The 72,089-nt window shown below is 40.8% G+C and overlaps 1 protein-coding gene across 1 annotated transcript; it reads left to right on the top strand.

Annotated features, from left to right (window-relative positions):
- Window positions 1–12,391: 12,391 nt before the first annotated feature.
- Window positions 12,392–48,597, top strand: LOC124593881 (juvenile hormone acid O-methyltransferase-like). Its single transcript, XM_047132228.1, has 4 exons — window positions 12,392–12,430; window positions 16,037–16,257; window positions 20,021–20,153; window positions 48,484–48,597. The coding sequence occupies exons 1-4, from the start codon at window positions 12,392–12,394 to the stop codon at window positions 48,595–48,597; spliced, it is 507 nt and encodes a 168-aa protein (XP_046988184.1).
- Window positions 48,598–72,089: the final 23,492 nt, after the last annotated feature.

Genomic DNA, 72,089 nt, shown 5'->3' with positions numbered 1-72,089 from the left:
TATGTTTGCGAAGGGCCGATGCCTAGACCATCACCTCAAGGCTGGGTGCAGCCAGCGACCAAGGAGAATGGCAGTTTGCCACAGATGGCACACTGTAGCAGTTGAGTATTTGAAAGCGCTTGTGTCCCCCCCACCCCGCAAAGGTAGAAGGAGGGGTCAGGGAAGTATGGGAGTGAATTATGGGAGGTGGGAGTGCCTATAATTTTGCTAGTTCTTAGCTGTACTATGAGGAAAATGCATGTTCAACTGCCACCCCTCTGCCATCTTTAGGAACTACATTTTTCCCCATTGATTATGAGTGCTGATTTTTCTTTTCACGACCAATTCACTGTGTAATTAAAACAGTGAAGCGTTTTCCATCAGCTGCAGTAGCATGTATCGGCTTCGATTACCTGGGCTGTAATGTGATTGTCGAGCAGGCATCTGTAGCGAACTCTGACGCCAAACAGCGATAGATACAGTCCTCAGCTGCAAGCTTACAAGTAATTCACTTATTAAACTCCTCTCTGTTGAGTGGTATTGTGACATCTTTTCCCAGATTAATTATGTAATTAAGACCAGTGTGTAGTTCAATTTCCCAACCAAAATAAATAAAATACACTAAACTAACCTTCCTCTCCTGCATCTGGACAGTTTCCTTATGTTGTGGGTGCACTTGGGCTTTCTGTCCAAAAGGACAAGAGTTCGAGTCCTGGAAATAGCAACATCATTTTTAATTTCAGACCACTTCCTTTGTGGAATGGGGGAGAGGTGGGATGTCAGGGTAGCGGTGGGAAAAACAAATTTCCACCAAATTTCGATATTCTCGCCATAATTCGAAATTGCCATCATATTTGCAATTCCCACCAATGGGAATGGGTGAGGGGGAGGCGTTGGGGAGCAATGTGCAGGCTGAGGAAAACACATGATGTCACCTGGGGATGTGGTGGATTTGGGGTGGGGGTATAGGTGGTAGTGGGTGGTGGGACTGTTATAGGGGTGGGTGTGGGAGTAATAATTGATCAACTGAATAAATTTACATATCAATTTGATATCAAAAGTGTCCTGGGAGCCTGAGTACCCTACTGCTCATATACTAGCATCTTAAGGGTCTTACAATTGCAGTTGCAGTAACCTGAATAAAATGCCTGAAAGCAGCTGAGACGCCCTGCTAAACCCGCAGGACAGGACAAGTAGTAGGAACTGTGGAAGGGAGCCAGAATGAGCGGCTGTAAGTTACTCCCCAAACATAACACTTTATGTAGTTATCCAAACACTACAGCGCAACTTCTAAGCTTGACTATCGACAGAAAACGCCTTTAATTCTAAAACGGCTGAAGGCCCATGAATTAAATACAACAACTATAAAAAAATTTTTTTGAGACAGAAGGCTCCAGGCTTTAACCTTAAGTAGCATTTAATCCCAAGTGATGTAAGACTTGATAAGTAAGAATCGAAAATTTTAAAGCGGCTGAAGGCCTATCATTTTAAGAACAATACAACTACGTTAAATTCTCAACAGGCAGAAAGCCCACAGCTTTATCTTCCAAAGGATGAAACTTGATAAGTAAGATCCTTAAAACTTAAAGCGGCTGAAGGCTGGTGCTTTTAAAAACAACACACTACAATAAATTCTCAACAGGCAGAAAGCCCACAGCTTTATCATCCAAAGGGTGATACTTGATAAGTAAGATCCTTAAAACTTAAAGCGGCTGAAGGCCGATGCTTTAAAACAATATAATAAATTTTCAACAGGCAAAAGGCCCAAGTTTTATCTTCAGACAATGTAAGACTTGCCCAATTTAGAAAAACTCACTTTTAAAACTCCTGAAGACATTTGATTTTAAAAACACAATTACAAGCATAAGATTTCCAACCATCGGCTATGAACCATTAAAAATACACACTTAAACGCCAACACGAAAGGCAGTATAGGCGACGGTGCTCATAAGTTTCCAGGGGGCTCGGTCTGCCCTTGAAATCTTAAAATCCGCTTAGGTGAGACAAGAAGTCGGCCCAACTATACTCGATTCGCCGGTAACACAACCAAGAGAAAGTCAGGGACCCACCGACAAGACCACTTGCTAACCACCGACCAGTATACGAGAATTCCAAAGCCAAAAAGTTACAGACATAGCCGCCCACAACCAAAAATACATTAAGCTGTCAAAAACTACACACCATGTTGGACAGTGACAACAGGTGAGGAAAGGACACTGCCTGAATTTACGTCAGCGACTTGGGCAGGTAACCGGAATGCTAACGGCCACAAGGCAGAAAATTCCGCTGGTGCACTTGAATTTCAAACCGACAAATATAGTTAATTCCACCACACGGCGGCTAAATCTTCACTAACTCGAACACTCGCTGTTGCTCCCAGGAATACCACCAACAGAGAACCACCAACCAAGGGAACAACGTGAACAGACGTGGCTTCGGTAATTAAATCACCACTCAACTTCCATGCCCTGGGTCGGTGAGCCACGAACCTCGTAGCACTCGGAACAGCCCCCACATGCTCCGACACTGCACAGAGACCGACAGCGGGCCCGGCCGAATGTGCCACGCAGACACTTGCTTGCTAATCCGCTCCAACCGACCGATTGGCTGCACACCGCCAAGCCGGAACTATGGACACCAGACCGAAGATGGTATACGGTGCAAATATCGATACACACCGCTGCTGCCACACGTAAAAAGAGGAAGAACCACGGCATAACCGCAATAACCACGGGAAACCAAACGCAGAGTAACAGCCAAGTTTTAAAGCAACGCACAAGCCGGGGTCAGCACGGCTCAGCAACGACTTACACGTAGACGGTAGTGTGAAACAAGCTGCAGCCATATGTCCACTCCATCCGTCGTTAAGTATCTTTTAAGGAACAGGCCATACAGATACATAAAATGTGTACCTAACTCAATTGTCTGAATGTATTACAGTATAACAAATACGAGTATAATACTCCCGATGCCATAGTCAGTTAGTTCGATCAACATCCCATGTAACGATCTTTTTGTGGCAGTTGCACCTGATGTAGGACAAATTAAAACTTTATTGAGCAACAAATATGTATGCTGAAATAAGGCCACTTTGTATGAAGTGTTCAGCCAATTTATAAGTATTTCACTATTAGTTCTTTAAATCACCAGAAGACGGAAGCCACTTCGTAATTACATTTACCAAAGAAAAACAAACAAAAATTTAAAACAGCATTTTCTGTTAGGGAATAAAATTGTATAATAATTTCCACAGTGAAATTTAAAAAATTAGTAAAATACATAAGTTTAGAAAGCCAGCTAACCATAAGTATAATACGAGGGTTGGAACTTAAATAGTGGCAATGATTTATGCACAACCGATACAAAAGAGTTACATGTTTGCACCTGTTACTGTCCTTCAAAGTAGTCACCAGCATTGTATAGAACCAGTTGCCAGCAATGTTGAACGCGTAGTATACCGTTAGCTGAGCCTGTTCTGTTGATGCTGCGAATGGAGCGGTCTACTGCCTGTCGAATCTCTGGAACAGTTCTGAAGCGAATACCACGAAGTGGTTCCTTCATTTTCGGAATCAAGTCAAAGTCACAAGGACTTGAGTCCGGGGAGTATTGTGGATGGTACAGTACTTCCCAGTCCCATAGACCGAACAGAGCAGCCACAGCTTGCGCTGTATGCGCCCGCACGTTGTCGTGCAAAATGATGGGTGGGTTGCGCAGGAAGTGTCGCCACTTCTTTCGCAAAATTGGTCGCAGGTGATGGTCCAAAAACGAACAGTAATACTGTGCATTGACGGTCTGCCGTGGAGGAACGTGATGCGTTATAATAACACCATCACAGGCGTACACGAGAATCACCATAACTTTAGACCGCTCCATTCGCACCATCAACAGAACAGGCGCTGCTAACGGTATACTACGCCTTCCACATCGCTGGTAACGGGTTCTACACAACGCTTGTGACTACTTCGAAGGACAGTAACAGGTGTAAACATCTAACTCTTTTGTATCGGTTGTGAATAAATAAATAGTTGTCACTATTTAAGTTCCAACCCTCGCATCTATGGGCATACTAGCCCACTTTGCACTTAAATACAATGTGGAAGTATGTGATACCACTGATGTCACACTCCAAGATAAAGGTCATTTGGCACTAAAAAAATCACGTGTTAGAGCGGGCTGCCTCCATGGAGTGGCAATCTTATCATTAAGCCTCCTTCTCTCCTCTAAGGCCAATTATAACTCAAAATAGCCGAACCACTTGTGCTAGCGTGAAAAATTAATTAAAGATGGTAGAACTAGCACAACTGTGTTTCGTACCATCTCCCCTCCTCCTCTCCAGGCAGTCACATGGTAGTATTACAATGAGACAGTAAAATGTATTAAAATGCCGGCAAGTTCGAAGCAATTCAGTAAGGAACTACATAAACTTTACTTGAATAGGTACCAAAGTCAAAATATGCATTATTTCGGAGAAGGTCTAATGTAATTCTGTACACATACGTACCTGTGTTTTTAAGTAATGTGATATCAAAACTATCTGTAAAAATAGCGTCAACTTCCATTATTTTCATGGCAGTCATTGATATTTGCATATACATACATATGTCTGTATTTGATCAACGTAATATTAAAATGATGTGATAATTGGTATCATGTTCATAATTTCCATGAAAGTCAAAGATAATTACATGAAATGGTATAAGATATTTTACATAAAATGCTATATTTGCCTCTCGGTGTAGGGCACTGCTTAAAGAAATGGCGAGGGTAGCCATTTACAAATTCAGAATTGACCACTGTCCTTTTTTTCAAAAAAGGAATGGGTAATTATTAAAAAAAACGGATCGAGTAACCATTTCAAAAAATACAATGGGTCATCAAAATGACTCTGAATCGTACGTCTAACGCGTCAAATTTTGAAACTAAATGTAAGAAGTGTGACGCAGGGCGAAAAGCTGTGTTTCTGTCATTGCTGACTGTAGGAAGTCGAGAAGACATTCACCGTTTCTCTCGTTTATGGCTGAAATCTAGCACACATTTTAAGAAGTGAAGGACATGTCGTAGTAGACATTAGACTGACAGACCTGGGGGAATGTTTCCAGATGGATTTTCACTCTGCAGCAGAGTGTACACTGATACGAAACTTCCCTGCTGATTAAAACCGCCGGCCATGGTGGCCGAGCGGTTCTAGGCGCTTCAGTCTGAAACAGCGTGACCGCTACGGTCGCAGGTTCGAATCCTGCCTCGGGCATGGATGTGTGTGATGTCCTTAGGTTAGTCAGGTTTAAGTAGTTCTAAGTTCTAGGGGACTGATGACCACAGAAGTTAAGTCCCATAGTGCTCAGAGCCATTTGAACCATTTGAATTTGATTAAAACCGTGCACCTCATTGCGACTGGAACCCAGTTTCTTTGCCTTTCGCAGGCAAATGCTCTACCTACTAATCTACCCAAGCACAACTCACGACCAGTCTTCACAGTTTTACTTTCGCCAGTACCTCATCTCACATACCTCATCTCCCACTTCTTTCCAAACTTCACAGAAGCCGCCAAATGGCAAGTGTGAAGAACAGGGGGGAAGGGGGAGGGGGTTAGCTGCTACACTTCCCTGTCCAGCAACCACTTTCGCTGTTCCCTATGAAGGGATTCATACTAGTGTGTTTAAGGGCGCTGGCTGGCTTTACGGGAGTGACAAGGAGAGACACCACACAATAAATTCAGTTTCGGTCTTGGGAACAGGAGGCAGAGACCACGGTTGTTTTACTTTCCAGATTAAAACAAATCTAATCAATCAACATTTTTTGTCATGTATTTCGTTAATTCTTGTCGATTAACCTTCGCGGTACCAAGGGGGCTGGAGGCGGTAATTTGTATCTATGTTTTGAAAATATTGCAATGTAGACAGGTAATTTATATTCTAAAATTTTGCTTTAAATATTTATCGTTCCTAATGAACCCATATACCAGTTTCCATATTTGTTTTAAATCCTTCAGTTAAACATGACCTAAAAACTGTCGTAGCAATAGATGTAATGTTTCACAATGAATGTCATCTTCAGGATTTTCAGCTTCATGACCATATGCACAAATTAATATCTCTTTAAAAAGTATGTTGTGAATAAAAGTCAACTATAATTAATGAAATGTATATTTTTAAAATTTTTTGTCGAGGTCATAAAATAACCCCCCACCCACTAGTTGTACACATTAAAAAGGGCATTGATTTTGCTAAGTATGTCCTAAGAAGTTCTACAACGTAGTTTATAAAAACTACGTTGTTAATATGAGTCAACAGCAGTTAACGAATTTCTTTTTGTTTTTTGTTTTGTTGGTTTGCATAAGTATCCCCCTCCCAAAACTGGTAAGAGCCGTTACTGAAAATGCATTGCTATTGCTAGGGCGAATGTGTTGAATATCAAAATCGGCGGTGATTGAAGTTGTGTTGAAAGTACGGGAAAGCGGATAGTATCAGCGGAGATAGCAGCTAACTTTACATAAGGGTGATGTGCTCCTTTTATTGGGAACTATGAATTGTAGGCCTTGATGTTTAGTTACTGAAATTGCGATATTATAGCAGTCAATTAATTTTTAGTTAGGAACGAGTTATTCAACGTACAGCATCCTGCAATGGTTCATTTAATCAGCTCGAAAACGTGCATCTGCATAAGCAACTTTATTTGATCAGAAGTATATGGAGACCTATATGAGATGTGGAGTTGATCATCAAATGTCACGAGAAGCGTACCCCCACCCCCCACCCCCAGTGTAAATGCAGGTGGTGAGTATTGTGTTGTCAGTAGACGATAAACAACTGCAGAATGGACCAGACACGAGAACTCAGTGACACTGGATGTCGACTGCGGACTGCTGGTGCTGCAACTAAGAACTGGAAACGCGATGCAACATTTACAGCTAAACTAAGATCATGCATGCCTCATGTACTAACGGAGAAGTATTACCTTGCGTGGTTGTAAAAAACTACATGAAATGAAGGAATCACTCCTGAATTACAAAGTGCTAGTAACAGTTCACCTAGCACAATGACTGTGCATAGGGAGTTAGAAAGGAATGAGTTAAAATAACCTCGCAGGTCCTCATGAACCACAAATTCGTGTAGTCAATGCTGAGCACCTCTTGGGATGGACGGACTGCAGTTTACGCTAAATGAGTGACTCGGAGCAATGAGTCACGCTATACCCTGTGGCAGTCCGAAAGAAAGGTTTGGGTTTGGAAACGCCCAGAGAAAATTTCCTGCCATCATGTGTAATGCGAATATTTATGTTTGGAGGAAGTGTTGTGATCGTATGGGGCTGTTTCTCGTGGTTAGGGCGTGTTCTGCTAATTGCGCTTAAGTCAATGCTAAATGCGGAACGATATGAACCAATTTTACAGCTCTTTTGACCGCACTATGTGTTCGATCAGCAAGCTAATGCAACCTGTAATGAAGTAGCATCTATCATGCAGTGGTTTGTGTACAATAATATTCCTGGCAATCGGCTGGTTCCCCGTGGGTCCTGACCTGAGCACAATGGAACATCTCTGGGGTGAGTTTGAACATCGGCTTCGCCCCACACTCCAGCGTCTAACTAACTTTTCCGGTTTCCCGATCTTGAGGAATAATCGACTGCCACTTCTCCGCAGACATTCAGACACCTCTGTGAAAGAGTCTCCAACGGAGTTCAAGCCGCCATAAGGGCGAATAGTGGACACAGCCCGTATTAGTGTCCACAATAGCTTGTTTGATCAGATTGTGTAAGGGTATAAAATTTGGAATGCAACGACTAGCCGTTACGGAAAGTACAGCTCGCGACTATATGAGGCCGACCAGAGGCTGCAGTGGAACACTACTACTTGGGGGCATTTAACTGCCTATGGATAACACTAACACATAAACATGACAAACACTGGTGAATCCCTGCAGCACAGCAAAATTAACTGGCACCGCCAGATGTTAACTAGCCGACCAAGCGGCAACGCAGGGGAGCTGATCTGCACACTAAAAGAAAATAAAACCCAACCACAGCCCTTACACCGTCATCGATTTACGAGCAGTCGACCACTTATAAGCCCTGTCACAGAGCCAGACGCTGCAGCTGGCCCAGGATACCTCGCAGGTGCCCAGCCCCAGCGCTACCCCTTCTCGAACATTCTTTACGGCGACCTAAGTTATGACAACGGTGCCGGGCATTACACGACACCCAAAACTAAAGGCCACCCTATCCTCATATGTTCTGTCACAGATAGCAAGCAGCTCGCTACTGCTTTTATTATCCTACCAGACAATCGCAGACTCTTGACGCTTGCCTTGGCACATTTTTCCCTCTGCCCTTGAAAACACTGCCCTTCGCTCGCTTTTCATCCACCATCTATCTCCTCGATGCGACCGTATTAGTGGATAATCTTGCCCAGCCCCACATTCCATGAAGTACTCGGTTAGTAACTGACAAATATGGGGGTGACAGTAGATTTTATGAGATGGTCACCACGTCATTGAGGGCGTAGACGGGCTCTACCCTTTGCGTAATAAAAAAAAAAAAATGCAGTGGAACTTTCAGTTTGCGACCACGAACTGTGTAGGATCCAGTCGGTACCCGTGGCCACTCAACAGCACATTCCCGAATGACACACTGTCTTAGATGTGTGTGCTCTCAGCGCCAGTAAATTTTTAAGTGTCCTAATTCAGTCTACGAAAATATTTAATGGGTTTAACTTTCCTCCCTCCGGTTATGAGAACTTGCGCTGTTATTAAGTAGTAATTGCTGGTTAGAACTTCGTAACTTTTCATGAGTCGCAACCCTCGGGAAATGGATTTATTAGTGGTTTAACGAAGAGGCAGCGCTTTTTACTGTCGTGAGTGAACGACACTCGAAAAATCTCGAATAATGCGTTTAATTTGTAATTTAACTTGACTGATTATGAGCTTTTTCACCCCAGTGACAGTGACGAGTACACTGAGTAGGGACTCTCGTGTTAGTCTAGAGACATTAACTGTTATGAAATACCCTGGGTGCTGAGCTGACAGTCTAGACTCACTATTTGTGCCAGTGGCATTCAGTAGCGTACGGATATTTTAATAAAAAAATTAAAAAAGAGTTCAATAGTGCAAGCGTAGGTTTCTGTGGCTGCTGTCACTCTCAATAAAATTCTCTTGCGCTGTGGACAGTATTGTCAATATATAAAACTGTGCGACGTTTCAGCCGCTACTGCAAACGATCTTCCTCGGGGCTTTGTACTGAGCTAGACTGTTGAATGTGAGAGACTTTAAATCTTATATAGCAGCGTAGGAAGCTGCCTTACGTAATTTGATGGGGCGCTTGAGGGCAGAAGGAGTGTTAGGCGTCCGTTATTGGTGGGTCCTTGTCATTGGTGGGTAGAGACGTGTGTGACTGGTGTTTAGGTTACGTCTTGCCATTGGTGGAAACAGGCGAATCAGAAACGGACGGTAGTTGTGACGTAGCACTGCGTACTCGTTATCAGGTGTGGGCAGCGGCGTGCCCGCGCTCAGTGTGCGTACGACCACCGCGGTGCCCCGCTCGCACGTGTAAGTCGCTTTGCGCGCTGTCTGCTATCTAATGTCTCTCTTATTAGGCAGTGTAGCTCAGCATAAAGCCCTGAGACAGGCCGTCTACAATAGTGGCCGAAACGTCGGACAGTTTATGTATTGACAATGCGGCCAACAATCCAGAACAGTTTGACTGACAAAGTTCAATAGTATTAACAGAAATGGTTTCGTCTTGGCTACATAGATTTGTAGTCGCTTGCATTTCTGTCACCAGCCTAATGATATAGTGTTCTCTTACAGCTATTGTACTGCATCAGAACTCCCCAAGTTGCGATAAAACACCTTCCCTTAGGTTTCGTGCTTTTATGTAGCGTTTAATCTTCATATTTTCTTGTCAGGTATCCTTCACCATCGATTAGAAGCTCGTGTGAGCGCCACATGAAAAAAAGTGAGAGGCAGATGTTAATTATCTTCTGGTGGACGCAATGCTAACGTGCCATCGTGTTTCTGTAACAAATTTGCCAAAGTAAATGGTGGGTCTCAGTACACGTTGGCGTGAATTGCGCTGTTCATTTAACCCGTCGAGTTATTTTAAATTTCCATTAAAGAAACAACCAAAAGATATCTTCCGACAGTCACAAGGAACGACCAAAAATGATACTAGTCTATGTAGGAGCAACTTACATGCCACTTAGAACTAATACTTACGGATGCAGGTTCTCTCCCCCCCCCCTCCCCTCCCCCGTCAACCCATCATCACCACCAGATAACGAATGGGACGTTAACTACATTTCTATGAAACCTGACACGATCAAAGTTTCTGGAGTACTTTATCTTGATTTTTAATATAAAATTTGTCTTGGATAGCACATTCATAAAAAGATGCTCTGTCTCGATTGCTAACTCATGACTTTCATATTTAAAATAGACAGAAAAAATATTGTTCGCAAATACTTCTGCGTACTTACAATATTTACCCTATAAAAAGAAAAGAAAATGAATGAGCATAGCATTTAAGTTTCGTTACACTGAGTAACTCGTCAGATGTAATACAAACATGTACAGTGTCATAAAATTACTTTGCGGTCTATGATGCTACTATTTAACATCGAGACAAATGCACATCTGCTAGAGAGCACAACGGCGTGCACGGTAGCATGATTAAAGTTATCGTATAAAAATCATACAAAAACACAGGAAAAAACTATTGGAAGTTAAATTATGTGCATTTAAGGATTACATTTTAACACGAGTTTCTATGGTATCCGCATTTTGTAAACAATTGGAAACATACCACGGCATTAGTTTAACTATGTTTTGAACGCTAAAACCGATTTCATCCACCAGTGACGTTTTGCAAATGATTATGAACCCAGCGCCGTTGAGATACACAGAAAAAGGGAAACAGCAACTCGTATTCTAATCTGTATGCTATTAGTAACCAACTTGTCACGAAACATGTAAACGTACTCGTACGGTACACTGTGGTGTATATTATAATTTTCAGGCTGTTCTAACCGTGCACCACCAAAGACAAAATCGGTTCACAACACTTACTTATACTGATCACACTACGGGTCTGGAGATGTACAGAAGTCTTATTTTACGAAAAGCTCGTGTTATTTGATGTTATTAATATATACAAAGTGTCCACCAAACGGTTCTAGTAAGAAATTCAGGAATGAAATAGAAGGAGTGGGTCACCAATAAACCCCTTAGGATCTTCTTAAACTGAACTTTACTACTAGATAAAGTCGTTATGGCTGCTGGAAATATATTGTTAATGTGTGCTTCTGAGTAATGGACACCTTTCTGGACCGGAGTAGGTGAACTTAAATTTTTGTAAAGATACTTAAAAATTGTTCCCATGGTGCGAACTGTTAGTTTGAAAAATGAGGTATATTATTTACGATAAATTTCATTAACGCGTAAATAGCTGGGAAGCAGTAGTCAGTTTCCTTCGGCCTTGTTTAAAAACCTCTTCCAGAAACTGACTAGTATTCCGTCTCTAACGGCAAACGGTTAACGTCCACCTTCCCATTAAACTGTATCCGATGTGGAGGGGGGTTTCTCTAAAAACGTTTTTCTTCCAGGCATCAGCATCTTGTTCCTGGCTGTGATCGGTACAGACTTCTAACCAGCTTGGCTGAGCAAGAAGTGTACACCAGCATGGATAAGCCGGACTTGTACAACCTCGGGTGTGCTCCCCTCACGCTGCTGGCCGCCAAACAGGTTGACGAGCTGTGGCCGGTCCTCACGTGGCCGAGGCAGCCGCTGCCGGTGCTCGACATTGGCTGCGGGCCCGGTGACGTCGCCAGGAAGGTGGGTTCTTCACTTCCAGTCACGTTACTACTCCATCAGAGAAATCGACGACTAAGCAACTCCGATGTATTCTGAAAAGTACCGTCGCTCTTGGCTATCTAGGACCACCGAGAAAAGGAGGTACACAGAGTGTTCATTTTAACAGAAGACACTATAGTATCTTGAAACTACACTTCGGACCAAAAAAAGTTCAAATTCCAATTTGCTTGCTCGGAGGGGGACACTCAATGATATCAAACTCAACCCGCCACCCAACCCCGTGGGTGGCTGGTATGGGCGACTTTGAAATCTTCAATGGAAACGCCCGTTTTTTATTGCAGATTACGATTCTACGGCCAAATCTACATACTTTTGTCTGAAGCATTTCCTTCCTTTCGCCACAGATGACGCTGTAATCAGAGGAACACAAATGGGTACCCCATCGTAATTTATGATATGATACTCAGTGGCCCTTGAAAGTCATTGGGACCGCACCTCCATGCTGTGAAGTTGGGCCAGGCCAGTATTTCGTAACTTTTACTTGGAACCCCATTCGCTTCGTCGTATTCCTCCGACAGATCGAACAGGGGAGTACTTGACGCAGCACTGTGGCCATGGCTCGCGACGATCTCTACTCTCCTTTTCCATTTCGAGTAAGTGTTCAAACGTAGTATCACCATCTGCAGTACACTTAATGATCCACTTTCGAAATGATCGTAAACAGGACAGAAGCATAGATGCGGGAATAGCAGCATCGCCGTTTCCGATGCTGTCGCCCATATCTTCACTGCCTGTTGGCACTTGCTGCTGCACTTCATCTTTTACATATCCCCAAAGGAAGAAATCCAGTGTCATCAAATCCGGCGACCTAGCAGAACAATTAACAGGGCCACTTCTCCAGATCCACCGACTAGTGTAAACACGATTTAATAGCTCCGGTGCTCCAATTACATAATGCCCCGGGAACTGTCATGCTGAAACCACATACGTTGTCGTACGTCGGAAACAACGTCTTACAGTTGTACCGGTAGTTCCTGTTTGTGCCCCTTCAACGTGCCGTCGATAAGATACGGACTAATGAGTTTGTTTCCTACGACGCCACAAGATATGTTAACCGACCAAGGACGCTGATGGTCAACTTGTTGTAACCAGTGGGGATTGTATTCACTCCAGTAATGCATGTTATCCCGGTAAAGGCAACCATGGTTTGTGAATGTAGACTCACTGGAAAATAGTTTCTCGGCAGATAACTTGGGGTCGATTGCATTTGTTGACGTGTCCATTTACAAACCACTACCCGGTTACGCAAATCGGCGCCATGCAATTCTTGATGCAGCGATTTGTGGTGTGGATAATCCTTAAGACGAAGCAATATTGTACATTACTACCTACGAACATATTCGAATCGCGGTGTAATTGCTTATCCGTGGGCTGTGGTGCACTGCCACTGTTACAGCTACTTCACTATCTTCTCCTTCAACAACAATTTGATATGCCAGACTACCAGTAAATGGTAGCTTTAATGCGCCGCTGCACATACTGAGTAAATGAGATAATGTCTCTGTCCATCCCGCTCACAGGTAACTCATCACCAGCAGCAACAAGGGCTTTACATTTATCACACCCATTAATGAATTTTAGTAAAGAAAGCTATACATAACGTCCTACGTACGACAATAGATTTTAGACTTGCTGTGGGATTTCTATTCTACTTGCATAATCCTTGTTCATCTCCTGATTTACAGTACGACCTGGTACACAACAGGTGCACCAAATTTCGGGCACCTATAATAATTAACAAGAAAAGGATAGTTGCTAGTCACCATATAGCGGAGATAGTGAGTTGCAGACAGCCACAACAAAAAGAGAAAATGAGCTTTCGGCTAACAAGGCCTTCGTCGACAATAGACAACGCGAACACACACACACACACACACACAGACACACACACACACACACACACACACTGGCAACCGCAACTCACACACACATGATCATAATCACCGACTATTTTCTTTGAAGGCCCTGTTGGCCGAAAGCTCATTTTCTGACAGTCTTTTTGTTGCGCCTATCTTCGATTCGGCACCTCAGCTATACAGTATCAACTATCTGCTTCACAGTACTGTTACTTTCTAGCTGGAATTTTACATTGTGTAATATCTAACAGATCGATATATCCTTTTCGAAAGCAAGAAAAAACACGATGCTCACAATTAAGCATGGATTATTTATGCAAGGTGTTAAAAATTATCCCATAATTTGAGAGGCGATGCCAACGGCCTTGTCGCAGTGGTAACACCGGTTCCCTCAGATCACCGAAGTTAAGCGCTTTCGGGCTGTGGTAACACTTGGATGGGTGACCATCCCGTCTGCCGAGCGCTGTTGGCAAGCGGGGTGCAATCAGCCCTCGTGAGGCTAAGTGAGGAGCTACTTGATTGAGGAGTAGCGGCGCCGGTCTCGTAAACCGACTTACGGCCCGGAGAGCGGTGTGCTGACCACGTGCCCCTCCATATCCTCATTCAGTGACGCCTGTGGGCTGACGATGACACGGCGGCCGGTCGGTACCTTTGGGCCTTCCAAGGCCTGTGCGGACGGAGTTTTTTTTTGAGAGGCGATAGTGTGGTCCAAAACAAGACAAAAATATCCAGTAAACATGGCTTCTAAAACGTATAAATTAAGAGCTGTGACCATTTGTTCAGTATTAAAAATTTGTTTCACACGAGCCTATATGAACAAATGCTCATAGCACTTAAGGTATACATTTAAGTGCGCATGTATATTGGACTGTTTTCTTGTTTTAGTCCATACTGCCACCTTTCAATATACGGTACAATTTTTTTAACATCCAGTATAACGAAACATTTGCCTGTGCGTTTAGGTCTCGCGCTGTGAGGGTTCCATACAAACTTCATTATTTATACAGACAGTTCATTCATATCGGAAATCGAGAATCTCGACTGCTTACCAACTTGTTATCAACAATGATGACAAAATATTAGTCCCAGGAATTGCAAGCCGTTCGAAAATGTTTTAATTTCAAGTCCGAAGTCGGATTTCAAATGACAAAAACATAATTTTTCGTGTGATACAATTACAAATTTACATAAACTGTGAAATCTTGCTTCATGCCAAAATTCATGATTCTAGCTGAACGGGAAGTAACTATAGTTTTGATGAGTGAGCTTTCGAGTGTCAAAATATGTCATAAATGGCCGTACCTCGTGACTTCACTGTCTTGGAAGCTTCACTTTCTTACTCCGTCAAGGGACAGTAGATATTAGCATGTGGCATAAATTTAAGCTTGATACGTTTACTCGTTCGAGAAAATGGGTTTTTGACAATTGGAGAGACAGATGGACTGACAATAAAGTAATCCAGCAGGGGTTCGATTTTTACCGACTGAAGTAAGGAACCTTAAAAAGAAACGAACTGTAAGTACACTGTGTTTTCATCAGTTTATGAACAATGTTCTGACACAAGGACACACAAATCTGGAAACGAATCCAGCTCAAACGCAGCCGATGTTCCTCACACCAGCGTTGAACGCTTGCTGAAGACGTGGACCCGACAAGCTCACCCTACGTATACAGGAGCCGGCCACAACCCATGGAGTTTGCACGATACCGGCGGGTTTTCAAACAGACACCTGTTAGTCCGTAAATTACCACTTCTTCAAATGCACATCACCAGCTAAAATGTGTATTTTCCGGAAGTTATAAATTTAATCTAGGTGAGTAGAAGCTACATTTGTGCTGTCTGAGGAAACGAAGGAAGAACATATTTGGCAACAGCTTCTCCGGTACACTGCTTGAATTCACGCGTTCAACTATTTATCTAGCTAACTTCAATAATAACAAAATCAGAAACGATTAATAATAATTTCCCAGTGTAACCTACCCTGCAACATCCTTACAAGCTTTTCAGGCCGTTCCCGACCGCCCTGTACAGGCTTTAGCTGGCGCAGTGAGCTATGTTCCGCGGACAGCGCGGCGGGCCGCCCCCATGTACCAGGTCACGACACACGGACTGGACGCTCTGTAATCTGCACCGTTCTCTCCATTCGACAACTGTGGCCTCTTTCATCACCCTCCTCTTTTCTCAATATTCGACATGTCTGGAAATTGCACAGCGCGGTTGTATCAATGATCTGCAATACCTGTGGATCGCTTTGCCTTTTCAAAGAAACGGAAGCACTGATTAACTTTATATGCTGTATAGCATAGAAGAGCAAATCAGAAAGTATATTTCTGCACTGGCAGGTTTTAGCTCCGCGGCTTCCACCGGGCACGAAGCTGGTGGCCTGCGACATCAGCACAAAGATGCTGGAGTTCTGCAGGCAGCACAACGCGCTACCGGGCACCATCACGTACGAGCAGCTAGACGTGGTTCAGCCCGACCTGGAGAACTCCGCCGTGTGGCAGTACGCGCCCTTCGGCAAGGTGTTCTGTTTGCTGCTGCTGCATTGGGTGCCCGACAACAGGTGTGTGCTCAGTTTGTCGCACTAACCCATACCGTACAACAGCTGGCCTGCCTTATTTCTCCGATTGTAATGCAAGGGGGTTACACTTGATCACTCCAGCTATGGATTGCTGTTGTGGTACTTCCACGAGTAAGAAATACAATAACAATCAATCATACATATTCTCCAATAATATTTTAAGTTTATCGATATGTATATCTTATGGTACGGACAAAACTAGATTTTGTAAGACTTGTTGTCAGACTGGCAGAAGAATGTGTTATGTATTAAAACGAAGTCACAGAGCACCATGCAACTACGAGGGCACGTCAAAGGGTAAAGAACACTGTTTAAAATAGAAATAAACTATTTTATATTCAGGCCAACCTCAGCTTTTCAATGACATGGCGTTAGGCAGAAGTCCGCTAACAGTTGGTTAAATTGATTTTCATTGAAGCACAATGGGTTTCTCTGCCTAAAGCCTCATCGTCAGGTGCAACATACGCGGTAAAAAGCAAAGTACAGCGTCACCATATAATGTGGATGTTAAAGTTAGTAAACGAATGTCAAAAGTATAGTCACAACTTAAAAAGATTGCAGACATACCGGTCGCTCCTAGTAAGGATTTACTATTCAGTGAATATCGTCATATGGCGTACCTTCATTTCTTAAAATTTGCCTGCATCAAAAAAGACGAAAGAAAATATTTTATAGTGAGTGGACGCTAAAAGTTTTTAAAAAAGGGACGGTTTAGCGTTAAAAAATTGTCACTACTAACATGATTTGTCACGACACTACGCAGATTACTGTGTGATAAGTGTCAGGTGACAGTATCTTAGCAGTGTGACAGAAGGGCAGGTCGGTGTAGGATAAAGCAAAAGCGCCCTGCATGACCGACAAGGAGAGACTAGCTGGCTGGCGGAACGGAAGCTATCCATGTGGACCGAGGCCCACAAGAAAGACAGGCCGCGGCGCGTACGTCACGAATGTAAGCGTGCGCTCGCTCGCTCGCTCAACTCAGCAGACGAAAACTACGTTTATACGTCTGTTAACTGGTAACTAAATGTGTACGTACAAACGAGAATTGCATCTTTTGCTGGAATCCGCTGTTATGGATTATTACTGTTATTAGTCCTAGAATGATACGAAGTCCAATACGGCTGTACTGAGGTACAATAAAATTAAAATCATGCCAAAATGATTATCAGCTGCATAAGGAACCACTTCTTGTATGAAATGAGGACTGTTAAGCAGAAGAGGCTAAATGCGATACACATTTATATCAAGTATTAGTCTTAAATTACATTTTGAGGTAGTACTGTTAATCGGTAGGACTTGGTTCAAATGGCTCTGAGCACTATGGGACTTAACATCTGTGGTCATCAGTCTCCTAGAACTTAGAACTACTTAAACCTAACTAACCTAAGGACATCACACACATCCATGCCCGAGGCAGGATTCGAAATCAGTAGGACTACATAATAGCAAATTCCAGTAGAAGATGCAATTCTCATTAGTGTGTTCACACCAAGCTGCAAGTTAACAGGTCTAGGAACGCATTTTGTCTGCTGAGCTGAGCGAGCGAACGAGTTCAGGCCTACCTTCGTGACGTACGCGCTGCGGCCTGTCTTTCTCGTGGGCCTCGATGTGGACGGTGTGACGTCATGTACTCATGGCTAGGAGCGCTGGGTCGATGCCTTTACACACGAGAATAATAGATAATTTTATTACGTTCTAAAACTAAATCATACAAACAATCAAAATTAGACAGAATGATGTGGTGCTTTAATTTCAATTGGTTATTCAACGTGAATTGTGCGTTTTCGTTTACTCTCTCTAACATATTCAAAATGTGGCCTTTTTCTTTCTTATGGAATATTTTTAAATTTTCTGAAGGGCTTGTGATGTTGTGTCCCTCTTCGCTAAGTGCGCCGTTAATTTAACTCGTGGGTTATTTAAGATAAGGTGTTCCTGAAATCTTATTTGAAATGACCTACCGGTTTGTCCTATATATTTATTACGGCAATCTTTGTATGTAAAACAGTATCCAGCCGCTTCATTATATTTGTTTACCAGAGCTCATATATTGGCTCTGAGCACTATGGGACTTACCAGAGCTTTTTGCCTGGGTTTACTGCTTCTATCCGAAAATGTAAAACACGCTGAAGTAATGTTTTACATCTCGTATGACTGCATTTTTTTCGCATACTGCACCCAGATATGGTATTCTAAAAGAAATAGAGCGTTCCTTTGCCTTCTCGGGTGGTGTTTTGCTTTGCCCTTCACCGAGCTGCGCTAACTCACACCGGAAAGACACTGCCACTTTATAGTTTCCACATAGTAACTTGCGTACTGCCGCGACGTGTTAGAAGTGACGGTATTTTATTGCCAATCCAGCCCCTTTTTGAAAACTTTTAGCGTCCGCTCATTATAAAATGTTTTCTTTTTTCTTTTTAGATGAAGACAAATTTTAAAGGCTGTAGCACACCACTGGTCTCCAGTTAGAACCGAAATTTTTTTTTTTACCAGGAGAGGACTTGGCAGATGTTCGACAAGTCAACTGGAAGAAAAATAAAAGCTGCAAAGGCGTACTGTTTACTGAATATGTTCCTTCTCGATATGCATAAAAAACAATGAAAGTTCATGATTCGCTCCAGGTTGTTCTGCAAGGCATCTTTGAACGAGAGACTACGGGGAGAGTAGTATAGATTTAGAAGCTGTAAAACTACTTTGGAGGAAATAAACCCCTCTGGTCTCTACGAGACATGAAAAAAATCTCATTCACGCTTTCAACTCAACGGAAAAAGAAGGAAAGGACACTATAGATGGGTACAGGGGAGAAGCTGCTGGTTTCATTAAAAACAAAACGGCATATCCCGTTGTGGCTTCTCCCCCACATCCCCCCGCCGTCCACAGTATCGGCATCTATTCGAGCTATGTGATATAGCAGAAGAAAATGAAGACAACATGGTCGTTATGAAATAATATTAGGAAAGTTGTTGGACGCGAAAACGTATCCCTTTCATCGTGCCAGAATGAGAATTTCAAAGATATCACAATTGGATGCAATGATAGTAAAAAAAATGCCGTCGATAGCGCCTTAGCTGCAAAATTCAGCAGAAGGGTCCTGCCCTGTCCCTAAGAGTCCGTTAGAAGAACATGTCGCTTTAATTCCGGGCTATGTACAACAATAGTATATTTGTAAAATAAATTAAAAAACTCTTTCATTAATCAGTTGGAGGATAGACATCTTAAATTTTTAGAAAAACTGTTCTTTGCCCCTAAAAGGTAGCAATTTTACAATTAGTCTATAATTTAATGCAACATTTGAAGCCACAGGAACAAAAAAGCTGTAGTCAGTAATTTTTTTATGGAATTAATGAATTGCAATTCTGAATTTTCACCAAGGTGTGCTCAATCTGCTGGTTTTCAAATAGCACAAGATATCAACAGAGAGCAAGGAATGATTACATTGAAGACCTATAACGACACTGAATTTACCGTTACATGTAATTTCATTTTTGTGCTCACATTTACAATGTTATCGTTCTCATAATGTGTTCGGCGTTGTGAACAGCAAGTTCAAGCCTGTTAATTTAACTTCGTTTGCATAATGTGAAATAAAAATCACCTTATTTTGTGTGGGGTTTTAGTATTAGTGTTGTACATTTTCACCACAAAATAGTTTTGTTGTAATTCGTTCATTTGATTCTTACAAAAAATCAAAAAGTCTTATGTGTCCTCCACTGGGGCAACGCCTCCTAAGACATTAATATTTTCACAGGCGCGCTGTCCAGAACATTCACAAGCTGTTGGTGCCTGGAGGAGAGACTGTCTTCAGCATAATAGCTAACATGGTGTTTTACACAGCGTTTGAAGAAATGGCGAAAGACTCGCGTTGGGCGCGGTACATGCAGGTAACCCTTAGGCCTACCCGATATTCTCCTAAATCTTAGAAATACTTGGGAAATTATGTTTAATAATTCTAAAAATGCCCTACCTCAGAAGAAGTCAACCTGTTTAGCCTGCCACCCACTTTTGTTTCTGTGTTAGTTGTAAAATTTTCTAACCGTCCACCGATTACACAGTAAATATGATTTATGAAGTAGGGATAAGTTTACTTTAGAAAATTTATAAAGCCGAGCTACATCAAGTTAAAACATACAATAGCCAGTCCTTCATTGTCAACCCTCTGCGGCGATCATCAACAGGAGTCTTCTGGTGTCCCGTGGTTAATGAACAGGGCTAATTATAGGGCAGAGAGAGGCATCCGAGCACTCAGTCTTCCAGAGTTTCATGTACGATAAGAACCGGAAGATGCGGTATTACCGGTCAAGCTGATAACAATAAATTATACTGCACTATCCCTTGGAATATGGCTGAACTGGAATGCAATCACACTACTGTCTATGGCTCTACGTTGTCTAGGTGTCTGATTGCATCAGCCGGATCTTGTTCAATTGATAATTCACATGAACGCAGTTCCCTCGAACTGTACAAACAAATGAGTTACAATAAATTTTGTGGCCAATGCAAAGAGTTTGCAATAAATTTAAAAAATGTATTTCAGCAGATTCCATAAACTCTTTTCCTGGTGCCTTTTGTCCGCCTCAACTGGTATTTAAAGCAAAATCGTGCACCAGATGTGCTTAAAATGAAATGTGAAAGTCCATAGATCGTCTCGTGTACCTCCATACAACGTAGATAACAATGTAAAATTTCTAAATTGTGAGCGCTGATGCGCCAAGTAAGTCACTGTTCGAATGATACGAGGGCTTGTAGAAAAGCAATGCCTCCGAATTTTTAATTATGTTCTCTATACTGGTAGAGGTACTAAAGGTCTGGTTTATTTCTCAGTCGACGGACGTAAGATGGTTTCGAATTGTAGCGTGTTAAATAGCGGTATGTACCGCAACTATGTCGGTGCGTAAGAAACAATGTGTTGTAATGGAGTGTCTAACCGCAGACAACGTGCATCCAATTGAAATCCATAGAAGAATGAAAGCTATGTGTGGTGATGATTGTATCGACATCACTAATGTCCGACGCTGGGCTGTTCGTGCTCGTAATGAAGGGAGAAAAAATCGTCGAAGGAGACCAAGAGATGAATACAGTAAGTAGATTCAGAACCATGTAGTCTGCAGTATTTATTTGGGTATGAAGAGACTTGCACAGTGTAGAATAGCATGGAGAGCTGCATCAAACCAGTCTTCGGACAGAAGGCCACAATAACAACAACCTCATTGTCAGTGACAGAGCACAATCTCTTTCCAAAGCTTAAAGAACAGCTTAGAAGACTTCGCTTTAATAGCGATGAAGCAGTGTAATTAGAGGTAAGGTTTTGGTTCCGTCAGAAAGTCAAATATTCTACAATGGCTGATCAACAAACCGGCCTCTAGCTGGGGGGATGTCTTCGTCACCAAGGTGACTGCGTTGAGAAATAAGTCTATAGACACGAAAAATAATGAAGTAGATATTAATAAAGCTTGTTTAATTTAAAAAGTTTTGTGATTTTTCGAATTAAAAAAGTTTGGAGTCATTCAAGTTCAGCACATCCTCGCAAATACGATTCTCGACTGAACTCAAGCCACAAACCTAGCGGGTATCCCGGGAGGAGTGATCAGTATTGAGGAATATGACAGGAACGATCATTCGAAGCAACAATGCCCAGTAAACATTGACTGCAAAATTCATGATTAATGAGCCTTGAGCACCTGTTCATCATCGATACTGTGAAACCAATCGCACATCGACAACGACCATATACTCTGCAACTTACGCAGAATCGTCACTGGAGAGTGGGACAAACTGGACCAGGGCTGGCTTGATAATCTCATCGAAGATACATAAGCAAAGGTTTAAAGTCTGAACATATTAACGTTGGCCCAGGAATGCTGTGAAAAACCTCCAGTGGGAAGCAGAGGATTTTGTCCTTACACAAATGTCTGTGTGTTTGATTTGGTGATCTGAACACATCCCAAATGAAAACAATCGCATGATTGAAGCCAATTTTTGTTTTCTGTCCAGTGAATTTCCAAGTGAAAGGGCGATGCACAACATTTGTTGTTGCGTGTATTTTTTGAGGAAATAAATGCAGATGTCTCGAAGTGTTTGGGTGACAATTTGCCTATTCTTTCATTTCTCCAGAGAGTGGAGAATTCAGCATACGTCCTATGTCCAGAACATCTGGTATGAATTTCGCCTTGATCATTAATAATAAACTTTATCATCATTGCTTTTTCTCAATTCTATTACAATATGTAGATTTTATTTTAGCAAAACGGATTGCTCTTCATAACCTCACTTCGAGAGCCAAACTGCTGAGCAGACAGCTCTCACAACGCAAGCACTTTCGGCGCTGAGGTGTCATCAAGAGCAACCACTCGTGACAGACGAGACTTGTTACATTGGTACAACGCCAGAGGTCCTGCAGTAGACTCACTTGTCACGAGTAGTCAATGGAGACAACAAAATCGTTCACGTGAAAGGGGCTTTAGACATACTCTGGCGAGACTTTCCAAAATAACCAGTTCTTAGGAGCCGAATCTGCACCAGTATATCATTACGACTTCTGCAGGGTGAGAATTATTGAACTATTTGAATAAAACGTAAATTAGTTACAAACTACGGCGTGCACACAACTTATTCAACATATGAACATCACTACAAAGATTCGGATTTAGATTACGACATGTTCGATATTGCAGCCATCATTGGCGATGATGTGGCGCAGACGAATAAGAAAATTCTGCATGATACGCTGAAGTGTCGGAACAGCGGTGGGGTCGATGACCACCTGAATGGCTGTTTGCAGCTCAGAGATGGTTTTGGGGTTATTGCTGTAAACGTGTCGTTAATATAGCCCCACAAAAAGGTGTCGCATGTGTTCCGATCCAGAGAATATGGTGGCCAGTTGAGGCCCATGCAGTGGCTTCTGAGTACCTGAGAGCCATAATGAGTGTCCCCAAAGTGTTCTTCCAGAACATCAAACACTCTCCTGTTTCGATGGGGTCGAGCTCCGTCTTTCACGAACCATATCTTGTCGAAATGAGGGTCACTTTGTATAATGGAGATGGAACCATCTTCCAAAACCGTCACGTGCCGTTCGGTAGTCACCGTGGCATCAACCATCAACGAATATCGAACCGACAATCCGTGACTGGACACTGCCCACCACAGAGTCACCTGCTGAGAGTGAAGAGACTTCTCGATCGCGAAAATCGGATTATCAGTCCCCCCAGTGCGTTTATTTTGGTTACTGGCGAACCCATCCAAATGAAGGTGGCCTTTGTTGCTAAGCCAAACAACAATGCGCATGCTAATTCCCATCATGCTACGCAGCCAACAGTGCAGTAACAGTGCAGTTTGAACTTCCTAACGCAAACCATTCAGAGAAGCTATGACGATTTTATTACATGTAGTTCAATAATTGCCCCCCCCCCTCCCCCCGTATAACACTAAGGTCAGTTAAATTCTAATGTGCGCTTTTGTGCTGATTAATTCAAGATGTTACAATAAGATGTGAATGAAGTGTTTCTCACTCAGGATATTTCCACACTATCACGAGTAGACATAATTTAACTTCGTTTATTTGAACAAGTAAACTTCGAACACAAACAGTCACTGTTTCTTAAACAGCGCAACAGAAGAAAGTAAACGTTTTCCAGCGATTCTTCCTAGTATTGTGAAGGAAAGTTTCATCACAAATAACTGTTCTTAAACGAAACCGGAATAGATTCTTGAGGGCTTAGATTACGTTCTCGTGAGCAATGAAAAGTCTGTCTTCAAAACAAAGTACGTATCCAAAGTTGTATCGCACGGGCAGTACGACTTGTCCACGGCGCGGAACACAAAGGCTCAGAGCGCAGGTCGCGGGCGACGTCCCATCTGAGGCTGTGTCCAAATAGTGGTGGTACTTGAGTCGCTGGCTGGCGAAGACAGAACTTTCTCTAGCCGGCTCCGTGCTGGTGTAACCTCCCCACCGAAAATTTTAAATGATATTAATTTAAATGCTAATGGGCATTGAGCTAAGTGTAAGCTCCCCAGAGAAATTTTGAAACACAATAGTTGAATGTTAACAAGAATACAACCTAACGTAAGCTCCCAGCAAATAAATTTAATGACAATGACAACTAAACAAAAATTAGCAATCTGACCCAAGTATAAGTTCCTCACAAAAATAATGAAAGTCAATTCAGTGATAAGAAAATCTCAGTGATAATGATAACTCAATTAAACCGAAATATCGGTCTTTGGCCCTGTGCAAAAAATCATAATTAATTTCTTACCTCATTGAAACTGCATGTCAAATTTCTGCTCTTATTGTTGGCCACGGCTTGGAGGAACTGCATCACAAGTAATATTTTTTTTTTTTTTTTTAAATTTAACTAAAAATTTTCCTTAAAGGAAATGGAAGGAAATCGTTCGTTCAATTAAATAGTACTTTTGTTAAAAATATTGCTTTGAAATCAAAATTATTATTGGGGCGATTGTTGCACAAATTAGTTACAGTTAATTTACATTATTAGCTGAGCGCATTTAAAAATAATATACCTCATCCTGAATCTTGATCAGAGTGCCATGTCGACGCTCGCCGACTCCTCACACACAACTGTACTCGACTGCTACTACCGACATACTGCACTGCTCACAGACTGCCCACTGACTACTGCTCGCAACTGTACTGCACGACTACTACTGACAGAGTACCGCTCGCAACTCTCGCGCGGTCAAGCGCAGACTAGCCACGATAAATGGCTCTCTGGTCAGAGACTCTGCAATGCCTCGCCATCGCCGCCACACAACATACGTATTTCATAACCCTCCACTGGGGGGGCAAAAATTTGGCAGCGATCGTGAGTCATTTGGACTTACCAAGCGCGGCAAAATTTTTTCTATAATTAATCAACTTGTACAATTTACCGAATATTTAGATACATGAATTAAATGTTGGGCACATGCACCGAGTACAAAACATTTCAGACAAAGTCAAGATATGAGTACAAAACATATTCGCAGATCAGAAAAATGTATATACAAATTATTTGACAGATAACAAAGTGCACACGCACTGAAAAAATTCTTTAGCATTTTCAGAACAAATAAACAGAATGGCAAAAAATCATGTTGACAAGTGACATGAGTGCACATGCACTGCAGTTGAGAACATATTAGCAAATGACGAAATGTATATACAATGAGTAACAAATGACATAAGTGCAAACGCACTGAAGTGTTGAACATACAGAATGAGTACAAATCATATTGAAAAATGAGAAAAGTGCACAGGCACTGAAGTTCAGTAGAAAGCATATTAGCACATAAGTGCACATGCACTGTAGTTCAGAACATATCATCAAAATAAAATGTACACTCCTGGAAATGGAAAAAAGAACACATTGACACCGGTGTATCAGACCCACCATACTTGCTCCGGACACTGCGAGAGGGCTGTACAAGCAATGATCACACGCACGGCACAGCGGACACACCAGGAACCGCGGTGTTGGCCGTCGAATGGCGCTAGCTGCGCAGCATTTGTGCACCGCCGCCGTCAGTGTCAGCCAGTTTGCCGTGGCATACGGAGCTCCATCGCAGTCTATAACACTGGTAGCATGCCGCGACAGCGTGGACGTGAACCGTATGTGCAGTTGACGGACTTTGAGCGAGGGCGAATAGTGGGCATGCGGGAGGCCGGGTGGACGTACCGCCGAATTGCTCAACACGTGGGGCGTGAGGTCTCCACAGTACATCGATGTTGTCGCCAGTGGTCGGCGGAAGGTGCACGTGCCCGTCGACCTGGGACCGGACCGCAGCGACGCACGGATGCACGTCAAGACCGTAGGATCCTACGCAGTGCCGTAGGGGACCGCACCGCCACTTCCCAGCAAATTAGGGACACTGTTGCTCCTGGGGTATCGGCGAGGACCATTCGCAACCGTCTCCATGAAGTTGGGCTACGGTCCCGCACACTGTTAGGCCGTCTTCCGCTCACGCCCCAAGATCGTGCAGCCCGCCTCCAGTGGTGTCGCGACAGGCGTGAATGGAGGGACGAATGGAGACGTGTCGTCTTCAGCGATTAGAGTCGCTTCTGCCTTGGTGCCAATGATGGTCGTATGCGTGTTTGGCGCCGTGCAGGTGAGCGCCACAATCGGGACTGCGTACGACCGAGGCACACAGGGCCAACACCCGGCATCATGGTGTGGGGAGCGATCTCCTACACTGGCCATACACCACTGGTGATCGTCGAGGGGACACTGAATAGTGCACGGTACATCCAAACCGTCATCGAACCCATCGTTCTACCATTCCTAGACCGGCAAGGGAACTTGCTGTTCCAACAGGACAATGCACGTCCGCATCTATCCCGTGCCACCCAACGTGCTCTAGAAGGTGTAAGTCAACTACCCTGGCCAGCAAGGTCTCCGGATCTGTCCCCCATTGAGCATGTTTGGGACTGGATGAAGCGTCGTCTCACGCGGTCTGCACGTCCTGCACGAACGCTGGTCCAACTGAAGCGCCAGGTGGAAATGGCATGGCAAGCCGTTCCACAGTACTACATCCAGCATCTCTACGATCGTCTCCATGGGAGAATAGCAGCCTGCATTGCTGCGAAAGGTGGATATACACTGTACTAGTTTCGACATTGTGCATGCTCTGTTGCCTGTGTCTATGTGCCTGTGGTTCTGTCGGTGTGATCATGTGATGTATCTGACCCCTGGAATGTGTCAATAAAGTTTCCCCTTCCTGGGACAATGAATTCACGGTGTTCTTATTTCAATTTCCAGGAGTGTATATACAATATAAAAGACAAGAGTGCACATATACTGTACTTCAGAACAAATCGAAAAAATGTCTTTAGCATTTTCACAACAAATAAACATAATGGCAAAAAAAATCATGTCGACAAGTGACATAAGTGTACTCGCACTGGAGTTCAGCAAATCGAAAAAATGTATAGCCCATGAACATAAATGATCTTAGCAAAAAATGATTTTCACTATGTGACAAGAATTAGGACAGGAAAGGGAAGGATTGCATCATGGTTGTAGCACTTTAGATTGCACACAGCTGTTCTTTCCACAGAAGTACAACACCAAGTGACACAATTTGAAGCTCTTTTCCCATCAGAATTTATCAGCGTAGCCAAGACACTGAACTGTCGTAGTAATATTCCATGTTTTCATTTTGGCAGTACATCAGGTACACCAAACAGTGGGACCATAATAACGTCTTCATCGCTCACGGTGGTGGACAGCATGTCGTATCAACACCACGCTCTTACAAGGCACACCAACGTAGAATTAGTGCAAAAACCAAATATAGTGCTCCATGATCATGAGGATGGACAGGACAAATGCATATTGCAGTAATTGAGAGTAGTTAGCTCATAAGGTGAAGGACATTAAGTCACATAATAGGCTTCATTGAGAATTACAGTAGTAGTTTGCGGCATTCATAGCCCAGTTATTGAACATTTCTGTACCAAGTATGTAGTATTACAGAATAATGTTCATAAAATTAAATTATTGGCATCATGGGTAATCGTATTACAATAAACAGTGGCAGTCCTTGGCCAGTTACAAAGCATATTTAGTATGACAGAATAATGTTCATCAGAAGTCTTAATTGAAGAGGAGAGTCAATTATTGGCCTAGCATTAACATAATACATTGAGTGATACAAATTATTGGCACTCATTGGCCATTTACCAAAACATGAAAAGTCAACATTGAAAAGAAGAGCTAATTAATGGCATAATTAATAACATAATTCATTTAGTGACATTAATTATTGGCACTCAGTGGCCAGTTATAGAACATGAAAAATCATAATTCATTTAATTAGATTAATTATTGGCACTCAGTGGCCAGTAAGTATTGAATAGTATAAAACATTGTTCATCATTCAGTATTATTCAGAACTTTCTTAAATGAGTAGCATTATTTGAAACTGGTGATACACACCATTAAGAAGTCATGATTAAAAATCAGTTAATTACAGTCATAGCATTAATAATCATGGGCATTATAAGTAGTCTCATTACAATAAACAGTGGCAGTTATTTGCCCGTTACAAAGCATTATTTTATATATATATTTTTTTTGTATCATTAAGAAGTCATTACTGAAGTGACATACTATTCAGAGCTGATCAGTATTATTCAGAATTCTCTTAAACTAGTAATATTATTTGGGACTGGTAATACATTTTTTTGTTAGCAATGCATTGCTTAGGGTAATTATAGGGGAAAGCAAGAGAGAAGAATTTGCTTCTGGGTTATTGGTATAAATGAAAAATGTGTAACGTCATTCGTCATAAGTCAGCTGTGGCAAGATTATGAAACAAGTAGAGTATATGTAACCACATTCATAGATTTAATGAACAACTGCTTATAGCACATTAATCTCATAAATAATTTCTCCTGCAAAAAACATATAAAAATGAATTATTAAGCTGAAAAGAGAAATGCATTTTATGCTGAAAAGTAGTGAACTTTGAATTAACAGGTAGTGAAATGTGTATAAAAAATGTGTTCCAGAGCTGTCCTTTCCAAAACCTTCAGTCATTATACTGTGCAATATAACACTTGCTGTCAAAACGAACTGCAACAAATACTTAAATAACTACATAGCCTAAATATAACTTCAACATTATCCTCATCTGCAAAGAAAAAAACTTCATTATCCATATCATCAAAAACTCCATTATCATCATCACCTGTAAAGAAAAACTTCATTATTCATAGCAGCATATTCTTCATCATTATTCATCAGCATTCATTATCATCTGCAAAAAATCACTTCATTACTCATTACACAACTATTCCTTATCTCTAGCATATTTCATCACTAAAACTAAGATGTGTAGTTCTGTCTGACAGCCTGCATCAATCACCTTGTATTCTGAAAGAAAAAATTAGTTAAGACTGCTATTCTACGATGAGTATAGTATATTCTTGTTAATGCTTGTTAATCCTGATCCATTTACTCTTCCTCATAAAGTTATTGCATCTTCTTTCGTTTATTCCGTAGGTGAAATTCCCATTTCTGTTGAATTTATTTCTTACACGCATCATTTCTTTCTGAAATTGATGAACACAGATTAATGTCTTCCATTTAAATTATATACCCACTAAATAATGACTGGTTTATGGTGACATAATTATCCATACAGCATAACATGACAGAAAACGTAATATGTCAAAGACATTGACAGTGTTCAGATGCAAAAATGTACACAGAATAATACAATGCAGCAGCAAAAAACGTATAACAGTCACCATCTTGAGATGTCATAGGGCAACAAAAATGTCAAAGTCAACTGTTGTGTATTATATCTTAACTATTTCACAGTGCATACAAACAGAACTGGAATACAATCATACACACAAAAAAAAAAATTGAAAATGTGCACGGTCTGATGTGTAACGACAAGAAGAGCGACCTGCTAACCTTACCTTGCCGGGCACTTGCCAAGAAAAAATACGATAATCATCAGTAATTAGTCATGTGAATATAATTGCATAAATGGTCATAAAAAATTAGTAAATGGCATCATAGTGTGTTGAATCATAAAGTGTCTTCATTCAATAAAGGGTTTAATATTTGACCAATGGTGGTTGCCTTTCGATTTTCTGGTTCTCAAAGTTTCGACGTGTACCACATTGGGATGAGGAATGCTGCGAATCCGATATGGACCTGCGTATAGAAGTTCAAATTTACTGCACTTACCTTTTATTCTGCTGGATAAATAGTGTGTACGTACTAATATTTTCTGTCCAATGTGAAAGTCGCGGCGTGTACAAACCTGTTTTTGCTGTCTTCTCCGGCAGTCTGCGGCACGTTTGATGTTGTTCAGCGCAATGTCAATTATTTCGTGGTGTCTTAGTCGGCGACGGGTAGGGAAGTTTACTAATTCTTTGATTTTGTTTGGTGGTTCAACGTTTTTCAGGTTAACATGCGGAGATAGCATAGTGGATTCATTTGGAATGGAATTAATTACATCTTGGAATGAGAATATGTGTTTATCCCAATTAATGTGTCTTTTGTGGCAGTATATTCTACACAGTTTACCAATTTCTTTCATTAATCGTTCACAGGGGTTCGAAGAAGCATGGTACTTGGATATATAGATCGGAGAAATGTTTCTAGCTCGTAACATACGTGTCCATGTAGCAGAACGAAATTGTGATACATTATCGGAAATTACTTTCATCACATGCCCTACATGAAATAGAAAATGTTTTACAGATGCTTTCGAAACGGCTTTAGCAGTAGCTTTGCGTAACTGAGTGAAAGTAACAAATTTTGAAGTGAGCTCAACAGCGACAAAGATGTAGCAAAAACCTCTGTTAGTTCTCGGAATTGGACCAAAAATGTCTACTGCGGCCATATGTCTTAATTTAACAGGTACAATGGGATATAATGGAGGAATATGTGAAGTGGTGTCTGACTTAGCTTTCTGGCAAATTTTACAAGATGCTAAAACTCGTCGTACACGTTTCTCCATGTTGGTAAAATAACAGTTCTGTCTCAGTATAAGAAAACATTTTCTTGCTCCGTAATGTGCGTAACTTAAATGAGTGTACCAGATTAATTTGTTAACCAGTTCGTCATGAATGCATAATAACCAGTTGTTGCTGTCAGGATGAGAGCGGCGAAACAGAATGTCATTGCTTACAGTGTAATGGTTTCTAATCGTAACATTATTCCTATCTTGCCAAAGGTGTTTAATTTCTTTCCACACATTGTCTTTATTTTGTTCTTGTGCTATGTCCTGTAATGACGACGAAATAAAATTTTCAAATGCTACTTGCTGAATGTACATGACACTGAAATTTGCTTTGCAGAAGTTGGTTGCTACGTCTTGCTGATTGTTGCTGAGAGAACGCGATAGTGCGTCTGCTATAACATTTTGTGTGCCGGGAATGTGAACTATTGTAAAATTAAATTCCTGTAAATAAAGTTTCCATCTGCTTAATCTGTCGTGTGTGAATTTAGCCGAAAGTAAAAATTGTATCGCTCTGTGGTCTGTGTAGATGGTGGTATGTCTGCCATAAAGAAAGTGCCTAAATCTCGTGAAAGCCCATACAACACATAATGTTTCCAGTTCTGTAACGGAATAATTTCGTTCAGCTGGTGACAAAATGCGACTTGCAAATGCGATGTTTTTAATTACTATTGAACCATCTTCTTCTATTTCCTGGAAAATATGTACGCCTAAAGCGATGTTGGAACTGTCAGTGGCAATGGAAAAATTTCTAGTAAGATCTGGGTGCGACAAAAGTGGAGCATTCAACAAAGCACGTTTCAGGTTCACAAATTCAGAATGTGCTTGCTTATCCCAAGACCAAATACTGTTTTTACCTGTTAATTGGCATAATCTAGGTGTGTCCAAAGCAGAGTGATGAATAAATTTACGAAAAAAGTTAATTAAGCCCAAAAAACTCCGTAATTGCTTCTTCGTCGTAGGAACAGTAATGTCACGTAGAGCTTGAAGTTTTTCCGGATCTGGCGCAATGCCTTCTGCTGAAATTACGTGTCCAAGAAATTTTATAGAAGTTTTGCCAAAGTGCGATTTTCTAAGATTAACTGTGAGTCCTTGTGCATGGAAAGTTTGTAACAGACGTTCAAGAATCATATGGTGTTCAGTCCAGTTAGCTTATGCGATAAGAATGTCGTCTACGTACGTCGTAATTCTGTCTTTAAGTTCTGTCGGAAGTATTGTGTTCAAACCGCGAATAAAAGCTGCAGAAGAAATAGTTAACCCGAATGGTAATTTACAAAATTGATAACAGTCGCCAAAACAAAGAAATGCTGTGTATTTTCTGCAATTGGGATGAAGTTGAATTTGCCAAAATCCCGATTTCAAATCTAGTGTGGAATAAATAGCTGTACCGTGAAATTTCTGTAGAAATTCCTCTAAAGTCTGTGGCCGATCTGTTTCATTAATAACAATGTCATTAATGTGACGTGAATCAAGTACAAGGCGAAGTGAGCCATCTTTTTTCTTAACAATATGTAACGGGTTTATGTACGGACTAACTGCCGGTTCAATAATTCCTTGGTCAAGCATATCCTGCAACTCTTTTTTAACCTGTTCTCTGTGGATATATGGAATGGGATAATGCTTTGCTTTAAATGTGTCGTGCTGTTTCACTTGAAATTCATACATAAAACCCGACATAGTACCAGGAATGTTGTCAAAAACTGGAGCTTGCTGTAAAAGAATTTTGTGTAATTGCGTTCGTTCGTCGTCTGTAGTTGCACTGCTTTGTTTAACTTTATCGGAAATCATCTGTATTACGTCGTAGTCAGCTTCGTCTAGAGTATTATAGTTGTGTACGTACGTCACAATATTAGTAAAAGCGTTGCGCCAAATCCTGATTATATCTAAGCAACTAAGAGCAGATATGTGGGATTACAGTCTATGTTACGTGACACGGAAATGACCTCTGTGCGATTAATTGTTTGCTCTTCCGCAGATAGTGAGTGCTGAAATTCTAAAGCAAATAGTATATTTTCATCCTTCAACATTAAATAAGAATTCTGAAAATCAATAACTGCGTCATGTTGTACCAGAAAATTCGTACCTAAAATAACATCTGTTGTCAATAAAGGGACAATCCAAAAATTAGAGTGAGAAGTGTGACCTGCAATACAAAATGATAAATGCGTCTGTAATTTAATGTCTACACCTTTACTCGATACTGCTCCTTTTACTTTCAATTTGCCTAAAGGTAATGTCGGATAGGTATTCTCTTTGTTACACTCGTTAAAAGTTTCTTCATTTATTACTGATATAGGTGATCCGGAATCGATTACTGCTGAAAATTTCGATGAACCAATTTTAATTTCGATGACAGGATGTGAAATAGTTTTCTGAACAAATGGTCTTTCCTGCAAGAGAGTGTCTCTGATATCGTCAAAAGTAATTACATTTTCGTGGACAACATTTTGTGTGTCTAAAGTAGTGCTTGTATTATTGGAAGATGCGACCTGTGCAGTATCTAGTCAGATTCTATCTGATGTGTTACTATTTTCAGCTGGATGTTGTGGCATTTCTACTATTTGAACAGTTCTATTACTTCTTCCAGACGTATTACGCTCTGGATGATACCTACTGTCGGGTTCATTCATGAGAATAGGTTCTTGTGTATAATTTTGCTGTTGGTATGTCCGACTGTTGTTAGATGTACGCTGAAAATTGTTCTCATTATTCTTACGTCTGTCGTAATAGTCATTCCTATACGGTGTATTGCGATAGGAATTGAAATACTGTCTTCTCTGTGCGTAGTTGTTTCCTTGCTGCCGTGTGTTACTGTTTGTTGGATCTGGGACTATACGTCCACGCGGCGAAACATTAAAGTTAGGTTGACCTTGTGCATTCCATTGTTGGTTAGGTATGCTAACCAGCTGGTTTTGATGTTGTTGTTGTGAAACACCTCTATTGTTACTAAAGTGTGCTTCCTGTTACTGAAAATTTTGACGATATTGATACTTAGAATTTTGGCTGTTATTAAAGTTTTGGCAGTTGTCGTTCCTAAAGCGTCTGTTACCTTTTCTATTAAAATTTCGCGTCTGATCATAATTGCTGTACGTTTGTTGGCCTTGGTTGTTATATGTGAAGTTTTTGTTTACGAAAGAATAGTCTGATTGCTGCACTTCTAAAAGCTGTAAAAGATCTCTGAATGCTGAAATGTTTTCTTTTTGCTGGCCCGTTAGAAGTGACATCCTTAATGACCGTAGTAATTTAGAGATGCATAATTGTATAAGTGCGGATTCACTGTACGGTTCACTTAGGTACTGGTTTTGTTGCACCATGTGCTCAAAAAACTGCGTCACACTGGGAAAATTTGAGTTCTCGTAATTTGGCAAACTAATTAACTGATCTTTAATTCCGCGCTGTGTCGTCTTCGACCAATACGCAGATAGAAAAGCATTCTGAAATTCTTCTACCGAGTAACATTGCCTCGCGATCGGTCTCATGCGAGTTGCCGGTTCGCCTTCCAAAAAACTGCAAATAAATTCAAGTTTGTGCGTTACGGGCCAAGTCGGTGGAAAAGCAAAGCTAAATTGTTGAATCCAATCCAGTGGGTGAATCTGTGTTCTGTCATTCTTAAACACTTTAAATTTTCTTATCGACAGAAAATGTTTGTAATCGAAATTATTGTCTCTGTGTGATGGAACAGGTTCAGGATTGTAAGAGAATCTATTGAACTGTGGTTGTTCGGGATCTAAGCCCCGTACTCTCTGTAGATTACCCAAATTACACGCGCTGCGTGCGTCAGACAAATGTTCATAAAGTAGCGTCTGTTGTGGTATGTTATTAACTGAAATGTTTTTCATCTCTGTTACTTCTTGTTGTAAACTTGACAATTTTCTACGCAGCGTGTTATTAGACGAATCGATCTCATTAATTGTCTGCTGTAAATTTTGAAATTCAGGTGTTTGATTAAATGAAATCGGTGCAGTATCGTCTGATTTATTATCATTATTACTTTCAATAGCATCAATACGACTGGCTAATTCATCATATTTTTCTGTCAGTATTTTTGCCTGATCATCGGTTTTAGAATCGGACGCATTAATCTGTTTTTGCAACTTACGTGTAGTTTCGTTCAGTTTTTTGGGCTCTGAGCACTATGGGACTCAACTGCTGTGGTCATAAGTCCCCTAGAACTTAGAACTACTTAAACCTAACTAACCTAAGGACAGCACACAACACCCAGCCATCACGAGGCAGAGAAAATCCCTGACCCCGCCGGGAATCGAACCCGGGAACCCGGGCGTGGGTTCAGTTTTTTAACGTCAGCTTTGACGACATCTGAATCCTGTGTTAGTTCTAATTGTTCGAGTCTGTCGGTCACTGTTTGAAAATCGGTTGTGTATGTGTCTGTTTTCGATTTAAGATCCGAAATTTCGTCACGTAATTCTGTGTTCGACTGTTTGATGGTATTAATTTCGTCGGACACTGTCGCAATATTATTGTCTACATACGTTTTTGCCTTCGCAAACATTTTACGTTTGTCTTCTTGTCTCTGTGCTGTGATTGTTTCCATTACTTGTCGTTTTACTTTGTTTTGATCCTGAATAAATTTACGGAAACGCGTATCACTGTTTTGTATATGGTGATTAAAGCGTTCGCCAATCTGAGTGTTCTGTTGGTCGAATTTCGCGTCTATCTTTGCGTGCATTGTGCGCGGAAGTTCTACCGTCATTGCTTTAAACTCATCCCGTAATTGTGTAGCTTTTTCAGAGCATTGTTTAGCGACTCCGCTAATTTCGTCTTTGAGTGTTTATGTTGCAGCTGTTTGCAATTCCCTTAATTCCTGAGCAACACACTTAATTTCTTCGCTACTTTTTCTTGAATAAGCCTCAATTTCCTCGCGTAACTGTTCCTTAGTGTCATGACATTGTACGGCAACGTCTCTAATTTGTTCACTAAGCTGTCTGGAACTGTTGTCTAATTTATCATTTAGCTGTTTGGAACTGTTGTCTAATTTATCATTTAGTTGTTTGGAATTGTTGTCTAATTTTTCATTTAAGTGTTGTTTGAGATTTTCGTTATCTTGTTTGACCTGTTCACTAAGTTGATGTTTGAGATCTTCACTCTGTTGTTTCGAATCTTCCTTATTTTGTAGCAATATTGCCATAATTTGACCCAATGTAACATTCTCTACCCCATTCACTGTGCTGTTTAATGGTGGATCTGGAATTGTCGCATTTTGTGTGACCATTTGGTCATTCTGAGATTCACAAAAAGGTTTGTCAGCCGAATGTACACTGTCAGACATTATTTCGGAACTAAATAAATCCGTCGTACTTTGTGTATCCTGTTCATTTTCATTAGACAAATTTGTGTGTTCATCACGTAAATTTAGTAAACCGGTTGTGTTAGGCTCGGCAGCGCTCATTACAATAGAGCGTCCCGCGTCATCGATTGTCGTCAAATCAACAGAGGACATAACCGAGTTCGTTTGTTCATCATTAAGACAAAAGTCGTCATTAGTGGTTGGAATGCACTGATTGTTAGTAAACGCAGGATTGTTATCATTACACTGCGTGTCACATGTCCTATCGGTAAAGTTGTTTGAGTTGGTAGTTTCATTCATAATACCTCGCGATACACTATTCACAGTCTTTCGCGGCATTTTTACAATAGTCAATTATTCACAAAACAAATAAGCACAAATGCAAAAGCAACACACAAATACAACAGAGCAACGAATTGCCGTTGACCTGTAGAAAGAAAGTCACAATATTAGTAAAAGCGTTGCGCCAAATCATAATTATATCTAAGCAACTAAGAGCAGATATCTGACTGTTTTTCAAAAGATTCTCAACGAAATACGATCCTGGACTGGGTGTCGCCAAGTGTAACCTCCCCACCGAAAATTTTAAATGATATTATTTTAAATACTAATGGGCATTGAGCTAAGTGTAAGCTCCCCAGAGAAATTTTGAAACACAATAGTTGAATGTTAACAAGAATACAACCTAACGTCAGCTTCCAGCAAATAAATTTAATGACAATGACAACTAAACAAAAATTAGCAATCTGACACAAGTATAACTTCCTCACAAAAAAAAAATGAAAGTCAATTCAGTGATAAGAAAATCTCAGTGATAATGATAACTCAATTAAACCGAAATATCGGTCTTTGGCCCTGTGCAAAAAATCATAATTAATTTCTTACCTCATTGAAACTGCATGTCAAATTTCTGCTCTTATTGTTGGCCACGGCTTGGAGGAACTGCATCGCAAGTAATATTTTTTTTTTTTTTTTGAAATTTAACTATAACTTTTCTTTAAAGGAAATGGAAGGAAATCGTTCGTTCAATTAAATAGTACTTTTGTTAAAAATATTGCTTTGAAATCAAAATTATTATTCGGGCGATTGTTGCACAAATTAGTTACAGTTAATTTACATTATTAGCTGAGCGCATTAAAAAATAATATACCTCATCCTGAATCTTGACCAGAGTGCCATGTCGACGCTCGCCGACTCCTCACACACAACTGTACTCGACTGCTACTACCGACATACTGCACTGCTCACAGACTGCCCACTGACTACTGCTCGCAACTGTACTGCACGACTACTACTGACAGAGTACCGCTCGCAACTCTCGCGCGGTCAAGCGCAGACTAGCCACGATAAATGGCTCTCTGGTCAGAGACTCTGCAATGCCTCGCCATTGCCGCCACACAACATACGTGTTTCACTGGGAGAAATACTCGCGAGGCGGAAGGTTTTAATTTCCCTATTGGCTTGTGAAGCTGCAGCGAATGTAGCTAGAGATACGTGTCTGGAGTGACGCCTGTTCTGCTCCCTCTAGCTGCTTGCCGGGAGACCCTCTGTGGATTGAGCAAGATACGGCGGGAACCAGCATGACCGCAGGTGTTGGACTGATGATAACCCGCTGAACAGAGATGCGTTGCGGGTTGGCGGCGTCGCTGGTGACTCTGAGATAGACACCAGTTTACACGAAAGTTCTCCCTTAAATGATAACAAATATAACAAGAATGACAGCACAGTATCGCTAAATTATTGAAACTGCCTAAAATTACTACTAGGAAACCAAGAGGCGTATCATTCCAATGGCAAATTACGTCCTTTTCTGCTAGCACAGACTTCTTGTAACTAATGCATCTGATTCCTTGATTTTTATTTTATCATGTTTCGTTAACAAGCTTTCCAAGATTTATGCATTACCATTTTCTTCGCCTCAACGAATCTCTTTTAATTTTATGTGCTACTGATACAATTATAATGAAATATTCAGCGTTTCGAGCTCTTTAAGAGGATATATTATGCTTCTCTGACCTTTTATGGTGCAGCAACACAAACACAAAAGTAAATGGTTTCAAATACAAGCAACGCACGTAATCAGATGACCAGTACATGGACGCACCAGCCACGCGTAAGTCTGACATTTCCGCGACGCTACCTATACCTGTCCATCGCGAGGTGAGTTTTCTCTGCAGTGACAGCTTTAAGCGACTGTGCCACGCCCCCTCTACTACCAAGGGCGCCATGTTCGTTTCAGTCAGACGCTGCCGACTCATCGCTACTCGGGACAGCTTTTCGTGTGGCAGAGAACCTGTAACGTGTGCTACAACACTGCCTATCCTTTGCCATGCTTTGTGCAGTTTCTTGCAAAGTATGTGTGTATATGTCATGTAATCTCACAATTTCGCTTATTATCGAAAGAACTATCACTTAGGATATAATGTGATATTTGACATGACATCAGAATTGAATTCAATATGGCGATCCAAGATGGTGGACCTGGGAATACGAACACACTTCCTAGGTCACTTTTCTTAACTTGAAAGTGGCGGGAAATCAAAAAAATCATTCCTTGCAAATGAGAAAAGTAAACATAATTTAAATGTACCCAACGAGGGTACACAGATTGAAATAAATATTGATGACTTCATCCAAACTATGCACAATTTTTGGTGAACTTAAGAACTGTTATAGCTAATCCAGATGAATCAGAATCGTATTATCCAACGTATGATGGAAAATCCAATAATAATGTAACAAAACTGTTTCGTTATGTGACTGTAAAGGAAAGAAATAACATTTTATCTAGAATCGCACATTCTTTGAAATTTACTATTAAAAACAGTCTTCATCACGATTTATTTATCAAGGTGACCGGTTTCGATCACAACTGTGGTCATCTTCCGACCTACAGGATGTGTACAAAGCTTTAATTAGAGGGCTACATACATTAAAGAAGATACATAAAGTTATAAAGCTATAAAAAGATGAATTACTATTGAGTAGGATCCTCTTTCTGTTGGAGAATCAATACTGGAGAAACCAGAGCACGTCTTACGATACATAATGGAGGCTCCACTGACTTCAGACTGCATGATGTCATTACTAACCACTGAGTTGTAAGTCGAATTATAATTTAAAATTTCTTAGTTAAAAGAACATTGTCAAGAACTAAAAATAAATACACACTAAAATTAGCTTATTAAACAGCTATTGTCAATTAAGAAGTGTTAAAAATATTTGACTATGTAGGAAAAATGAACTTCGGTTTGGCTGTACATGGGTTGCCCTCTCAAGGCCTGTTAGTGAACCATTTGGAACCACTGGTTGCCATGGTGAAGTTGGACGCCGTTGCAAAGATGAGGCAGCAGGCTTCTTTCCACTGATAGTTGTTGTAAAGTCGATAGTCGAACTAGTGGTTGCCATAGTGAGGACAAACGCCAGTGCAAAGATGTGGCAGCAGGCTTCTCTCCAACGAAGTTGTTGTGAAAGTGGAATGGTGCGTCAGACAATGTATTATTGAGCAGCAACATGTCTTTATTGAAACGATTTTCAATGTGTAAGCTGCAATAATCTGTAGCTGATATGTATACTACATGCTGCACAGATACAATATGAAGTAGTTGTCCATATATATGAAATATTGTCTATGAAGTTGGTATGTAAATTACATGTGACAATTTTTAAAGGCATTGCTATTCCTCAAGTTATATTTCAGTCTTACAAGCAAATAAAAATAATGAAAAAGGAAGGAAAATTATAAAATTATGAACCATAGTGTCAAAAATAAAATGATGTGAATTAGCAATATGCAGTCTACAAGCAAAAATTCTAAAACAGATAGTCAGTCATAAAATAATATTTGGTGAATAAAATTACAATGTAAAGATAAAATATTTCCTAAAAGTCTTAATAATTTTTTAAAAAAATTTTAAAAAACAAAGGACAGAAGAGTAAACATTCTGAAGAAGATCATCGAAAAGCTCAAAGAAATGTTTATCTTTGAACTGAAGTTGTTCGTTTAAAACATATAATGGATTACTTTTGTGAAGTGAAAAGATTTCAATTTCTTCTCAGGTATTTAGCAGTGGTCCTTTTGGCACAGTATGTAATATTTTCAAAGTGTTAGAAATGCAACCCTCTGAATTATTGTAACCATCAAGATGTTGACCAAATATTGATTTGGTACATGCAGTACCAGTAGTATGTTCTCTGAAACGTGTTAAAAAGTTACAGCCAGTTTGGCCAATATACTGTTTCTCACAGTCATTACATGTTATTTTGTAAACGCCTGACTTTTGGTATATATTTGAGTCTCCAATTGTGTGTTTCAGTTTCATCTGTAGGGGGTTATTAGTTTTAAATGCTATTGTCACGCTTGTGTTCTTAAATAATTTATTTATTTTATCTGAAATAGGTCCCATGTATGTCTTTTTGTAAATCTCTTCTTGGAATTTGTAACAGCATCATTTGTTTCTTGTAATTTTTGATATAACAGATCAATACCTGATGGGAATTATAATAGTTAGCAACTGCTATCTGTTTTGATGTATCAATCTCCTTCCGGATTGCATCATGTTGGAGAGGAAATTTCAGTTTCCTATGTATTATAGTTTTAAAAAATACCATTTGTATCTTGATGGATGGCATGATTTAGCATTTATTATTACATCGGTTGATGCGGGTTTTCTATAAATAGAAATATTATGTTTTCCATTCTTATTTGTAATTGTGAGGTCCAGCATATTAATACTATTGTTACTATCGTGTTCTACTTTAAATACAAGTTTTGGATGTAAATTATATGAGTTGTTAGCGAAAGCATCAGTTTCTTCCTATAATTTAACTCCACAATTGAGCAATGCAAATATTGAACGTGTGATTGCTGACGTAAAGATTGCTGCAAAACATGTACTATTTAGTAAGTCTGAAATATGTGACATTGCACGTAAAACTAAAAATGTCATTACTAATGAAAAAGATAAATACAGATATAATAATGAATTAAAGCTCGTACAACAAATCACGAATATACCTATTCAAGAGACTATCTCTATTATTGATGATAACTTAACATATCACAAAATAATGAGCCCCGAAGAAATAGTAGAATTCATCAAACTGTTAAGAATTACTCTAGATTTTAATTATTTTTCATTTAATAATAAAATATACATACAGGAAGATGGACTTGCAATGGGGAATTCCCTGGCTAGCACTATAGGAGATATCTTCGTCAATTATGTTGAAATTCAGTTTTTAAAAAATAATCCAGAAATAAAAAATAAAGTTATATACTACAAAAGATATGTTGACGGCACACTGCTATTATGTAATGGCTCTAAGGAAGAAATTGATGCTTTAGCTAACAACTCAAATAATTGACGTCCAAAACTAGTATTTACAGTAGAACATGAAAGTAACAATAGTATTAATTTGCTGGATCTCACAATTACAAATAAGAATGGAAAACATAATATTTCTATTTATAGAAAACCCACATCAACCTACATAATAATAAATGCTAAATCATGCCATCCATCAAGATACAAAATGGCATTTTTTAAAACGATAATACATAGGATACTGAAATTTCCTCTCCAACATGATACAATCCAGAAGGAAATTGATATATCAAAACAGATAGCAGTTGCTAACAATTATAATTCCCATCAGGTATTGATATGTTATATCAAAAATTACAAGAAACAAATGATGCTGTTACAAATTCCAAGAAGAGATTTACAAAAATGAAATACATGGGACCTATCTCAGATAAAATAATTAAATTATTTAAGAACACAAGCGTGACAATAGCATTTAAAACTAATAACCCCCTACAGATGAAACTGAAACACACAATTGGAGACTCAAATATATACCAAATGTCAGGCGTTTACAAAATAACATGTAATGACTGTGAGAAACAGTATATTGGCCAAACTGGCCATAGCTTTATAACACGTTTCAAAGAACATACTACTGGTACTGCATGTAGCAAATCAATATTTGGTCAACATCTAGATGGTTACAATAATTCAGAGGGTTGCATTTCTAACACTTTGAAAATATTACATACTGTGCCAAAAGGACCACTGCTAAATACCTGAGAAGAAATTGAAATCTTTTCACTTCACAAAAGTAATCCATTATATGTTTTAAACGAACAACTTCAGTTCAAAGATAAACATTTCTTTGAGCTTTTCGATGATCTTCTTTAGAATGTTTACTCTTCTATCCTTTGTTTTTTTTTTATTTTTAAAAAAATTATTAAGACTTTTAGGAAATTGGTGTACCAACTATTAAATATGAACCAACTTACGAGTTAGAACAACGAGAAAATATTCTGAAAAAATCGAAATTTAAGATATCTTTTTATGAAGTACAACTGCAGAAGTAGTAGGATTGAGTAGTAAGAAAAATTTCGAACTAGATATCACATAACTGCAGAATTTATGGCATATTTCAAATTTATTACATTTCAGACAAATTGTAAAAATAATCGGTTACTTCGCTCTTCGTTATTCGACCACATTAACTGGAACAAATGAAATTTTACCACAGGAAATCTGGAATATTAACCCACCATTATCTCAAAGCATACAATCAATTTCTCGATTTTAAATGAGTTACACTACTTATATCAGATGCTGACATAATCCCACATAATTTCATAACGAACTATCCTATCTACGTGATTAATGTTACATGTAGAAATAATATTGTAAGTTCAAAGGAAAGGACTAGGAATCTTTGTGTGGAACTTGTAATGAACAAATCCCTTCAGATACTGCAACGTATGTTGGAATGTATAGTTAGAAAAATTTAACTTACAATGCTTCACACAGAATATTTACTGAAAGTTTTTAACTATATAAATGAATAAAAAATTAGAAAAAGTTAAAGAAATATTAACATCATGTTTTCATTTCATTTTAAAATATTGTCAGGAAGATAAAGAAAACAAAACTGAAAAATTTAATATGTTAATTAGAAAATGATTGCTCATTGTATGTCTTGTGTATAGCTCTTTTTATGTAGATTATATTAGCATTTCGAATTTTCAAAACCAATTAAGATTTGCGTGAGATCGATGGCTAAAGGACAAGTCTGCTTCATCTGAACTACCAGTTTGCAACTCGTATTTTATCTGGTGGCAGGTGGCCTCTAGATAAAGATAATACTGACCTAGAGCAACAATTTCCGTCAGTGAAAGAAAGGTTGCGCACTGAGTGAACTTACGTAAACATTCTTTTCCTCTATTTGTAGTATGACTTACGTGAAACATTCTCTCGCGCCAATCTAAGGCAATTCAAAACTTCTTTCAGAGATGGCGCTGATGGACGATCCATTGAAAATAATAGCGGAACATGTTTTACTTAAAACATAAATTAATTGTTTTTAAAGTTGTCTTCAGTATTCATACTATCATTTACATGTTATTCACATTTCTTCACTTCAAATAAAACACGAAAATGTGAAGAAAATAACTTATTTACATCCAAATTAACTGATGGAAGTAGTGCTTGTAGAATGTACTTTGTCACTCGAATACCTAATATATATACCATTTTAGAGGATATTTACTGTGTCAAAGCTCTAAACCAAGTATGAAGATTGAAGGATTTTGACCATTATCTCTTGAAATCATCAAAGCGTCAGTGGTTAGAGAAGAACTAGCTATTTGACAAAACTTTCTCTATTCTCGCTTCTGTACGATCTATCACCAAGTAAAGGGCAAGTTTTTAGACCCATCCTAAGGAGCGGGTGGTGTGTTTCATCCCGAAATAATGGAGCCCTCTGTTATCTCAGAAGCAAGATGCACTGACGTACGAGAGGTCAGAGCCCGGAATCTCGGTTTATAGGACTAACACAGTGGAAGGTGTTCGCTAGCGAACGTTTTGCACTTTTTAGGAATGAAGCTAATTTTGTCCTATTAAATTTCATAATCTTTAAATGGACAATATCAAACAGCTAAAGCAGTGTGTTGACTGTCTAGAAAAAAGAATATTAATGAATTTCATAAAGATAAGTAACGAAAACAGCGACTGTTAACCATCCGTTGCCATGAGTAAACGAATCATTTATGTCGATGCTGAAGTTCAGTCTGCAACCACAAAAGACTGCAGGTCCATCCAATAGAGCGTGTCCAGCGACAGATTTGATGGTATTCTTTTTCTTGTCGGCGGCAGATGTGGTCATTTCCACGTCTTCAATTGTTTTGTATATTGTAAAGAAAGTGCATCGAGACATCAGAAAATTAAAGTTACATGTGAACTTGGTAGAACTGTTGGTAAAACAAGAACACTAAGTAATTTAAAAGAAATTAAGTGATTTAGACCTGAAAAGTAGATGTTCTGTTAAGTTCTGTGTAAGTTCTAGTGAGTTAGCTCACGAGGAACGAATCAGCTAGTGAGCTAGAACTGAGATATAATCTACCAAAACGTCCTACTCTCATTGTCTATAGAAAATCTGACACCCACGCACATTGAACCACATGTGGAATACTTTTAAGCTACACTGAAGCGCCAAATAAACTGGGAGAGGTATGAGTATTCAAATACAGAGAAATGTAAACAGGCAAAATACGGCGCAGCGGCCGGGAACGCCTACATAAGACAAAGAGTGTCTGGTGCAGTTGTTAGATCGGTTACTGCTACTGCAATGGCAGGTTACAAAGATTTAAGTGAGTTTGAACGTGGTGTTATAGTCAGCCCTGGAGCGATAGCACGCAGCATATCCGCGGTAGCGATAATGTGGGGATTTTCCCGTATGGCCATCACACGTGTGTACCGCGAACATCAGGAATCCAGTAAAATATTAAATCTCCGACATCACCGCGGCCAGAAAAAGATCCTGCAACAATGGGATCAATGACGACTGAAGATAATCGTTCAGAATGACAGTCTTCCACAAATGTCTGCAGATTTCAATGCTGGGCCATCAGCAAGTGTCAGTATACTAACCATTTTCTCGTGTACCGTTGATGACTGCACAACACAAAGCATTACGCCTTGCCTTGGCCCGACAACACCGAAATTGCACTCTTGATTACTGGTAACATATTGCCTGGTCGGACGAGTCTCGTTTCAAATTGTGTCCCGCGGATGGACGTGTACGGCTATGGAGACAATCTCATGAATTCATGGACTCTGCATGTTAGCTGGGGACTGTTCAAACCGGTGGAAGCTCTGTAATGGTGTGGGGCGTCTGCAGTTGGAATGATACGGGACCCCTGATACGTCTAGATACGACTCTGGCAGGTGACACGTACGTAAGCATCCTGTCTGATCACTTGCATCCATTCATGTCCATTGTGCATTCCGACGGACTTCGGCAACTCCAGCAGGACTGTTCCACACCCCACACGTCCAGAATTGCTACGGAGTGGCTCCAGGAACACTCTTCTGAATTTAAACACTGACGCTGGCCACCAAACTCCGCGGCCATGAACGTTTTGATCATGACTGAGACGCCTTGGAACGTGCTCAGAACAGATCTCCAACCCCTCGCACTCATACGGAATTATGGGCAGCCCTGCAGGAATCATGGTGTCATTTCCCTCTATTATGGAAATCGATGATGATGCTGACTAGTTGTTCCTGTTATCGACATTGACATTAGCAAGATATATGTCTTACCTTCAAATTTGAAGTCGATAACAAATGACAAAAGAAATATTTTTCTTCATGTTATATAATTAAGGATTAATAATTTCGGATTTTTGCTTTACGTGTACTGTGAAACCTTGGTTCTAAGTCAATGGGAAGTACCCTATCGGTTTTGGTGAGTGAAGTTTCGAGTATCAAAATATGTGATAATCGGCCATTTCTTTTGATAGTTTTGACTTAGAAGCTTAAATTTTTACACTGCGAAGGGGCCATAGACCTTGAATATGATACGCCAACCTGTTACAGAGAAAGTTTGTCTTAAGGGGCGGACAGACAAACAGACGGATGAAAAATGACCAAAATATATTTTTTTGTGTTATAGTTTTACAAATTAAGCATTTTCGATTTTTTTGCTTTACAATTGTACTGTGAAACCTCGTTTCTAGCTAAATTTCATGATTCTAGGTCAACGGAGGTATCCTATAGGTCTTGATGAATGAGTTTTGCGAATATGGAAATATGTGACTTACATAGCTGTATCTTTTGACTGCATCGACTTATAACCTTACAATTTCTTTACTGTTTAGAGACCACAGCCATCTCTGGCTGCTGAGGCAACACTGGGATCAGCTGTGCATAATGGGAGATGGGACTCTGTGGTGTGGGTAATGAGAAGCCTGGGGGCGGGGGGAGGGGGAGGGATAGCAGTGTGGAGTGGGGGACGCTAAAGTGCTACCTGTGGGAGCTCACAGGGACCATGGAGAGCGTGTAGGGCAGCTATGTGCAGGCGGGAGGTTAGACGGAGGGTGGGGTGGGGGGTTAATGGGAAAGGAGACTAATAAAAAGACAGTGGGTACACTGGTGAATAGAGGTCTGTGTAGTGCTGGAATGGGAACAAGTAAGGGGCTAGAGAGTAGGACAAAGACTAACGACATACATAGCCAGGAGGGTTACAGGAACATAGAATATACTGCAGGGAGAGTTTCCACCTGAGCAGTTCAGAAAAGCAGTTGCTGGTGGGAAGGACCGAGGTGGTGCAGGCTGTGAAGCAACCATTGACATGAAGAAAGTTGTGCTGGCAGCATGCTCAGCAATGTGGTGGTCCAGCTGTTTCTTGGCCACAGTTTGTCAGTGGCCGTTCATGCAGACAGACAGCTTGTTAGCAGTCACGCCGACATAAATGCGGCACAGTAATTGCAGCTTAGCTTTTGGATCACTTGACTGGTTTCACAGGTAGCACTGCCTTTAATGGACTAGAGTAGGTGATGGTGGAAGTGTGACGCTACAACGCAGTCCTTGCTATGAATTTTTTCGCTTACTTAACACATGAGCAAATGCCGGGATGGTTCCTTTGAAAGGGCACAACCGATTTCCTTCTCAATCCTTCCCTAACCCGAGCTTGCGCTCCGTCTCTAATGACCTTGTTGTCGAATGGACGTTAAACACTAACAAGTGTTGCATTCCACCCGACAATAACACCAAGTAGGTTCCTTCCGATCCTTACTTATCTAATTCAGCCGAGTGTGTCACGCCATAATCAAGAGAAAATATGTTAATTATCAAATTATTAGCATACACGGTGAAGAGTAAATTTCAGACTGTTTTGAACGATTGGTTATCATAGTTAATTGTTGCACTTAATAAGCTTATGCAAACCGTAGTAACTTAATAATAGACTGAAGTAATAAAATTGATTATTAAGATTTATTTCCATGCATATTCAGCTGAAGTAGCCGGCCGGTGTGGCCGAGCGGTTCTAGGCGTTTCAGTCTGGAACATCGCGACCGCTACGGTTGCAGGTTCGAATCCTGCCTCGGGCATGGGTGTGTGTGATGTCCTTAAGTTAGTTAGGTTTAAGTAGATCATAAGTTCTAGGGGACTGATGACCTCAGATGTTAAGTCCCATAGTGCACAGAGCCATTTGAACCATTTTTTCAGCTGAAGTTAGTTCAAGGATATTTCATGAAATTATAAAGCTTATTCCACCTGACAATCGCCCAATTAATGAATTTTTATCATTCAAAATATAGTTAATCAATTATTGGCGATATATTTCATTATCAGTAGATCAAACTGTGCAAAGTACGTAATTTTAAAGACAGAATGACAGTCCATTATTCAAAATCTAGATAGATAATTATCTGTGTTGTCAGCATTGCACTTAGCTGACAAATTATGAACAAAATAACTATCAAAATACTTATTGAAAGTTGACCATTAATGTTTAAGTGTAGTTAGATTGTTATGACATTATTTTATATGACTACTGAGCCTGACACAGCACTCACGTAAAAGTTCATGTTCCACCTGCTGCGCTACAAACTGGTAAACTTTATGTTTGACACAATTATTCACGTACTTAACAGTACTGTGGCTCATCAGTTGAGCTGGCGACCGATTTTTTAATTACTTTTACAACTTAATCATTTCTTTCGGTAAAATTTCAAGTGGCAAAATTTATTTCCAAATTATTTCCATTATTTCGTTTACCGATCGTTATTGAATGAAATTACTCATTCAATAACGATCAAGTTTTAACGTCTCCTGTTTCCCGCGGAATAATCATTATTTACTTCGGATTCGGATGCCTTATCCCAACACGGGTCAAAATTCATAATTCACGGTCATTGTTAACTTGTAATTTCGCAAATCCCGGGAACTTGGGGGGTGTTATAGAAGGACGTATGTGACAGTTGTTGCATCTAGGTCTGTTACGAGGATATGTGCCATGAGGCATAGGGTTGGGAGCAGAATGTGATGTATTCTTTTCTGAAGACAAATCGTTTGCAAGCGTTGTAGTGGAGTGTCGATGTTCACGGATTTTGCCGTTCCTCTCAGGACGTGGAGGAGTTCGTATCTCCGTACCAGCACAGTGAGGACCCAGTGAGCGACTTCCGCCAGCTGCTGCAGAGCGAGATGCAGCGCAGAGGTGAGCAGCTCCTTTACCTCTAGTGTCAGCCAGTGTCTCAGAAACAACGCTTTACATGTGCCTGGGTGCATCTAACGCCAAAACCTCCAGCTGTCCGACACTCAGACCTGTACCGATCGTTGTATGTCGATAGTGTGTCAACCAAAGCTCCGATTTAGTTTGTACTATGTGCTGTCGTCCAGTAGAACGACGTAAACGTTAATTAAAAGCAACGTGAGAACTATGGAGCACACAAAAAGCATTACGATCAGTAACTATCAGGTATAGTTTCCGTGGGGAAGTTTGTAGAGCAATAGATCGTTGTACTAAGCATACTGGGTTTAAAACCCAATGATTGCAATTTTTCTTTACTATATTACGAGTGAAAGTGTTATATGGAACTACGTCATGTTTATAGAACTGTGCACTTGGCAGTCTGTTTTCGCTTCGTTCCATTGAAAGCACGTAGTAAACCTACAGAGTACATTTGCAATTTCACAATATACAAGCAGAACAAAAAGGAAGAAACAGTTGCATCACATGTGCAGAAGTAATAATAATAATAATGGCCACAATAATAAAAGTAATAGCCGTAATAATAAAGAGCGTGATCCATTCAGGAATTAAGGCTTCACAGTACTGGCTGCTTAAGAAGAAGTGTATGAACAAAATTACTTTTGTTCACCAAGCACATTTGATAAGAGCTTACATTTGTACATACACCCTGAAGATTGGCGTATGAAAGATTGTGTCTGAAACAGAACTTTGTCGAAGTTTTAAAGCCATTATCCACCGGTGACGGTGAGAATTATGCAAATGTGGAGAACCAAACTGACTGTATGTGACGGGCTGCAGCTTAAGAAGATTTTTCCGTTGTTGCAGACTAATCTCTTCCGAAGAATCTCGAGCACCATCAGACATTTTACGCGTCATATGCTTGTACACTCTGAAGAAATGAAGATCGGACGGTTGATAAATGAAGATTGTGTTTGCTGGAATTACGTGAATTGCGATTTTGTTTCCTGGTAGGTTATTTTGTGCGTGCTTGTCACGAAGAACACTAATGTCTTCGTGGGGTCCATACGAATCCAGTATTAGCAGAAGTTTCTCCCATATAAATTTCATGCTTAAACACTTAAAAGGATTTTTAATCAGAGGGGTGCTGTGGGGCGGCGGGTGGAAATTATTTGTTTTATAAATGTAATGTAGAATGTAGAAATTATTGCAGTGTTCCCGGCCGTTCTAACCATATGTGGGGCAGCTGGTGGAATTTATGTATATATTTATATGTAATGTTTTGTGATGTAGAAACACTGCATTTCCCTGCTGTTTGACCATATGTGGGGCTGCGGGTGGAATTATGTTGTTTAAAACGTTCCTATTATTTATGCTGTTGTTTTGCCGTTCTCAACACTGGCTCTCTAACTACAATTTTGGCAACCAGAAAGTGATTAGCAAAACGTGAAGCCTGTAATTGGAATTCCTAGTGCCCACTTCATCTGAGAAATACACTTATAGCTACAGCTTATAGCTCTGAGGAATTAGGAGATTGTCTGGGATTAATAATCAAAAACGATCGTGAAACAAAACGTTCTCTATATTCTGAAAGTCACAGATGAAAAAAAAAAGAATCCTCACAATCTGACTAACAGAGCAGTTCAGAGTCTAATGCGCTGATGTAACTATAACTGTCCAAATTAAATCTTTAAGTGAATGCTCGCCATAATTAGATGATTAGGTTCATCAAACGCCACGCTAAATAATGGTAGAATGTCTGTCCCGCGGCGACACGTGAAAATACGACATACGCAAACTGAAGATAGATCATTAAAGTCATCCCAGAATTAACACTTCACTCGAAAATGATTTCATGGTTACGCGTATCCCGAGTAACTTAATAAGGCATCAAAAAAATGGTTCAAATGGCTGTGAGCACTATGGGACTCAACTGCTGAGGTCATTAGTCCCCTAGAACTTAGAACTAGTTAAACTTAACTAACCTAAGGACATCACAAACATCCATGCCCGAGGCAGGATTCGAACTTGCGACCGTAGCGGTCTTGCGGTTCCAGACTGCAGCGCCTTTAACCACACGGCCACTTCGGCCGGCAATAAGGCATCCGAGGCGGTTTATAGCAATGATACCGACGCGACGCGACTGCCGACGCAGATGGTGTGCTATTCAGCGTCTGGAGAGAACTAGGGCCTTGCTTCCTCGCGTGGATCTGCACGGAGATAACTGGTCCTCCGATGTGTGATGGAGTTCGCAGCAGTTATTGCTTTGCCTCCCATTCATGACGACGTAATGCGTCTTCACATGTAGATTGTCTTCTTGGGTGTCTCCTCAGCACAGTTCTGCAGTGCTAGCTATGATGCACTGAGCAGGTGTGGCCAGCGGGTGGTGACGCTGCGCAGCAGTTTGCGGCCCAGCGACCGGATTTGGGCGTTGTGTGACTGGCCTCCACGTTCGTAAAAGGTGCGGGCGGTCGCCTGGAAGAGGTCACGGACCAGAGGTACTTCCGCGATGTCGTGAAAATAAGCGGTGGGGAAATCGTAAGGCAGGTGTAAGGCCAGCCGAAGGATGCGATTCTGCAGTGTCTCCAGCTTCTTCAGGTTCGTGTCGGCGGCGTTCCCCCAGACGACGGCGGCGTATTGGAGTACAGGGCGGAGCAGCGCCTTGTAGAGAGTGATGCCCAGCCGCGGTGGTAGTTGGGAGCCGGGGTTCAGCACCGGGTACAGGCTGTGGAGCCTGTTCCGCACTTTGGTCTTCACTTCGCGGATGTGCGGAACCCACGTGAGTCGGCGGTCGATGGTGACGCCGAGGTAACGCGCCGTTGGACGCCACGGGACAGGGCTGCCACCGACCGTGAGTGGCTGCAGACCTGCAGGAACGAGTCGCCTGGTGACGATCAGGAACTGCGTCTTGGCCCCATTGAATTGTAGACGCCACTTGACGGCCGAAGAACTCGCGCTGCTCGAGGGCGACGAACGCATCTTCCACTAGCCGAAGGAGTTGGTGAACTGACGAGTGGCCCCTGCGAAAGCCGAACTGCTCTTCGGGCAGGAGGCCTTCCTCGTCAACGTGGCGCTGCAGCCGCCTGATGTACACCCTTTCAAAGACCTTGGAGACGGCCGGCAGTAAACTAATAGGCCTGTAGTTCGCAGGCTGACGCAGATCCTTCCCCATCTTCGGAATCGCCACGATCTCTGCGTGCTTCCAGGACTGAGGAAAACTGCAGGACCGGAGGATTACATTAAAGACGTCGGCGAGATGAGTGACAGCCACCGGCAGCAACTTCTGGAGTAGGGCGTTGGAAACTTCGTCTGGGCCCGCAGCTTTCCTGGGGTTCAGGGCACGCAGGATGGACGACACCTCCTCCGCCGTCGTCTCTTCAATGACGTCATCGTCGTCGCGTGCCTCCAAGTAGCGTGGGAGCCGGTCAGCAACCAAGTCGTCGTGGACAGCGTCGGTTGGGTCTTCGATCGGCGTAAACGCAGCCTCAAAGACGTCTGCGAGGGCATCAGCCTTCGAAGCTGGTTCGCAGACAGCCTGACCGTGGACCAGCAGCGGAGGGATACGTTGCGTGCGGCGTAGGAAACGCTTCGTCGTCTGCCAGGCCGTGCCATCGTCAAGACAGAGGGTGGCGACCTTGTTATTCAAGTCGCGATTGCGATGGTTGCCAATGGCAGCCCGAATGTCCCGACGCATCCTGTTCAGGAGGCGCTTGGTGTCGGCAGTTGTTGTCCTCTCCCGGTATACCCGGTTCTTCGCAGTGATGGCCGCAAGGATGTCCGGCGGCAGCTGTCGGGAGTAGTCAGGCGGAGTGTGAGGTCGGGGCGGCGTTGCTGTAGTGGCAGCGTCGATCGTGGTGGCCTCGAAGTGCAGTAGTTCTGCGTCCGCTCCAGCTTACGCAGGGGGCGGCGCGGCGGCGAGTGAGTCCGTCGCGGCTGCTTGAAACCTGTCCCAGTCGATGCCAACAAGTGAGATGCCTCTCCTGGCCTGTTGGAGGGCGTCTAGGTAGATATCGAAAATCACTGGGACATGATCAGAAGACAGTGCCGTCCTCGTCGTGGCGGTGATCTGATGAGGGATGCCCTTGACGACCGCTATGTCGATGACATCCGGGAGGCCACGGGCAGGGAAGATTGTCGGATCGTACGGCCCAACCACAAGTGCATGGTGACGTTCCACTACCAGGAGCAGGCAGCGGCCAGTGGCATTGGTGATCTTGGAGTTCCAGGAGACATGTTCACTATTGAAGTCCCCGGCGACGAACACTTGCCCCCTCAAGGAGAGCAGAGCATCGATGTCAGCAGGGTCCAGTGGACGAGACGGCGGTCGATAGGCAGCGACGAACGTGATGGCGCCCGCCAGGGTGTGAACGACGACACCAGTGGCCTCCAGCGTTGCCAGTGGCGGAAGTTGTATCACGTGGTGACGAATGCAATTGCGGACGTAAACGGCTGTCCCACCACCCGCCGTCAGTCGACCTGTGCGATAGCTGGAGTAGTTGGCCGCCCTGACGTCGACCCCAGGCTTCAGGTGGGACGCCTGATCAAATCGGCTCTCCCAACTAGCCGCTGGGCTAGCAAAGCACCACTTCAAGTTACCGAATAAATCATAGCTTCTTTTGCTGATGGCAGATGAAGCTCTCAATTTAAATGCGCATTCAGCACACAGTTAAGTAATCGTAATAAAAGTCTGACGTGGCTAAGTAAAATATTTTGGGCCAGAGAATTAATTTAATTACACTACACGCAGTAGACGAGCTCTGAACTTGCCCTTTGGAGATACGCTATCGTTATAGCTTTATAGTTATTCAATTGAAACTTCTCACATCTCTATGATTATAGCGGATCTCCCTTCTAGTTAAATTTAAACATCCTAGCCTTATTTATTCGCCTACTTAATCTATCTTGCTTCCTTAATATTTTAGACAAAAACCAGGAATCATTAATTTCCACTAAAATTTTAAATTGTGAAATCCAAAGTATTGTTTCTATTAAATTATTATGAAAAAGGAATCTAAATATAAATTTTTAAATCTCTAGCTCTTTTCTATTGCGGCAATGATTTTTACAGAAAAACGTCCAAATTTCGAAAATGGTTAAAGTTATTGAACTGACATTCAACACATATTGATTTAGTATTACTCCTGACATGCTAGAACCGTTTCAGATTATTTACTTGATTTTTAAAGTATTGCGCAACATTTATGACGTCAGATCGAGTTACAGCGGACTGGCTGGCACGCAATGGAAAGACTGATGTGAATTTATTAGAGCGTGAGTAGGCTGCTTCCCTACAGTGCGATCCCGGGACCTATGGTAAGATGACCTCACACTATACCAACACACCCCGAGATCTACAAAACAATCGCTCACAGATACACTTTTCCAGTGCTCCGTAGTGTTACTTTTAATTACCGTTTACGCATCTTCCACCAGATGACAGCACGTAGCTCGAACTAAATCGGTGTTTTGGTTGATGCTCTATCGACATACAATATGTGGTACCGATCTGAGTGTGTGACATCTTGGAGGTTTAGGTGAAAGCAGCAAAAGTGGGCCCAAACTGTAAATCAAATGCTTTTACAGACCCCCTGTCTCTCTAGTCGCTAATCGCTTATCTAGTGTGCATTCCTTGCTCAGTATGTGTGCAGGTTAAACATTAGAATGTTATTCCTGATGAACCCCTCGATGTGATGTTATAACTACCCGGACTTGGTAGACTGGCCTCAGGGAATATGAAGATACTTGCCCTCCAGCTGTTGTGGAGAAATTTTCTCTCGCAGCAAGACTGTCCTCAGTTGAGGTGGAGATGAGGTGTCCTCAGGCTTCTGTGGAGAAAATTATTCTCGCATCAGTTCCGGACAATGTCTCGTCAGCCCGGCAGTGTTGTTGGTGGCCCAGTTCCGGGACGAGCTGGTTGCAGGTTTGACCCAACTTCTCGTAGAACGAGCCACAGGAGCAGATGTGCAGAGTGTTTCATAGTGTCGTTGTTGGTTGGTTTTCTTGTCATAGGGAGAGACTTCAATTTAAATCACATATTGAGTGCCAATTATCCTCCCACCATTAGGGGTAAACAACATAACTCACAGAGAGGAATGGTGTGTGTGTGGGAGGGGGGGGGGAGGGGGGGAGGGCTGTATTACTTTACACACAGGTTGAACATTTCATTACATGTTTATTTGAGAATAGAAAAACATTAACCTGAAGACAATATTCATAAGTAAATTTTTGCTCTGTTTAAATATCACAATGCAATCATTCAACTGCTAAACAACACTCATAAGATTTAATGTCTGCAGAATTAAAGTCTGCTGCAAGTCAAGACACAGCTATCAAAACACAAGCTCATTTAAACATTGTTGTCGGCATCGTGTTGTCGTTGTGCCTTCTCGGGGATTCTGACCTACGCGTACTGTAGCTTATAGCAGACTGACTGCCTTACCTATTTCATTTTTGGATATGCTGGTTCTTGTACTTCTCTTCGCGTAGGTCATCTTGTTGCACCTCTTGCTTGTTTTCTTGCTGTTGTTGCGTGTGGTGCTCGTAACTAATGAAGCAGAAGGTCCGACCACCTCGTAGTCGTTCGCCGGTGCACCTGGTTGCTCAGGCTACTGACGAAACAGTTTTCCGAGTTACACGCTGACGCGCAAAATGTCCTCGAAAATTGCCCGGACCGATCTCTTAGCATCGGAATTCAGGCAATCCTGTGAAGCTGTCCGTCAGTATTTATTAGTTCAGACATTTAGGACAATATTCAACAATTCTGTAAAACATCTTGTTCAGTACAATTACAAAAATCTTTAAATAAATTCTTGTAGCACTTCGAGTCATTCAAAAAATGTCAGACATGCTCCCACATCTCCACTATGGCCTCCAATTAAACAAATGTGAGCAAATTCTGACCGCCGTCATATATGGTGTACTACAAAGACGCAGATTGAACCTTCAATAGCATTCAGTTCCTTTACTCTAATACGGTAAGTCATCCATCAGCAACAAAAGGAAGGCAGGTTAACATTTAGATGGGCACTCTGAAAACGAACATGTATTAATACCACGGAAAGTAGTAACTACTGCGACCTACATCCTTCTGAATCTGCTTAGGGTATTCATCTCTTGGTCTCCCTATGATTTTTATCCTCCTAGGACTATTGGATGGAGGAGGTGGACAGAGAGAGGTGGAGAAAAGACAGACAGAGAATAAGGAAGAGGAAAAGGACAGAGAGAGATGAGGAAGGCAGAGATGAACCAGTAGAGGAATGGAACAAATACATACCAGGGAAATGCTGGGTACTCATCATTTAAACATAAGTACAGTTGCTGTTATTAGTCAATTAATCGTTTGCTGACACACAAGACAACAACACTTCGTCATGCAATTACAGTGTCACAACTCTGGGGTCGCTGAGGGTGGCAGTAGTCTTGGAAAGAGAACAGTCGACACGAAGTGTTCGAATGGTGCCAACTTCTAACGATCAGAATTTTTTTCTTTTTTTTTTGGGGGGGGGGGGGGGCCATCCAACTCATAATGCCCTTTCTACAGCTAGTCTATTGTAGGTGTGTGACGTGTAGGTTATTGATTAATAATAATATCAGTACATATGAGGCCCCAGGTGCCACCTGTGAAGGAAACGATCCCTGGAGATTGACTATGACCGTGAATCTGTAATCAGAAAAGGTTTAAAGAAAAACTACATGAAGTAAATTAGTATTGTGTAAACCCCACGAACCCGTTTTGCTTCCGGAAACTTCAAAAGCACACCTCTATATGAGAAGTTTCCCAACCCTGTTAAAATTATGATAATAAAATCCTTTGATATTGGAAAACAGTAAAACAATCTGAAGTTAATTTGATAAATAATGACACAATGTACTGTAGCTTTGTTTACCAGTAACAGTTAAACCCATATAAATATGCATCTAAACATGAATGAACGGAAATATTACAGTAAGATCGCATACAATAACAGTTGTCATATTCAAAGTTTCCTCTGTAACAGTTAAACCCAGATCAATATGCATCTAAACACGAATGAATGGAAATATTACATTAAGATCGCGTACTATCACAGTTGTCAGATTCAAAGTTTCTTCTAATACGCTAACTTGAACCAATGGCGAATAAGCTACATCTTTGTAATTGGTCTGTGTAAATACCTTCAATGGCAGATGCCTCAACTTACACATCTGCCCACATTTCGCACAGTGCAGCACATAAATTCTCCTGTCTAAATTACTGTATATACACATCGAAGCACACCCTTTCAAAAGACACATACAACGCATGCAACGACTAGTACAAATACACTGAAAAGCAAAACCAAACAGATGATGGGAGTAACTGTTGTTAGTGATCGCGCCAACAATCACTGAAGGTGAACAATCTTTACAATACACTACTTTTATTTACAGACATTAATCAATTACGGAGCATAAAGCAATTAAATTGCTTACAATTGTGTTTCTCGAAGAGGGGAATGTTTTTTGAGTCTTATCTTTTCTGGGTCGGCGTGCTGTGGCGACGGCGGTGTAAGCAGTGTGAAGTTGCTGATATGACTATTGTAAGTTCATCCAGTCATGTCCCTGGCATTAAAATATCCTCGTTCTTTTCATGCTGTTTTGGCTGGCAGTGGTAATAAGTGACGTAGCATCCATTTGTCGTAGGCCGGAACAAAGTAACTCCTGATGTAGCACCTGAAGGTCGTATTAGTTCACCTGCAACTTTCACAGGGGATAGTTTGGCACACTCCACATCGTGTTTAAATTAACCTTCCACTTGCTATACGTTGCCAATTGCGAAGCTAGACAGTCCATCTACCATTAAAATTCATGGTTCATAATAACACTTTTCTCACGAAAACAGTCACTAATATAGCAAAACAGTTCACAGTTTCCACATTGGCAGTTAGTGTTTTAGCACATGTCATACATCGTAGTCAAGAAATTGCGTGATATTAAATTCACAATTTATGTAATGCTGCTCAATTCTAAACCGACGACTATACTGTCTGTTCACGAGTGCATTGTCACTGCCACAGGCATCGTTTTGCAAAACCAACAGCGTTTGCATAATACAACGTCCGCTTAGAACATCCACCATAAAGTCAGATTTCAAACCGGTCTAACACAAGAATGTCCGGTATAGGCACACACACTTCATGTGCTACACTATATAACCTAATGAAAAATATTCTACGTCATCAGAAACATATCTATGGAGTACAAGGTAATAAAAGAAAGAAAAAAATTATATATCGTTATTAGTCATGGCATCACACACCCCACAATGCCAGTATTGGCTCTTCTACAGAAAAGTATGACGACCACTAAATCAGAATTAACTACCGCCCAACAATGTAAGTATTGGCTCTTAAACAGGAATGTTTGCGACCACTCATCTAGAATTAAGTAAAGGAAAAATCTTGAGGAAATGTAATTCATTCACGAAGCGAGTACCTTACAAAACACTCTTAAGGCTTACTCGTGAGTTCTGCTCATCAGTCTAAGATCCTTACCAAGTTGGGTTAACAGACGAGATAGAGCCAGTAAGGAGCAGCGCGTTAAGTAGACGCGAGAGCATTGCAGAAATGCTAAACAAACGCCAGTGGCAGACATTGCAGGAAATCCGTTGTTCATTTATTCCATGGTGCTAAAATTCCAAAATGAAACGCATCTGCCCTTTGAATATTCCGTGGAATTTGTATTTTAGACTTCATTGTTATTGCTCTTTGAACATGGTTATGGTCTCATCAAAATAAGTGTACCTTTCCAATTATATGGCCGTGTTCGGTTCAGTTGATAGTGCATACACGTAATATAAACAGGTCCGTTATGGCAAAGGCCTCGCCACTCTTGTTGTTATTGTTGTGATCTTCAATCTGATGGCAGGTTTGATGCAGTTCCACACACTAGTCAATGTTGTGCAAGCCTTTTCATCTCGGCGTGATTACTACAATCTATGAACCTGCATTCTCTACTGAATGCTTGGGCTCTGAAAATGTTACTCTCCCATAAGTAATTACCAGACTAACTATTCAGTAATAGTGCAGGACGTCTCATATTAACTGATCCGCTCTTTTGGTCGAGTTGCACCATTAACTTTTTTTTTCCTCAGTTCCGTTCAATACCTCCCCTTTACTTATACCTATCAAACCTGCAGCATTCTTCTGTAGCACCAGATATCAAATGATCTTATTCTCTTCTTGCCTCTACTCTTTATTGTCCAAGTTTCATTTCCATACAGGGCTACACTCCATAAGAAGTTCTTCAGGAGGGACTTCCTGGCATTTAAATTTGTACGATGTTAAAAAATTCCTCCTTCTGAAAAACGCTTATCTTGCTATTGCCATTCTGCATTTTATATTGTCTCTGCTTCAGTCATCATCAGGTATTTTGCTGCCTGAGTAACAAAACTTATCAGTTTTTTTGAGAGCCTTATTTTATAAATCTGATTCTATCAACAACATAAGTTTGGATAGGCTTATCAAGAATAAAAGACAAAACAACTCCGTTAACATCTATCTGAAGCATTGTATTCACCACAGTATTCACATTTTCCCATCTCTCATCGAGCAACAGTTACTCCACATCTTCAGAATTCAATATGTCTACCTGTTCATAGCTATTCTCTGTCATTTTTCCAGCATCGAAATCGGCTACGTATGGAAGTGTCAGTCCCGTGTTGGTGGGCTCTCCGCATGCACTTTATTCCGTGGATCAGCTGACTGCAGCTCTGCAGTGCTCAGACCTTAGTTCCTATCACTCCAGTGGCCATCCCTGGTATATCCCCTGCTACCTCTATTGTTAATACAGCGTCTACCATTCCAACCGTTTCCACCTGTCCTATCATCATGATTCTCGATGCTACCACTTCCCATTACCACATTTATTTCGTCGTCAATATATTGCTCGCGGTCGTAATTTCTAATCCCTTGTAGACTTCAATCAAGATACACAGACTGATTATTACTCCTTCCAGTAGCATTCTCATCACTATTATCATATTCCAACGTCTGTAGTAAACTCTGACAACCTAAGTCATCTTTCACTCAAGCAGCTAGAATAATTTGATGTAAATGTGACAAAAGTTTCATTACACAGATACGAATCGACGTAGCAAGACTATAAGGACTGTGTAAGAATTGATTTTTCAATAACATATGTTCAAATAATCAAGCAGGATTGTATAAACCACAATTGCAAAAATTTTACATCATTACAAGACCGTGTTTAGGTCAGTGTTGTGCTGCCTCAGACCAATAAGCAGGCAGGCACATAGGCCTAAACACCTCATAGGATTCACAATTTCTAGTCAATATATGTATCTGCACAGCATATTCACTTTCCAAGTAACTGTACACAAATTCAGTCTTGCGGCCAGCAGGGAGATTAGGCAGAAGTATAAAATCAAATTTCTCCAACAATCATGAGGATGAATGACAATTGCTGTATTCCTGACAGGTAAGGAATTACAGTAAGCAAATTCAGACACACCCTCAGAAATCTTATTCTCTTGATCAAGCTCTCTATGACTACTCTTGGTTCTCCAACTCCGTAATGACACAAAGGATCTGGTTCGTCTTCATGATCTGAATCCATGTCACTGTGCAGTACGTGATCCCTACTGCAACAGCGACATGCAGTACCTTCACTTAATCTTTCTTCAGTCATAGACAATCTTGTACTAATTCCCTTCTCCTCCTGATAATTTCCATCTTCGTTACCTTAAACCTCAACAGTGATATCATCTCTTCATACTCACAAACAGCAACACGGAGAGTAAAACCATAACAGTAATAACCTAATTCATGAACTTTCTTATCCATTTTAGTAATCTCTTCCTTACCCTCTGACATTTATTTGTTTGAACTAAGCCTTAACTTTTCAGAATTATCTTCTAACACCGGTTTTAATGTAGCATGACTTGAAATCTGTTCTTCAATGTGATTAACTACTGCTTGATTTGGTTCCACTTCTGTCTTATTCTTTTAACACTCTTCCCCAAAACTTTGAAAATTATTTTGCAACTGCTTATTTGTTCATTAACATCCGCCAGAGGTTAACCAATTCTGTGCAACAATGGAAAGTTTAGTCTCAACATTAGAAATTCTTACATCAAATTTTGTGTGGAAATCCCACCTCTACTGAAAGCTAAATACATTGAATTTCATGGTAAACTCTCCATTAACAGATTCACATTTCTGTAACTGTCCCTGCACGGTAGAAACACTATTTTCTATATTCTCAGCTAAGTTTCTTGCTCAGTTCTAGATTACTGGTATTTATTTTCTTATCAAGTCCGTTGAAACGAATTCCCCTCGCCCTTTCCGTTCTCTTCGTAACGTTTCATAAAATGAAGATTAATTTACGTAATACAAGGTTACATTGTTACCTTTACAGCAACTTGCCTATAAAATGTGAATTGTGTAAAGCCTGAAGCAATAGTACATAAAAAGTAGAAGTCATTACTGAGCCACACACTACACTAATGATGAAAGGAAATGATTATCAAAACGATTGTAACAGTAAACATCTATCTGCCTGAAGTAGTCTTTACTTTGTTTCAGTGATTCCAGATTATCAGTGAGTGCTGTGGAGCACCCAAACTGGAAATTCTGTTTTTTTTTACAACATCATCACTATCAAAAATAATATTTTCAAAGCGCAGTATATAGTAATTAGTTACCCACGAAACAACACATGCATTGGGAAACACAACAAGTCAAGCTAAAATGCTGGGTCTCTTACTAATGAGTACTACAACATTCACATCTACATCTACAGGATTACTCTGCAATTCACAATTACGTGCCTGGCAGAGGATTCATCGAAACACCTTGAAGCTACTTTTCTACTGTTCCACTCTCAAACAGCGCGCGGGAAAAACGAACACTTAAATCTTTCTGTGCGAGCTCTGATTTCTCTTATTTTATTATGGTAATCATTTCTCCCTACGTAGGTGTTCGCCAACAAAATATTCTCACACTCTGAAGAGAAATAGGAGACTGAAATTTCATGAGAAGGTCCTGCCGCAGGTAAAATTGCCTTTGTTTTAATGATTGTCACCACAACTCGTTTATCATATCCCTGGCACTTTCCCCGTTATTTCGTGATAATACAAAACGAACTGTACTTCTTTGACCTTTTTAGATGTCCTTCATGAATCCTATCTCATGCGGAATAAATCGCAATCTTTGGTTTTGTATCCCAAGAACATTATCTGTGAACTCATTCCAATGTAAGTTATTTGTGTTGTAATCCCTAAGTACGAGGGCTATCCACAAAGTACATTACGTTTTGGAATTAAAAATAAATACAGTATTGGAATTTTTTTTGTTATATACAGATGAAAGCCACACTTAAATACTACTTTTCTACATAGTTGCCATTTAAATTAAGGCACTTATCTTAGCGATGGTCGAGCTTGGAAATTCCTTCGTCGTAAAATTCGGCCGCCTGCACCTTCAACCACGTGGTTATCTCTTTTGGGACAGAAAAGGTGTGATTTTTGTGGATTTCCTGGAAAGAGGCACTACAATAAACTCTCAAAGGTATTGCTAAACTCTGCACAAACTCAGAAGAGCAATACAAAAGAAGCGCAGGGGAAAGTTGGGCTCAAAGATCTTGCTGATTCACGACAACACCCGGGCCAACAAGGCAAATGCCACTCGTGAAGTTCTAGAATCTTTTAAGTGGGAGTTGTTTCCTCATCCGCCGTACAGTCCCGACGTGGCACCGAGCGACTTCCACTTATTCCCAGCAATGAAGAAGTGGTTGGCTATCCAGCGTTTTGATGACGACGCACAGCTTCAAGAAGAGGTAACCACGTGGTTGAAGGCGCAGGCGGCCGAATTTTACGACGAAGGAATTTCCAAGCTCGTCCATCGCTACGATAAGTGCCTTAATTTAAATGGCAACTATGCAGAAAAGTGGTATTTAAGTGTGGCTTTCATCTGTATATAATTTAAAAAATTTCCAATACTTTATTTATTTTTAATTCCAAAACGTAATGTACTTTGTGGATAGCCCTCGTATTTAGCTGGTTTACAACCTGTTGAATTTTGTGATTTATCCTGGAACTGATATTCAGCGGATTCTTTTTAGTGATCATATGGATGATTTAGATTCAACTGCCACTTTTTTCACAATACAGTTAGCTTGTCTAAATCATTCTGCTATTCGATATGATCATCTGATGACTTTATGTGACTGTAAATGACAGCATTATCTGCAAAAAATCTTAGATGGCTGCTCTGATATCTCCTAAATCGTTTATGCATATTAGGAACAACAGAGGGCCTAATACATTTCCTTGGGGTACGCCGAACGTTGCTTCTGTTTTACTCGATGACATTCCGTCAGTTATTACGAACAGTGAGCTTCCCGACAAGATATTACGAATCCAGTCACACAACTGAGACGATACTCCATAGGGATGAAATTTAATTAGAAGTCACTTGTAGGGAACGGTGTCAAAAGCCTTTTGGATATCCAAAATATGGAATCAATTTGACGTCTCCTGTCGACAGCAGTCATTGCTTCTTGAGGATAAAGAACTAATTGTGTTTCACAAGAAAGATATTTCTTAATCTATGTTGACTGTTTGTCAATAAATCGTTGTTTTCAACGTGATTCGTAATGTTCCAGAATTCTTCTGCAAGTTACCTTAGGGATATTAGTCTGTAATTTAGTAGATTACTCCTATTTCCTTTGTTGGGTATTGGTATGACATGTGCAACTTTCCAGTCTTTGGGGACGGAACTTTCCACGAGAGCGCGACTGTATATGATTGCTAAGTACTGAGCCATTGTGTCAACGTACTCTGAATGGAATCTGATTGGTACACAATCTGAGGCGGAAGATTTGCCTTTCTTAAGTGTTTTAGGTGCTTCGCTAAACCGATGATATCTGCTTGTAAGTTACTCATGTTGGCAGTTGTTCGAGACTACAATTTTGGAATATTTACGTTGTCTCCGTTGGTATGCTAGTTTCGGAAAACTGTGTTTAGTAACTCTACTTTAGTGGCACTGTCGTCAGTGACGTCAGCATTGCTATCGCGCAATAAATGTATGGTTTGCGTCTTGCCACTGGTGTACCTCACATACGATCAGACTCTCGTTGGATTTTCTCCCAGGTTTCGAGACATAGTTTCGTTCGGGAAACTATGAAGAGCTGAAAATAGGTTAAGGAAAAGGCTTGTAAAATTGAGATAACTAACAACATTCTGAAAGGTGTTTATATGAAGCACTGCCTGATTGTACACAATAACTCAAACACTCTACACGATCCTTCAGTATCCTTAACATCACACCAGACCCTAAATCTTGTGCAAAGCTTGTTAAGTTCCAGATGGCTCCAACCAAGAAATTAAATGAGATAAATTTAATTAAATGAGATGAATTTAAAGTAACCAATGAATTTAGTATGCTTTAAATTATTTGAAAATTCCTCTTCCATCAGTCTTCTACACTGAAGAGCCAATGAAACTATTACACCTGCCGAATATCGTGTAGGGACCCCGCGAGCATGCCGTAACACGACGTGGCATGGATTCGACTAATATGGGAAGTAGTGCTGGAGGGAACGGACACCACAGCATTGCCCAAGTCCGTCGAAGTGCACAATGGACATGAATGATGCAGGTGATCAGACTGGATGCTCACGTACGTGTCACCTGTCACAGTCATATCTAGACGTATCAGGCGTCCCATATCACTCCAACTTCACACGACCCACATCATTACAGAGCCTCCACCAGCTTGAAGAGTCCCCTGCTGACATGCTGGGTCCAGGCATTCATGAGGTTGTATCCACGCCCGTACACGCACATTCGCTCGATACAATTTGAAACGAGACTCGTCTGATCAGGCAACAAGTTTCCAGTCATCAACACCCCAATGTCGATGCTGATGGGACCAGGCACGCGTAAAGCTTTGTGTTGTGCAGTCATCAAGGATGCAAGAGTGGGCCTTTTGCTCTGAAAGCCCATATCGATGATGTTTCGTTGAATGGTTCGCACGCTGACACTTGTTTATAGCCCATCGTTGAAATCTGCAGCAATTTGCGAAAGGGTTGCACTTCCGTCAATCTGAACGATTCTCTTCAGTCGTTGTTGGTCCGTTCTTGCAGGTTTTTCTTCTGGCTGCAGCGATGTTGGAGATTTGATGTTCTACCGGATTCCTGATATTCACGGTATGCTCGTCAAATGGTCGTGCGGGAAAATCCCTACTTCATCGCTACCTCGGAGATGTTGTGTGCCATCGCTCGTGCGCCTACTATAACGCCACGTTCAAACTCACTTAATTCTTGATAATGTGCCACTGTAGCATCAGCAAGCGATCTAACAACTGCGCCAAATACTTGCTGTCTTATATGGCCATTGCCGACCGCAGCGCCGTATTCTGCCTGTTTACGTATCTCTTTATTTGAATACGCATGCCTATACCAGTTTGTTTGGCACTTACGTGCAGAAAAACTGCGATAAAGGGTACTTGGGGGGGGGGGGGGGGGAGAATGCCCTCGAAATCGACACCACAGTCAGTAAAAACTGAATCAACCATTTGTAGCACTGCCTATGCTATCATAGAATCAATTGCTGAAACACATCGCAGAAGTTCCAGATATGCTTCTCTTTATGAGCAGACGACTTTCAAAATGGTTCAAATGGCTCTGAGCACTATGGGACTGAACGTCTGAGGTCATCAGTCCCCTAGAACTTAGAACTACTTAAACCTAACTAACCTATGAACATAACACACATCCGTGCCCGAGGCAGGATTCGAACCTGCGACCGTGGCGGTCGCGCGGTTCCAGACTGTAGCGCCTAGAGCCGCTCAGACGATTTTCCAAGTTGAACAAAGTAAATAGTATATCAGCACCAATATTCTACACAGAAAACACACTTCCAAAGAACAAGCATCCAAATCCAGAAAATCAGGTCACATGCCAAAATATACAATGATTAAGAATGAAAATTGGCAATCCAGTTCTTAAGACACAGTACAAAACTTCAACACACGGTAAGAAGAAAATGTTTGTCAGTTTAAAACTAAAAAAAGTTAGCAAGAAAAGCAAATTATTTCACTCTGCAATAGTCGTAAACATTCTGATGCTTAACATCTGCCAATCTTCTATCTCAAAAAAATATATCAGTCCAAATTTAAACTTAAATAACAAAATGCTGATTGCACTTTAAATTCGAGAAATTGTTCACCAGTTTCGACAGTCTCTTGTTTCAGTATGCAGAATAGTGCAAGAAGTAATCATTAGCAACCGCCATTCGTGTTTAGACCACAAACAGCAAAAAATTACTTTCCATTTGTCTTTACTTATCACAGTAATTATCACATAAGCATGACAAAGTACTCTTTACTATGCTCCCTCACAGTGAGTTATGTCAAGAATGAAGTGAAGAAACTCTTTTGAGCCACACCAAGTATGCACTCATTACTGATCAATTAAGTGCTTAAAGAAGGAGAGAAGATAACGTGTATCATATGCTTTAACGCAAATTGTCCTGTGTTCTCAGCATAAGCAACGATATTCTGTAATAAAATGTATGCCAAACTGATAACTGTTTCAGAGAACAAAATTTTCAACAAATAGATGAAAAGATTTCTGAACATTAACAAAACTACCCATTCGATAGGTAAGTTTTATTCGTTAGACAACTCTGGGAACTTACGTTCTTTCATCTTGGCAGGGTCGCCAATATGTACATCTGCTGTCGTGTTGTAGCTTTCAAGTGAGTCATCCTGATGAAAATTCCCCCTTTCAATCATAAATGTTCACCCAGGAAATAGTATTATGACGTAACCTGAAACGAAGAGCAAGGCTGAGTGTTGGGAAGAAGTGACCTGAGGTCACATGGTCAACAACGGACGATGACGTCAGCTGGCTCAAAACTTTGTACCCGAGAAACTTTGATGTTGCCATGATGTGACGTGATGTGATGGCCAGTGTGATTGCAATTATTTGAAGTGGAGTATTTTAAAATGACATGACATGATGGGAAGTGCGACTTGACCTTAAGAGATGCGTGAAATACGATATTTGGAAGTTGACAAATTATAAGACAACTTTCAAACACAATGTGAATGGTCGACCTAAGTTCAAACAGTGTTAATGACTGTGGAATCAAGTGATTTCCTGATCTCGTTAAGTGGCCCCTAAACTATCAATAAAATTGGGCAGCAACATTGTGCAACATATCAAAAGCTGGTTCCAGACAATGAATCGATATGGCACAATCTCGGTGTCAAATCCCGAATGTGCAAACATGGCAAATACTGATGCCACCTCTTATGTGGCTCTTGGGCTGGTTTTGCACTCATGCAAGAAAATAGAAAGCGTAGACGAATAAAGGAGTGATATAATAAGAGAGGAGAATTGACACATGTAAACGTCCTAAGTGACTTGAGAATAAGCGAGCCAAATGAGTGTCTGAAATTTCTGAGGATGGACGCTCGCTCATTAGATATACTGTTTCACGTGATTACATCTATAATTCTGATTATATATGGTTAGTATTTATTTATTTACATCCAGTTTTGAAAATAAGAAGTACACATAATTTTACTTAAAGTGCGTTAAAAAATTTCTTGCCCTTGCATAAAGCTCAAGCCACCAACGCACCAAAGTGGTGGTTCCAGTAGCTCGGCACCACCAGCCACGCTTTTCGATGCACTTGTAATTCTTTTCAGCTCTTTCCTATAATTTTTCCACAATGAATTTAATTTCTTTACTAAATTAAGCTTATGTGCTCCCAGGTACGTGCCCGTATATTTCGACAACAACTTATAGAATTGCTCCATTTTCTCATGGTGTCTGCTATATTCGATCCATTTATGTTGAGATTTGGTGAACAAAAGATATGTTATCTGTATTGGCAGTGAGTTAATGTGTATGGACCATTTCACCTATTATGTGTATTATTAGCTATCTATGCTAGATTTTGCGTTGCATGCTTTTGTGTGTTGGCCTTTGAAAACTGCCAGAAGCAAAGTAAATATAATAAATAAAATCTATTTTCGTGAACAGTATTTCTCCGCCTATATTATTTTACTGTACAGATATAAAATTCAATTGGTTATGGTCCTACGAAGACCGAATTGAATAACTTTGACCAGTAAATTGTGGTATACTTAGTATTACTTGTGAGAAGTCTATAACTTACAGTACTTGCATTGCAACTGCGCAAAGAACTTCTGCCCAAATGAGGCAGATTGAGAAGTTCATGGGTCGAGATAATTATGCAGCTTCGAAGTCTGTAGTATAAGCTTATCTGCACTTGGACAATCTTTGAGATGTCATTGATGGAACCATGAATTTCACAGATTCAGATTTCCAGAACAAAGATCGTAAGGCAAAATCCAAATTAATTCTTCTAGTCGGATCACGTTAATTACCTTCACACAGAAAAGGCCAGTACGGCGAAGGAAGAATGGGACAATCTAAGAAGAGCGTTTGAAGAAGGATGTTTGACTAGGAAAATGAATTTGCAAAGAGAGCTTATCACCACACGTCTAGACGAATGTAAAAATGTTGATGAATATGTGAACAAAATCTTCTTCCACTTTGAATCGTTTAAGAAATATTGGGTTCGACATCGCTAATAAATCGATTGGTACCTTGTTACTAGCGGAACTACCTCTAAGTTCTCCCACATAATAATGGGCCTAGAGAATTCAGGTAAACCAATTACAGGCGACAGCGTAAAAGTCAAGATATTAAGAATATATAAAAATATTATATCCAGGACATAGGAATGGCTTCGTATCGAAAATACAAAAAGAAGAAACCTGTTCGATGTTATAAATACCAAGGAAAAACAAGTACGCAAGAAAAAGTCTTGTTTCAAAGGGAACACAAAGGAAAGCGAACAGTAAAGGTAAGGCACTGCATATTATTCTTGGCAAAGTTTGGAGTAAGAGTACACGTTCGCTCCTTGATTCTGCAGTGTCTGTGAATATAACCAAAGGCCAATGTGTTTTATACGATGTTTCACCTAGAACATACATTGTTCGCCTAACAGTGGATGGTTCTCCATTACAATGTGAATGGAGAAGAAAGATAAACATTAATTTGAATGCTAATGCAGAATCACAAGGCATTACAGCTCATAATGTACGTTATATTAAGAATGCTGCTAAAGATTTTTCCTTCAGTTAGTGAAATAGTGAATAAGGGCTACAAGATAATTATTCTATTTAAATGGTGGAGAAATAATTGATCAGAAGGGCCAGTGTGAGACCCACAGATACTAAAGAAAAAGTTATTTATGAATTAGATGTTCCTGAAGTTTGAAATAGTTATCCTTTACATTCCGCGAAAGGTTTTTTATGTCATAAAGGACTGGACATCATAGTAGGAGAAGTACGGCCTTGTTAAAACACACGACAACAGGGTTGAAGGAAAATAAGCGTTGTAACTTGCGTTGTGAAATTTGTTTACAATGAAATCAAGCCAGATTATCGTTTAAAACAAGTAAAAATAGATGTACTGAGCTTTCACAGCCGATACTCAGAGACGTCTGGGCCCATGGAAAAGGAATCTATCAGAGCACTTGTTGTTTCCTTACCTTGATTGGTAATTTTTCGAAATAAACCCACGTTTATTTCCCTGGAACCAAGGACAAAGTGAGCGAGATATTTGCCACTTTCGCGTCATGGCTGAAAGAAGGAGTGGTAAGAATATGAAAGTTATCAGGTAAGAAAATAGTACCGAATGCGTCAATAAACACTTTAGACAACGACTGAGTGAACTAGGAATCAGAAATCAAACTGCAGCTTGCTTTAGTTCTGACCATAACGCAGTAGCAAAACAGGCTAATAGAAAAATTCTATAAAATGCAAGGAGTATGTTTAAAGGATCCAGAATTACTCATATGTTATTGGGCAGAAGCAGAATCATGTGCAGAGTATCTGAATAGTAAAAAAATGAAATGTCGAGTGGCTAGGGCCTCCCGTCGGGTAGACCGTTCGCCTGGTGCAGGTCTTTCGAGTTGACGCTACTTCGGCGACCTGCGCGTCGATGGGGATGAAATGATGATGATTTGGACAACACAACACCCAGTCCCTGAGCGGAGAAAATCTCCGACCCAGCCGGGAATCGAACCCGGGACCTTAGGATTGACATTCAGTCACGCTGACCACTCAGCTACCGGGGCCGGACATCTGAATAGTAAATAGCCTACTAAAGATTTACCAAACACGACCGCATATGATATTTGGACTGGAAAGAAGCCAGATCTAGACCATCTAAGAATATTTAAATGAAAGGCCATGGTACAAGTTCCCAAACCACTTAGAAGAAAATGGGGCTCTAAATTTGAAAATCATATTTATTGGAAATTGTGAAGATTTCCAAGGTTACTGAATCGTAAAGCCTGAATCAAAAACAGGACTAACTAGCAGAGAGGTATTATTTTTATAATTGGTGAGAACGAAACGTATAGTGAAAAAGTATGTGCACATATTAATCTGAATAAGATGTCCAAGAGCGTTCAAAAGCACCAGAAAATTTTGGATTTAAAGTACATGAAAGAGCTGTTCAGGTAGAATCAGATATATTGAGTGAAGATGAAAAGGATAATGAGAACCAGGAAACTCCAGCAGCAATGGACGTAAATTTGCAGCGTTCATCGTGTAGAATAAAATCTAAATTGTATCCAGAATATAAAATGTGTGTGGATGCTCAAATATTCAGCAGTAACCTCTTACAGTTGAAGAAGCCTTGGTTAGCCCGAGTGCAGTTTATTGGAAGAAAGCTGCAGAAAAGGAATTAGAGTCTTTTTCTACTCCGGCTGGTGTGGCCGAGCGGATCTAGGCGCTTCAGTCTGGAAGTCTAGAACAGCGCGACCGCTACGGTCGCAGGTTCCAATCCTGCCTCGGGCATGGATGTGTGTGATGCCCTTAGGTTAGTTAGGTTTAAGTAGTTCTAAGTTCTAGGGGACTGATGAAGTCAGATGTTAAGTCCTATAGTGCTCAGAGCCATTTGAACCATTTTCTTTTTCTACGAATGATATTTACGAGTGCACCACAAGGTAAGAAACAATACGAGTGAGATGGGGATTGTACACTCCTTAACTATAGAGCACGTGATCCGTTCGCGTAACGGCGATTAAACAATGGACGCGTGAACAGACAAAACCGATAACCGTCTTCCTACCCACTGTGCGCCGTGTACTTTGTGGTCGCGACGTAACGATACGGGTGGCGCTGTATAAAAGATCCAGATCGCGATGTGGGGAACTCAGTTTAAGCTCGACATTTTGGTCCACAGCTCGACGCTTTGGTTTGCAGCAAATAGAATTATGCACATGGATACACGTCTATATTGGTCCGTTGCTCAGCTCACACTGGTCTCCACATTGTCTTGTGCGAGCCCGTGCACTTCGCACTATTCCCAAAATTTGCCCAAATGGTAAATCTGCGGGTGTGGTGTCGGCGGCCACCGCTAGTTTGGGCCGGCACTAGCTACAGCTCGCGCATTTCTCGGCACGGCTGCCACAAAGCTGTTTGTAGAAAACGAAGGTAGAATGTGAAAAAGCAATTCCCTTAGTTGCAGGCAGTGGCAATTCTTTTATAATCAGCTCAAACTTCCACGCCAAATAGTGCCTTCACTACTAATATTGTGAACAAAATTTGCTAAGACCCTAGAATTAAACGTTGGGTTGTAGTTAAAAGAAAATTCTTATATTTAAAAGGAACCGTTGTTTACCAATTAAGTAATTGTTAGACAGTGAACTAGAACCTGGAAAGTTCTATTGATGCAGAGTGGGGAAAAGTACTGCGTAACAGACATTCTATTACAGGCAGCTGTTTCAAGTTGATGGGAGGATTAATATCTTGGTCTTGCAAGAAATAACCAACAGTGGTTTTGATTACTGTTGAGGCTGACTATATGGCAGTGTCTTTCACCATACCAGAAGTGTTATGATTAAGAGCTCTACTAGGTGAAACTGAGCCACATACGATTATTGAGTCTACCAAAGTGTTTTCCGACAACAAGGGAACTGTCAAGCTATCTCAGAAGCAAATAACAAGTGTACGATTCAAGCACATTAATATTGGGTACCATTTTACTAGGTATCGCCTAAAACAGAAGGATACGGCTATAAACTGTTTGTGTACGGAGGAAGCAGGTCTGATTTATTGACCAAGGCTCTCAGTAAAGACAAATTCCAGGTATTTGAAAAACTGTATGGTTTAACAACATAGAGTACAATGCGTAGTGCTCCGAAAAGATGTAGTGTTCATGATTATTGTGAGCACATAAAACATTTGTTCAACAGGAAGTGTTGAATGTTCGTGCTCGAAACATGTGTTATGTGTGTCAGCATTGAGTTGACATGTATAGACTTCCTGGCCCAAGGTATGTAGTCTTGGTATATATGCTAGATGTTATGCGTTCCATTCTTGTTGTAGTATGTCTTTGTAAATTACGGGGAATACATCAAATATAATAAAAAATATGTTCCTAAACAGAGTTTCTCCATCAATAATATTTTACTGTGTAAATGTGC

This window comes from Schistocerca americana, chromosome 2, assembly GCF_021461395.2.
Source record: "Schistocerca americana isolate TAMUIC-IGC-003095 chromosome 2, iqSchAmer2.1, whole genome shotgun sequence".
NCBI classification, from domain to species: domain Eukaryota; kingdom Metazoa; phylum Arthropoda; class Insecta; order Orthoptera; family Acrididae; genus Schistocerca; species Schistocerca americana.
This window is presented reverse-complemented; position numbering and strand designations above follow the sequence as displayed.

Bases quoted from the DNA above. Each gene is read 5' to 3' on its own strand.
- LOC124593881 (XM_047132228.1), top strand. From the start codon at position 12,392: ATGGCTCGCGACGATCTCTACTCTCCTTTTCCATTTCGA. The intron at 16,258-20,020 runs GTGTGTGCTCAG...ATATTTTCACAG, and splicing joins CATTGGGTGCCCGACAACAG to GCGCGCTGTCCAGAACATTC. The intron at 20,154-48,483 runs GTAACCCTTAGG...CGTTCCTCTCAG, and splicing joins GTTGGGCGCGGTACATGCAG to GACGTGGAGGAGTTCGTATC.